The sequence below is a fragment of the Meleagris gallopavo genome, chromosome 5 (genome assembly GCF_905368555.1).
Source record: "Meleagris gallopavo chromosome 5, MGAL_WU_HG_1.1, whole genome shotgun sequence".
NCBI lineage: Eukaryota > Metazoa > Chordata > Aves > Galliformes > Phasianidae > Meleagris > Meleagris gallopavo.
The window spans coordinates 44,164,446-44,225,529 of NC_139408.1; the positions used below are offsets into that span (position 1 = coordinate 44,164,446).

The 61,084-nt window shown below is 38.4% G+C and overlaps 1 protein-coding gene across 5 annotated transcripts; it reads right to left on the bottom strand.

Moving 5' to 3' along the window:
- Nucleotides 1–26,970: 26,970 nt before the first annotated feature.
- On the bottom strand, nucleotides 26,971–59,003 carry TC2N (tandem C2 domains, nuclear). 5 transcript variants are annotated; one of them, XM_085225513.1, is made up of 12 exons: nucleotides 58,596–59,003; nucleotides 44,652–44,778; nucleotides 43,750–43,983; nucleotides 40,356–40,520; nucleotides 38,814–38,905; nucleotides 38,102–38,177; nucleotides 36,994–37,094; nucleotides 36,101–36,217; nucleotides 35,048–35,239; nucleotides 33,417–33,531; nucleotides 32,760–32,959; nucleotides 26,971–32,437 (listed from the first exon to the last, which is right to left on the bottom strand). In XM_085225513.1, exons 2-12 carry the CDS (start codon nucleotides 44,716–44,718, stop codon nucleotides 32,429–32,431), a joined length of 1,368 nt encoding a protein of 455 aa, XP_085081639.1. In that variant the 5' UTR covers nucleotides 44,719–44,778; nucleotides 58,596–59,003; the 3' UTR covers nucleotides 26,971–32,428. The 5 variants fall into 5 exon arrangements, with proteins under 5 accessions (XP_085081639.1, XP_085081638.1, XP_085081637.1 ...); XM_085225512.1 differs by having other exon boundaries at nucleotides 26,971–30,440; nucleotides 43,750–43,980; nucleotides 58,596–59,001; XM_085225511.1 differs by having other exon boundaries at nucleotides 26,971–30,440; nucleotides 58,596–58,995.
- Between the last annotated feature and the right edge of the window lie 2,081 nt (nucleotides 59,004–61,084).

Consider the following 61,084-nt stretch of genomic DNA (forward strand, 5'->3'; position numbering starts at 1 on the left):
TTTTTTCCAATTGCTATATAAGCTTTTGCTATTCTGAGAAACAATGAATCACCATCTCGGTACTACTAATTTTATGCTATACTTACTTTTAATAATGACTTTTGAAACAAGGCATGTTTTATTCCACTTCTCTTGTATGAAAACCTTTACTTGTTTTTGATCACTGTACTCACCTTCTCTGTGTTTTCTCTAATGCTACTCCATTAGTCTTTGAAATGAATGACCACAAATACACCTATTTGAGATTTGTGAAATAGCATCACCATGTTTTCCTGGTTTGTTCTCTACTCACAAGATAATAGTCGTAATATTCAATTTGTCTCTTCTTGTCATAGATGATGGAGTTTTCTATACAAATAGCTCCCAAATCGCTTTTGTGATTATCAACAATTTAAAGTTCTCTGTTTTGTATTTTCCCTTCAGGAAACCTCCAGAGGTTTTATTTTCTAGCTGCTCAGCACTGGCTAAAACTTTCTTCTTTTCCTTCCTATCTGCCACAGTTGTGATTTTGCTGTGTAGATTTTTATGTTTTGAAAGCTTTCCTGCGTCAGTATTTACTTCCTTCTCATTGTCATTTGTGAATAGTTTGTACAGCTGGATTTGGGTCTCTGTAGATCCAGTGGGACCTCACTGAGTATTTTCTTCATTATTTGTAAAAACTGATAATTTACTTGGATCTCTTGATCAGTTGCTCTTCCATGGATGATCTTCTCACCAGCAGATAATTTAGCTTCTTCAAGAGCTTTCAGTAAGGTACTTTGCACAAAGCATTTTACAAGTCCAAACATTTTATACTCATGCTCTCTACATTTGTCAGTTTTCATTCTCAATGTTCATGTTGATTCTTTTTTTTTTTTTTTTTAAATTTATCCAGATGTCTACTAATTCTGTTTTACAATAATTTCAATCAGTTTGCCACTTTGGTAGTTCCTCAGATAACATCGATGTCCATTTAAAAAAAAAAAAAAACCTGATGATATTTATATCATCTTCTGCCGTCCTTCTATTTTTCCCAACTACATCGTATGTGATATTTATAATTAAATGAAGACAAATATGAAATCAAGTAGGTGAAGGACTTTGAATTCAGAAGGTTCTGAGAGAAACCATTCATTAAGAGGATGATATAAAGGAACTGCCAAAGGCAGTAGTAAATAAAGTGAACCAGAAACAGAAGATGAAGGACACTCTTACCTGAATTTTATATATTTTTGAACAACATACATTATGTAAAGGCATGCTTTCTTGGCTTATACAAATGCTCTATCCAAAGACTGAGAAAAGGTGATCAGGAACATTGATAGAATTTTACATAATTATATTTCCCACTATATAAATCAATCATTACTTTTGTGGCATATAGAAACAAGTGGCAGCAGTGGAGTTGTGTGTTTTCCCTTTAAGAGGAAGAAAAGTCAGAGAGTTACCACAGAAACTTATAACTGAACTCAAAACTGATAAATTGCCTATAAGGATTTTAGCATTCCTAGAAAGCGTGCATACCTTTTCTGTTAAAGAAATTCCATCTGAAATTATTCCCAGCACAGTCAGCTATAAATCCTAATACCAGATGATTGTTTGCTCAGCCTATGACAAAGTACTGCAGTATCAAGAACAGTGCAAGTCCCCTGAATTCCTTTCCATCTCCCCGATAGGCAAGTGTTGCTCAGCTCATGCCAGAGGCACAGGACAGGACTCTGCCTCCTCTCTGCATCTCAGAGTTGAGATTTTCACACATGCTTTGTGTTTCAAAGGGTTTAGGAGCTTAAATCTCTCTAATTTCCTAAGGAGAGCTGCATTGTAAATGCTGTAATCTATTGGAAATGTCTCTTCAAAGTGTTTTGTCCTTGTGAATTAAAAAGTTAGATTTTTATCTAGAGATTGTTTTTGTTAAAGATTTGACACTACTATATGTTTATATTTTCAGTGATCGTTTAGTCAAGGTAAACTCCAACTCCAGCAATTGCAGAATTATCCTTGTCAAGTCAGAGTCATATGTATAATTCAATTTAATAATTGTAAATTAGCCCACTTCCCAAATTAACTCTGAGGCATTGAATCAAAATTCCAGATGAACCTATAATTATTGCATTTATAGCTACTTCAATTATTTAAAATAGCACAAAAGCAAAGTGCTTTCATTTTTCAGTAGAAAAGTTAAGAGAGAATCTGCTAAGATTCACTTTTCGCTGAATGCAAGCATTTAGAATACATTTTCCATGAAACAGATTTGAAAATAAGGAAGAAATATTAGCAGACATATAAGATTTGCATTTGCTTAGATTATTGAGCTGTACAAAATAACACAACCTAGCTAACGGCCAATTTAGGTATCACATACAAAGTATATGCTTAAAAAAAAGAACTAAATGTCTCTCACCTGTATATTGGAAGATTACTCTGAATCTGAAAAGGTAGGTTCCATTCAGATGAAAGTATATATAGTACTATTTTTTGGTAAATAAACATAGTTTTGCAACAAATATCTGCATTCTGATACTGTCAGGTCCCCTTTTTTTTTTTTTTTTAATTTATAGTGTTAAAGTAATGCATGAACCATTGCCTAGATACAAATGTCCTGTTGAAAAGCACCTTATCAGGCATGACAGGCTCTGCTACAGGCTCTGCTATCACAGTTCAGAATTCTTGTGATTAGGAAGCTGCTGCTTCTTAATCATTTTTTACCTAATGAAAGCAAAGCAAATAGTTAGTCTGCTTGTTAGTCTTTAGTGCTGTGTATTTGTACTAGTTCCTTATCTCAACTACATGAAAGACCACAAGGCATCATAATCCATCATATAGCTTCAGCTTAAAGTGCTCATAAACAAGCTTTTGGAGCAAATTTCCACACTGATTAATGAATTCATGCCTGTTAGAACAATCTCACATTAAAGGTAGACTCCATGATCAACACCTCATTTTAACTTGACAATAACAGAATAATTCATTTAAAAGTAGTAATGAAAATCACTTTCCCTCAAAGCTCCAATCCAATACCATAGCTGATGGAACTTAAGTAGAAGTCCTCTACCTAACCACAATTTTATTTTCATATACGTCTTTGAGACTTTGGCATTTCATATGTGTACACAAATCAGTACAGATCTGCAGTGGATAAGAACTCAGATAACAAAGTCAAAAAATAAAAAAATAGTGAGGTTGTTGAAGAAATGCTCTTGGTAAACTAGTAAGTAGGGAAAAAAAACAACCTCTTTAGAACAGACTGACGAGTAAACATAATGGAATGTTTTCTCCTAAGATATCATGTCTATAACATCCTCTACTGGTCATTGTTACTTTTGTCTAATAAATTCAAGGAGGTTCTACAGAAACAGAGAGCTTTTAGTCTGTATAGCTCTTTACAGGATTTGAAAATGTAGGCCAAAGTCCCACTGATTTCCATATCTTACATAATGTACACCTTGCTAAAATATCATGTCACGTTTTCTCTGGTGAAACGTATCCAAGTACATTCAACTTGTTAAGTTTCTCTGTGCAGGTTACTGGAGCAGTGAGCAAACCGGGTTTTGATTCTCACAGGACCATCACTAGGCAAAAATAAATGTCACAGTTTCTCCTCCTTCATGGCAATGCATAGTACAAAAACATTCAACTAAAACCAGTGGCTCATAGTCTGATGAGTTGCTGTTACATCACAAAGAAAATGACTTTTAAAAGAGGCCTTTATATAGGCTTTCTTTATCGCTTTTTAAACCAAATGAGTTGATTAATTAAAAAGGCAGCTAATTACAGAACTACTTACCTAAAATCACACATATAAGGCAAATTTATCTTAGCATGCTATTCATATCACTCTTCAGCAAATGGAAAAGGAGTAAGGATAGCCCACACGTTACAATGGCAATATAGGAGGTATTTGTTTATAGTCATTTGCATACTGCAGCAGATGAAAAAGGAACATATGGCCTGTCTTACTGGCTTGCTATGTCCTTTGACAGCCTTTTAGCTAGTCATGAAGCATGATTAGCACAATCACATACTACTCTCCTCTTGTTAGACTTCGTACATACCTATCATTGTAACACTGTGCTTGAGGTCAGCTGCTACTCACCTAGGTGAAGAAGCATGTGAGTGCAAGCTTGATTCTTTAACATAAAACTAATAACTGATTACTAGTATTACTACTTTCTACAAACTCTGTATTCCTTTCAACTCTATTAACTAACCTGGCAATTTACTAATTTATTAACAGAAGTATTAGTACTTTTTTTTTAGCTGTAAAATGGCATTAATATGGAAGATTTGTTAATGCAGAAACATTTTCATGCAGCTGTCCTGCCTCACTTCAGTATGTTTTGAATTCCTTACCTGCCTCACTAAAAAAAAAAAAAAAAAGCTTCCTTTATGCTTATGAATATGAATAAAAGACTGCAAGCACGTGTTCATTTTTACAACCTTTTCCTCCTCCAGACAGACTAATAAATTGTGGAACAGTTGCCTCCATCACTAGATAACCACACACATGATATAAATATTCACAGCTGAGTTACTATCTGTAGAGGCAGAGCCACTAATGAGACTGCTTACTAGTTAAGTATTTTCAGAAAAGAATATTCCATCAAATGTACAAATGACATTTATTCTAATAATGGCACATAACTCACTGTGCATGTACCAACTTAAAAGAACACAATCTTGTTTACAATGAAACCAAACATCTTCCAGTTCATTCAGGAGTTCCTCATAATCAAAACATTTACAGATAGCTTAAGTAGTCTCAACAAAAACAGAATGAAGGATTTCCTCACTGAAGATAAATCTCTGTGAGTGCTACTGATGCTAAATAACTACATATGAACTTATTTTTAGAAAGTCTCAATTTAAAGACAACCACTGACAGAGGTGGTACAAGTCCTACAACAGAAACTAAGTCCAGTATTTGGATTGCATTTTGAATTTGACATAATTGAATTCATTAAGAACTTAGTAGAAATTTCCAAAAAGAGACTGGGACCATTTACCTCCTAAAAATATATATAACATTAATCTAGACTACATTCAACTTCAATATTACTTCCTTTACCTCACCTTCATACAAAACTCTTCAACAATACTTGGACTTATTCAAGTATTGAATTTTACTTGCATGGAAATTAGCATTTGTTTTAAATCAATGTAAACTTTAATCATTCATCTGGATTCAAATGAGTTAAATTTGAGTTAAGTAGGCTTTCCTATATGTATAACAAATTCTTTTTTGATAAAGAATTTCAAACTGTGGTTTGTGGATCTCCAACTAATATATCACTTGCAACAGTCAGGTGCTCTACTGTTCCTAAACAGGCCAAAGGTTATCAGCACCAGTATGATTTAAACTAGAAGTTATCTGATAAGCAATCTGGAAAGCAATGTTTAAACAGTGGCTTTAAATGTCTTATCCAGGAATTGAATACATCAGTATTTATGAGCTAGGAATACTATAAAACTACCAGGTAGACTTGTACCATACAACATTATGCTGAAGTCAGTGTAAACTCTCTATTTAGTTACCGTTTTCTACATCTTGTGTTTGTTGAATGTGAGACTAATGACATTCTCTGGGAAAAATGAAATCTTGATTAATACATCATCTCTTCAGAAACACTGTAGATTATGTGCCAAGTTATTTAAAATAGTATATTTACCAGATTGTATAATTGATTGACTTTATACATGAACAAATATTAACCATACAGTTTCTACATATAAAAGAAGATTGCTTACTAATGTGTTTCTGGGCAGTTAAGAAGAAACATTAGGACCTCTACGGCATTTCAATGTACTGGGGAAAACAAAAACAAACAAACAAACAAAAAACCCCCATCACTTAAGAAATGAATTGTATCTTCCTGAACATGAGCAATTTCATGGGAGAAAAAGATCCATCTAGTCTAGCACAAGGATATGCATAGAATGACCAATGTAGTCTTTCTTTCCTATAGTGGTTGAGGGGCTTCTGTAGAAGAGTATTGACAGATCATCCGCATTTTTGAAAGGTATGAATTTATTGCCTTTGAATTTGCCTAAACTACTTCCCTTTCCATGTTTTTCATCTGTTCTCTGGTGAGCTTCCCTTCTTGTTCATTGAGAAATTACCCAAAGCTTTTTCAGCACTGTTCTGATTTGTGTCTTTTTCCTAATTATCTCTTTCACGAGACAAAGAATTGTGGTATATTCAAAGACTGATTATGGTAACAGCTTGAGTGATATTGATTTGTCATATACTGCTTCCAAACTGCATTGGAAAAGTATCTGCTTTAAGTTCAAATAACTATGCAAAACAATATTAAGAATCAGGAAACGAGCACCAATTTTGAACATCTTACCTGGCTTATGCAAAATGCGTGCAAAGGATGGGTGACAAAAATACGTTTTTGCTTCTCATGCACTTTTTCAATGAGCTCATGTAGATTCATCTCAATAAATCAGAGTTCCTCAGCAGTCACTTCACGCTATTGATTGTAACACTAAATGCTTTTTGCTTTCTGTGCACAAGGTGGTGCTCTTCACAACACTCTGTAGGCAAGAGCATGAGAGCAAGATGCCTTACTGCTTTGCACACTCTCATTAGGAAGCACAGGATTCTTTCCACCCAGTTTGATCTAACATTTAATGAGATTTAAAAAATCATTGGATTCCATTCCTTTCTCCAGATACAATGAGAAATGCAAGATCTATTACAAAAATGATAAAATTTAAGAGATTAAATAGCTCTAAAATTAAAGGATACTTGGATTGAACTGAGATGTTCACATGACCAGAGAGTTTGGTCTCCATATTCTATGCGAACTTATTGCACAGGAATTCCTTCACAATTTTGAGATTGAGAAGTGAGTAAAATTCACTTCTCACTGTGCTTTGTTATGATCTTTTCTCTTCCTCTTCTAAATTTAAAATCTGACATTCTACCTTCATATCCTTCTCAGCTAGACACTGTTGATGATATCATACACCTGCACTGAAATAATAATTCCATTAGGAATAAAAATAAATAAATCAATAAGATAATTGCATCTCCTCTGACAAAAACAAACAAACCAACCCCAAACAACCTACAAATAATACTGTTTTAATTATATACAGGTAAAAAAGAATGGTTCATTGTATTTGAATATAGGTAGGTTGACATTCTTGGTGGAGAATGCGGGCCGAAGCTGCTTTTTAGCTTTTAGAATGAACCTCTCTCTGCTCTCAGAGACCTTCATTAGGAAAGTTTATCTCTTTCACAGGTGCTCACTGAAAACTTGACCAGGCAGACTGCCAGAATTCAGGGATATTTGTAAACTTTGAGCAATGCTATCTTGCTTCTGTAAAGAGTGGGGGAAAGGAAAAAAAAAAAAAAAAAAAAAAAAAAAAAAAAAAAAAAGCTTTCTCTTGTAAATCTGCTTCTCAAGAGACTGCGTGCCATCGTTTCTTTCTTTCTTAATACTCAAAACATGCTGGGCCTTAAGTTTGCCACTCTGCTTCATGGAGCTATAGGTATATATAATTAATTGAGAACACTTGATGGAAATCCCTACCTGGTATCTGCATACAATGTGGCATACAACTCCAGAGGAAGTTGCTAATTCTACAGAACTTGTGGTTTTTAAACAGGCTCCCAGTCTCTCCTTGAATCCATAAATGTTCAGTAAGCATCAATGAATGTTAATTGGCACAGTTGTTTTCATATGGAAAAATTCAGTTGACACACCTTCGCTTCAGACATCATTTTGTCAAATTGCCCCTTGCTGCCATCTGTTGCAAAGCAACAAAATGGAACAGAATATCAGTTGAAAGGTTCAACCTCTACTGCCATACCATCAACATCCATCTCTGATGTCACAGGCCACCATAATAAAATAGGAGGCATTACTTTCAGAGCAGCCCCCATATTTTAGGCCACACTGATCTACAAGGCACATCTGCACTCACCGGTGCCAGGAAAAGATAGTGGGGAAAGACAATGCAAGTACTTTCTCCAAAAAACCCTACAGCCTGTCTTACTATAAAGGTAACAGGGAAAGGCCATTCTGGGTTCCTCCAGCATTGTGATTCATTTGACCATTCTACTTGTTGCGTGGCTGCACTACAAATCCTTCGTCTTTAGTAACAGCTCATCACATACACTTTTTTCCTAGATTGCTTTAAAACCTTCATAGTAAAGTCAATTGAATACACTTTATACTGTGAGACTTTTCTCCTGGACCTGAACAATGGTCAACACAAACTCAGAGGCAGAGGTCTTGTTAAGAAATTGGAATAACTTCCAATCCAATCCAATCTTCCAATCCAAAAGAAGAGTTTAGGCGATAATCTGGGAATAACGTCTGTACACAAACAGAGATATCTGTACATAAACAGAGATGAATTCCACTTAAAGGAACAAGAAGGAAACCTACGATCAGGTCTGCATAAAAAGTCATAGGCCTTTGGAGGGAAAAAAAAAATCTAACCATTCTTTGTCTCATCACATACTGAGATACTGATGTCAACAACTATTTTTAACTTACCGTAAACCAAAAGAAATCTCTTCACTGAGGGCTGTTGTTCTATAAGCCTATGCCCCAAAGGCCTTTCCTTTGTACTTCCTTGCGTTACAGAACCATACAGAGTTTCCTACTTTATTTGTTTTTACATTAAATATTCCTGGAATTTTGAATGTCCTTTCCTTTCTCAAATCATTTAATCCAAGCTTTTTTGACTTTTTTTTCCTCCTTAAACTGTGCATTTTTTTAATCAAAGGAGAAAAAATAAACCATAACAGGATGAATGGTATTTAAAATACATTAAAAAATACATAGAATATACTTAATTTTCTATCTATGCCTGAATTTTAATTAAAGCATTATACCTAATGTCTCGCTAGGTAAATTCATTTTGAAAGAAGGCCATAGGAAACTCAAGGTAATTTGGTAAGTTATGATTAATTCAGAATATATCAGTTCTTTCACTTATTTATTACTAATCACCTGTTAAGATTCACTATGCTTTGTTAAAGCTCATCAATCTACACTTGTGTGAACTGGAGAGCTACAGGTGAGAGCAATGAGCACATCATAAGCACAAAGAGATTTTGACACTGTGGTATTTGTTACATAAGGTATTACAGCATAAAGGTCTTCAGAAGATAAGTTTTCTTTTCACAAATACTGATTTTGTGAAAGGACCCTGTAATATGCTAACATAGATTTAACTGAAAGCACTTCATAAAAACAAACAAGAAGCCCAAACACTTGTGCAGCAGGAAATTTTGTCTGTTCCTTCTTAGCTCCTGAAGAAGCTCTCTGCTCAGCCAGCTTCCTCTTCTTCCCTACTGGCTCAACCTTGGGCACATGGGAATGTCCTTCTTCCTCACTTTTAAGATTCATTCTTGAAGAATATCCAACCTTCCCAAACTTCTTTGCCTTTCAGAACTTCGTCCCAAGAGTCTTTGTCAACCAGGTCTCTAAAGAAGCTGAAGTCTGCCTTCTGGCCATCCTGGACATCTTCATGATGGTTATGTCCAGGATGGCCTCTCCCATCATACCACCCACGTGCCCTTCCCTGTTTATATAAAAATTACATTACTCACCATTTTATTATAAAGGAAGTTGCAACTCATCTCAAATGTAAGGTGTTCCAAAGTGCTTTGTAAAATGACATCCTGGAAGAGGAAGACTAAATTTAACTACTGTGTCTCAGAACTTATTCTGTACCATCACTTGTCCTGCTTAATCAAGAAATTAACCAAACTGAAAACTCAATACGATTAACCTACATGTTTTATTATGTGCAACTCCTGAAGATAGCAGAAATATCCTTAAAATTGTGCAATTGTGATACTTAAAATCAGTGATCCCATCTGTTACAACAAATTTTCCAGAGTCAATAATCTGTAACAGGAGACTTTTTACCTGCTCTATGTGAGGGTATTCCATAGCACCTTTCTTTTGGAACTGAGATATTTTGGATTTCACTTTGACATCTTATTCATAGAATCATAGACTTGTTTGAGTTGGAAGGGACCCTTACAGGTTATCTAGTCCCTTGCAACGAATAGGGCTACCTACATTTAGGTCAGGTTGCTCAGATCCCCATCCAGCCCAACCTGAATGTCTCAATTGACTGCCATCAAGTCAGACAGCTGTTTTAACACCATTAATCCCTACATAATACTGCTTCACGTTGCTACATACTTATAGTAAGACAAGGAGAGAGCAGGAAGCAGTAACTGGCAGCAGATGAGAATGGGTATTTAGTTAGTGTTTACAGCCTTTGGGCAAGGTCAGGCAAGCTATTGGCCATTTATCACATACTCCACAACCATCTTGGGAAGCACTAGGAGAGCTTCTATTTAATCAAGCACATTGATGTCTAGGCAAGAAAGTGCAGAGTCTGAGGCTCTATCTCCTTTATTGACTCCTCACTTACACATTTATTAATATTTCTCACCCCCCCACTTCAGCTTTATTCCTGTTATCCTCTGCACCTAAGGCATTACCCCTTCTTTCTACCACAGCTGTAACACAGGCAGCTAAGATGGATGGTTTCTCTCTCCTGAATGTATCTGGTCAGATCTCTCTGTCACCTTGTGCATGCTGAGCTGGTGCCACAGAAGCCTGCCCAAAGTGACCGTTAGCAGGTCACTGCTAACCACTCCTGCCGTGGGTGCAGCAGCAGGGCCAGGGCCAGGGCCATGACTGCTGTCCTTCCCAGTGTGCCAGGGAAGTAGCTGCCATAAAGCCTCCCAAGAGACCAAGCTGAGGGCTGTCAGCTCTATCTCCCTTTGCCCTTGCAGACAGCAATCTTGTCTCCTTGCTGCCAGCTGTCACAGAGATTGTGTTCACCTGCACTGTACTATTGACCCTGCAAAGATCAGCAGGAGCAGGGTGGTGTCTGTCTCAGCAGTTTAAAAAACTTGACAGCCAGTGCTACCTAGCATGTGCTCTGGCTGCACGGGATTAGCACCTTCCACTTCATACAGCCAGTTACTGCAGGTGAATGGGAGGGGGTTAGGAACAGTTAGAACAGCCCATACACATCTGTTTGCAATCAACTGATCATACTGTTAATTAGTATGAACTACATTATTTAATCTGAACTGTGTACAACAGACTTCTTATAATACAGACCAGGTGTAGCAAAAAGCTACAAGATGCTATTTCTTTCATAAGTACTCATATTAATTCTCTATAGACAGTGAACAAAGATCACAACGTGAGCCTGGGAAATCAGTTTAAGAGGTGATCATACAGCTCAGTGCTTCTCATTTTCTTTTTCTTTCTTTTTTTTCTTTGAGAACACACAGAGACAAGCATGGATACAAGTTGCTGTGCCAGAAAGAGTTGAGCAGCAACTTACTATTGCCATGACTGTATGCAGTTTCTCTAGCTGGCCAAGAGCAAAAACATAGTAAAGGCTTATTCACAGGTGATGGTATCAGGTATCAATATATTTACATTTCTCCACTGACACAGCTCAGAAAGGAACTTTTAATTTCAGATTTTAAATTTCTGCAATCCAATGGTGCAATCTGTACAAAGATTTCTTTGTATTACAGAAGCTGCTGGGACAATGTCTTAAAGATAAGACTATGTTGTTAGCACAATAGCATTAACTTATCAGTATAGGACAGCAATAGTTGCCAAATGTTGTGGGGAAGAAACAAAAGTAGGCCAGTGAAACAAGATAATTAAAATAAGCAGTGGAAAGTTGTATTTAGTAATGACAACGGCTGCTTAAAATAATGAAAAATAATATTTAAAGAGAAAAAAGAAGTGAGAAATAAAGGAAAGTCTTATATTAGAAAGTTTAAATTCAAGTGAAAGAAATCACTGGGGATAACATTGTTCTACTAAGTTCAGTTCTCATCAGAAAGTCAATTATGAAAAAACAAAAATCACTGGGAATGCTAGAGAAGGTTGTAATGAGTGCACACTGCCAAGTCCATTTCTCTTATCTCAAGGAAGCTGTGAGAGCATTCCAAATAATTACTGTAAATAGTACACTTGCTTCCATCACAGAATATCTAAAGGCCAGTGGTGTCACTGAATCTAATCTCTGTGATTTTCCACAAACAAGGTATTGCTTTTTATTTTCCAAATTTCTTACTACTACTAGATGTTCTCTTTACTTTCTGAGACCTGAGCTCTTTAGCATCAAAGAAGTGCAGCACAGGAACAACATATGATTCTCTGCAAGCCTAATCTAAAGGACCTGCTGCTGCTGGAAAAAGGTTTATACTTTTTGGTACCTGCAATAAAGCAGTGAGTTCTCATATCACTACAGGCTTTTAAGAAATTCACATGTATTCACTGTGAAATGGATAACAGCTAGCAAATATACTTCATATAACCAGATACAAACATGTAATTGCTATTTCTCACCATTTTTGCTTGCTTGGGACTGATGATCTAACAGCGAAAGGCTGATCATCGTTATCAAACTCATCAGCTATCCAGTCCCCTTCTCTACTTGCAAAGCATGGAAGACATCTGTAATATTTAGGACATCTGTGTTTAAAGGAGGCTTTGGCTTTCTCTCAACATAGTTTTTCATTATACTTGACCCTGCAGTAAATCTGTAGCAACAAATCTCATTTTGCAAACATAGTACATAAGATCACTGCAGACTGCCAAACAAAGGTTAAGGAGATACGTTTCTATTCAAATACACTTAGTTCCAGAATTAGCAAAGGAAACACAGAAAGTGCTTGACTGGATACACAAATTAAAAAAAAAAAAAAAAAAACATATATTTTTTCCAAAATTCATTCTAGTACTAATAGCCTCTCTCAGCAAATGATGGAATGTCAGTTATGAGATGGTGGAGAAAAAACATTGAGGATGTCCCAGACAAACCACATTGGCACAGCTGTGTTAAAACAACAGAATTTTTTGCAATGAAGTTGAAAGCAATGCACTGTGCTGAAATCACTAAGCCAACTTGGGAAGACCCATTTCTCTTAGGATGTAAGACTACTTCCTTAGTTACTGGACTTGCTTTTGTTGGTCTACAAGTAGTTGTTGTCTCCAGTTTCAGCTTTGGAAGCACCTAAAAGCACTGCCTGTACAATTCAGCACAGCTCCCATTTAAGAGGCTGGAGCTAATGAGCAAATTTGTACATATAGGTAGCCCAGCACTGTTTAGAAATGTCAATGAGATCCCAGAAGTCACATAACTCATAACCCACTGCATCAACATGGCAGTCAGAGACTCGCTGTACTGTTCTTTTTGCTGAGAAATGGGACAGTGACTAAAACTGTGAAGGGAAATAAATAAGATCAGTCTCCCTTCCAACCTCCCTATTTAGCACAAGGATGTCATATGGATTTCTGGCTGTTCTCCACAGTAGCCACTGTGTGGCAGAACGGATCCAGGCTATAATTTTTCTTAGGCGGACAGCGAGAGTAGGGCGCAGCCCTCGGCCGCCGGCGTGGGGCGGGCGCCATCTTGTCCGGGAGGGCGGTGTGTGGGGGTGGGCGGCGGGCCGAGCACTGACGGGCAGGTGTGCCATGAGTTTGTTGTAGAATTAGGGACCAGGAGTTTAAAATGAAATGTTTTAAAAAAAAAAAAAAAGTTTTGAATTAGCTACTAATACTTCAGAAGTGAATTAGAATTTTCATGACATAATCATCCCATATATGCAGAGAAAAGATGGCGGCTCCTATGATGCAATGTGGGAAATAAGCAGTTAGTCTCAGAACTCAGAGCTTAATTACCGACAAACTAAAAGACGAGGACAAAACAAAGTAATAGAAACATACTTCTCAACTGAAACCAGAGTGTCAAAACACGATTCAGGTGACATCAGACTTTATTTAGAGAATAGTGTTGAAGATAACCATAAGAAAAAATGATGATGAAATCCAACAGTATGAAAAAAAACAGAAGCATGAAACACCCATTTTGCTTTGTGAAACTTTCAGGGAACATCATTCAAATTTTAAGCAAACATATTTTAGGGAAACCTTTATACCCTGCTGGGGTAAGACCTATCTTACCATCCAGGTAGGACAGGTAAGACATTGAAATATAGCAATATGTCAAGGGCTAGAATGTTTATCTTCTTTTTTTCATGGCACAGTCTCACAGTAAAACTCTGATATTAGACCTGAAAGGCTAATGCATATAGTCTTGTTTTTATAAAATACGTAGAACATAGTTCCAGCATATGAAAATGTACATTAGTCTCAGTGGGACTACTTAACCTTCTTAAAATATGTGCTGAGGCCATTAGGATGACTACTTGTACAAAGATGGTAAATCCTTCACTTTTACAGTCAAAAACATTGCACAGATTGCAGGTTAAATAGATTAAACAGGTGGCAACTAAGCAGGACATAACAACTGTGAGAGCTTAAATGTTGGTCAGCTAAAGATACTATTATTGCAAGAAATTACTGTGACAAGATGGATCCTGCTTCTTTGGACACCTAATCTACTGGCTACACTTCAAGAGAGAAGTTTGGGTGTACATGGAATGAGGAGCCAGAATCCAGCTGTCTGTGGCCAAAGGAGTCCTGAACTGCCATCATGGAAATGTAAATATACTTTGTCAGCTTTGTAAGTCATTAGCTGGCTGAAAACATTAACATTAGGAAGGTGAACTTGACCTCTGCATCACTGCGGGTTGTTTACCTTTTCCTTGCAGAGTTCAAAGTCAGTGTTCATTGCTGATCTCCACTGTTGGTCATTTGAGGAGATGTGTATTTCAGAAGTTCGCACTGTAGGCCAATTTGCTTTCTTTGATGAAGAATTGCTACTCAAGTTAGTTTTCATATGGCAGGCAAAACCTGATTGACAACAGATTTTATTTTGCTGAAGATTAGATTGTTTCCTGGAGCATTATCTTTTCAGTAGCACCAGGTTTGAAATTGCACTGTAGCTTTGAGTTAACACATTGAGCAGGAGCTGTGGGATCAGGTCTACATACTGAGCAGTTTTTTCCTGCAGACTCATAAACATATTCCCCAGTAGAAATTTTCAGCCCATTTCCATGCTAGGCATGTCTTTTTATAGGAATATCTTCCAACTATAGTGTAATACATAATATTGTTAGCAACATTTGTCCATTCCCCATGTTGTATTTGAGACACTGAACTTCTGACTGATTAGAATTATATTTAACTGGGTTGGTAGTTAAATTTGTACTTTGTTGAGAATTGTAAGTTATCAGCTGCTTTGAGTGAAATTCTGTATAGTGATAATTTCTTTGGTGTGTGCCTTCAGGAGATGGAATTAAGATCAATTTGCCTCTTGAGTACAAAGGATTGTGAGCTTAGTATCTCTGTTAAGTATCTGAACACCAGCATGTACTTATAAAATAAATGAAAACCTAAAATTCCTGGGGGAATGTGTAAGAATCACAATTTCTCTTCCTGTATATATTACTCAATGTCAAAGTGGATAAATAAAGTTAGTATTCTAGAAAGCCATTAAGCATTCAGTAAGCGTGAGAAATCTTCATCGAACAGATGTACTGTTATGAATACAGCGTTTATCAGTCTACTGATGATAGTTTACTGTAAGTCTCTTTCAAAATGAAACCATATGTTGAATGGGAAAGAGTGCAAGGGTGTAAATGGAGATAAAGCTGTTTGTTAATCTATGCTGATGGGCATTTTGTAGATGAACTTTCTTTTACAGTATTGTTAGGGGCTATATAAATTCTGATTGTTATACACAGAAAAATTTACAGACACCAAGTATAAAATGATTTAACTGTCAGCTGACAGTTCTAGAAGACAGTGGGTCCTGTACAACCAGGTGCCAAAGACCTACCACATCCAAACTTTCTGTAGTTTCCATGTTCAGATATATGCATAATAGTAATTTCTAAGGAATGAGAGAACTTGACTGTCATTCTTTTCTTCACAGCTCTTGGAAATTTAATGCTACAGAAAGTGTATTGAATCTTGGGACACGTAAGGAAGTCATGTTTCCAGCTATTCCCTAAGAATTCGGAAAGTTCAAGTCTAGAAAATGCCATCCTGATGTGTCTTGTGAGCTTGTGTGGTGCAGGTTTGGCTTGTGACCATGTCTGTCAGTCTCCTGTCTTGTTGATTGTCTCCTTGAAGCTGCAGTCTTGTTAGAGGGAGCAAGTCCTAACATCACACAACTAGGCACTTGAGCTGTAACTCGCATAGGGATAGGGGAGCATTTCCAAGGTGAAGCTTTCAGCTTTTGGCTGAAAGAACAGTTCTGAGTATTTATTTCGTTAATTTAAATGAAAACAAGGTTTTCCCCAGAAAGCAAGCTTTTTGTTTAAAAATGTGCATTTAATAAAAATCTAATTTTCCTTTTTCAACCAATGCTGGGAATTATATTCCCTGACAAAACTACTTGAAAATGGATTTCATAACATAGTGTAAAATCCAGACAATTTTTTCCAGATGACTTTAGTGATGTTATTATTCCTAACCTAAACATGATAAACCTAGGGAACTCAGAATTAAGGTTAATGGAAACCCAGCACATTGAAGATAGTGCAAATATAGTGCTTAAGCATGAAAAAAGACGTTAGCTTCTGCCACCTCATGCTGTAACTTGAGAGTTATGAAAAAAAGTTATATTATTTTGATTTATTCCAGAGCATCTTAAAGCAGCCAGAGCCCACTGAATAACCAAGTAGTTTTCAAAAATGCTTGGTATTGCCAGAGTAGCACAAGTGTCCAGCCAAGCTCAGCTTAGCTGCTTGTGTGTCAGCTTCCAGCTACCTTCTGTGCTTCTCTGCTCTTCTCTGTCCCCTACTATATACACAATGGTCTTGCAGTCCTTCTTCCAGGTTCTTACACAGACCCTTCAGTTAACTACATCTTTGCACACATAAAGCAAATGTGTAAACTCACACACAGATATAACGTTCTGTTTGGTTTTTTTTTTTCTGATTTCTTCTTCGTGTAATTAACTGAGTACAGTGAATACTTTATTAAGAGTATACATGAAATTAATGCTGCTTTTGTAATTTCATAATACAAATGGTGAGCGTATTTTGTATTTTCTTTAGGAATATCATAGCGTTAGAAGTTACTTTTCAAGAGCAACTGCATGGGTTTCAAAGGCCATTATCACCGTTGAAAAGGTGCTCCTTCTCAGCATTTCAAGTGAGTGAGGCTCTGACACTCTTAAAGAGGGCCACCTCCCTCAGTCTCATTGTCAGAGTAGGATAGATTTCTCTTACATCTGACATTAATTTTGATCACAATGCTGTCTAGTATGCATGGAGTTGGAAGCTATTTTAAAAGAGGGCAGTTCTACAGAAGTTTGGATTTACTGTGAAATGAAGAGAAACAGTCAACTAGAACATTTTTCAGTCAATTTCTTGAATTGTTTTTAAAAATTATTTTAATTGTTGAATTGTCAATTTCTTGAATTGCCCCATCTCCAGTGTTTGAATGTGGTGAGAAGTAGTTAACAATTTCTGCCCGAATCTCTCCATATTATTTTTTCAGTTCCATCAGTTACATCATTAAAATGCATGGGCTTTTGTGGTTTGGATGGGATGTAATATTTTCAACCCCCAAACTTGTAGGTTTGGCTGCAACTCTGGTTCTTCTTCTCAGCTGTCCACAAAGAAGTACTTTACGTAAACCTTAGTGGTAATGACAGTAATGATGGAAAGGGAGAGCTTTTTACATTGAGATCTTACCTTGAGGCCCAAGCTTTTTACAAAAAATTAGCAGTGGAGCTGAATAACACTTTGTTTTCTCTTTTCCCTGACAAAGGTTGTGAAAGAACTTGATAGTATATACTGAAATAAGTTACAGTTCTGTTCTATTTATTGTGCACTACTTTACATGGAAAACCTTTTTAACGTATATAAATTCTCATTCCGAGACATCAGAATAATTAAAAAACTTTTAAACAAGATTTACTAAATATTCATTATCATCTGTTAAACCTCCGTTTATGGTTTCTGTCATGATTTTTCATTTTTAAAACACAACCTCTGCATTTTAAATCTTTATGTGCTCAGAGGGAAGCCCACACTACGAGCTGAGAAGAAGTGAGTCACTGGTAGTGGGAGAACTTAACAATACAGCACAACAAGCAGAGATAGGAAATCGATAACCACATTGAACAGTTTGTGAAATGAACAAGAAGCTGACTAAAGCAAAATATGATTATCACAGTTGGCCTTTGTCCAGAGCGTGCTATTTCTAGTAATTATATAGTCAGCAGTGAAAAATTCTTTGTTTTTTTTCTTATAAAACAAAAACAAAACTTTCATAGAAGTTGGTAACTAAAGACAGAAAGGGTACATGGGGTTTTATGGCAGAATTCTCACTGAAAGCGATTAAAGAAAAGTTTCCATTCTACTCTGTGAGAGTATCCGGGGTTATTCATGAGGCAGGTGCTCAAATGATGTCACAGTTAATGTTTAGCATCATTTTTTTCATAGGCCAAATCCTTTCACTCCCTTTTTAAACAAAACGTTGGCATTGCACCACACGATACTGTAAAAGAAGTCAAGATTATATGCCATTGAGACAATGTCACATTGCCAACAGGAAGCTCAATAAAAGAAAAAAAAAGTTTAATTGTGTTAATTGAGTATAATAAAATCAGAAAATCAACATGAGACATGGTAAGCCTAATCCTGTTATACCTGGGCTTGTTTGGGAATCAGCAAAGAGGTGCCCATGTGTCAGACTGACAAACAGGAATGGTAACAGATGGGCTTTGAAATTCAAAACACGCTTAATCAGTTTCATCTGGAAATACAGATTATACTGTAAATGTGAATTGACTGGGATTGATCTGTAAACAGATTAATTTCAAAAAAATCTCCAATTCCCAACTGGAGGTTGCAGTAACTATAGAGAAGATCTAGCAAAAGTGGTGCTATTACACTTTATTTCATGGAGGTGTCTCGTTAATGCAGACCTACTTTTTTTTTTTATTTAAAGAAGTTACCTTTCGCATTTTAATAAGTCAAATCACGTTCAAGTTGAAAGTGGCCACCAGTTCACCAACGTAAAGCAACTATAGCTTTATACAAAAAGGAGAATTCCTTTTGCTGTTGCCAGTGTTTTGTTCCCTATTATTAGTGTAACTCTTCTCTGTGACTAAATCCTTGCAGCCTCTCTGGGCAGAAGTATCAGATACCTGCTGTTAAGTCAGAAAGAAAGCAATGCTACTATGGGATGAAACTTAAAAGGAAAATAGAAGAACTAAAATCATTTCCACAGATTTTGGTACCATCCTTCTCATTTCCAGGATAAAGGGTGGAATGAATTCTATCCTGATTGTATACCACCATGATTTTAGTGGAAGGATCTTATCCTATTTCATTAAATGTCACTGTTAACAGCTAAATGGATGAAGAAGGGCTCGGATGGTGAAAATCACTGAAGGAATCTCCAAAATGGGATGAAAACAGCACTTAATAAACTTTTTCACTTACTAATCTTATGGTGCTTTGTAAGCATGTATTTCTGGCTGGTGGCCTGAACAGGAACCCTGTGCAGACTTAACACACCCCTTGAAATAAAGGGTGCCCAAGGGCAGATGGTGACCTCACATGTTCCATGGCTGAGGGCCGTGACTGAGGAATTCAGTGAGCCTTTGTTTCAGCTTCTTTCTCATGCCTTAACTTAGGTAGCAGAAAACTTTTAAAAAGCAATGCCTATGGAATAGAACAGAGGAGTTAATGTATTGAATACAGAATAGAGATGCTGTGACTGCTGAAAGCTATGGTAGTACTAGCATTATATTTTGTAACGTGAAGTTCTTGTCAGGTTTGATTCTGAGAAAAGCCAAACTTTCTTAAAATGATTTAAAAGCCAGATGATAAATAGGCTTTATTTCACTAAAAACTTTTCATATGCCATTTTTTAACTGCTTTTAATTCTTTTTTTCTGTAGACCAGCAAACTAAGTATGTTAAGAAAACCACTTTTTCATTCATCTTCAACAACAGTCAAGCTTTAAGGCACATAAGGTTACATCCGAACACATTCTTGCTTTGGTATGTTATAGAGATGTTGGCATGTCGCTTAGCAGTTGAAGTAACAGAAGCAGCATTTCCCAAGTGAAGCTTCTTTATCAGCTGAGTTCAGGTGAGTCAGTAATCAGCTCATCCCTAGTAAAGAACAATCCTTCTCTGTATTTATTCAGCAGACTTTCACATATTAGAATTTTATCTCTATGCCTTCTCTTTGCCAGATTAAACAACTCAGGACTTTCAGTTCTTACAGGTCAGGTTTTGTTGTCCATAACCTTGTTTCTTCCTCTGTGCTTTGTCTTGAAAGATGATGACCACAGCTGGACACCATCCTCCAACCGAGGCTGTCTCAGCACCAAGTGCAGCAATTTGTACATGGGCCTTCTGCACAAAACTCTTAACTATGGTCTCAGCATGGCATTTCCTTTCTCTATAATGGTATTGTATTGCAGAGCCTGTTAAATATCTTTGTTCCCAAGCACAAAATATCAGTTTTGCGTTGAATATCTGCAGTGTGTCAATTTCTGCCTTCAGTATGAACATTTGAGACTGTTGTACTATATTTCTGCCTTTAGTACCTCCTTCCCGTACATTTGAGCAGCATACTAATTTATCACAGACATGGGGATACATGTTATTACTTTCAAAGTAAATATAATTTGAGAGGCCTGCAGTCAGCTTGGATAAACAGCAATTAAGCAATTTACTTCAGCACCCTAGAATATTGTTTCTGACACAACCATGCACTCAAAAATCAAAAGAATGAAAAAACAAAGACATCAATTTTATCATTCTCTTGTGGCTGGGATAGTGGTACCAAGACCTGCTTTCTTTCTGTCTGGTGGTTGGAATGCTCTGTAGTGGGGCAGTAGCTCACATTACAGATGTCATACTAAGTTATGTTCTCTTTGCAGTTCATGTTATTTTGCACCTTATTTCTGCATATACAGCCAAAATAGGGAAAAGATTTGCTGCTGAAGAATGTTCCTATGAAAGTAGGCAGTATGTGCTTGTAGAGACTATGTACCTGGAAATGAATGACAGCTTGGTACCTATCAAAACGCCTGATAAACAGAAGGAGATGATAAAAATTCTGGCTCTCTGAACAGTGTGTGCTATTTAGCTGCCTGGGATTTGAAGAAAGTTTCAGCTTCTTTTTTGGTTGGTCTCAGTGAGCTCCTCTAAATTAAAATATTTTAATATACTTTACCTTCTCTTTCTAGAATTGTGAATTCAGTAATTTTCACTTTGACATATAGTGCATTTCTGTAATATAGCTACATAATTCAGGCCTGCAGCCTAAATTAATCTCCACTAACTAGAAGGTATATGCCCATTAAGAGGCAGTAAAAGCCTGAAGCTCCACACTGCTAGGATTGCCCTCAGGAAGCTGCAGGCTACCAGGATTTCCAGACTCCTGCTTCCCTGGGAATGATGTGAAATGACTGCAACCTGTATACGTTGCAGATTCAGAGCCTTTCAGAGTGTGGGTAGATGAATATTTTTTAATGTTTCACATTTTCAGAATTCCAGTCTTGAAAATAACATGTGCTGCACAGCTGTACTTGGCTGTATATTTGTGGTACCTGCAAGGCCATGAGTTGAGAACTCCTTACATCCCAGCGGGTTGCTGGATTGAGAGTTTGACAGATGATTTTCCAAGCATGTATTGTTGGCGCTCCTGTAAAATACTGAGGATCATAGGAACTAGAGATCTGCAAAACAAAAGCAGTTTATCAGATTATCTGTAAGCATACCATTAAATATTATATATTATGATCAAGTCCCATGTCCTGCAACATGCAGGACCTAGCCAGCAAAGTTCTATGATTTGGCACAAAATTCATGCAACATGTGTAGCAGCTATTCACCATCTGGTGCTTCACTGCTTTGTCTCAGCCTGTCCCAAGGAGCCCGCAGTTGAGGAGCTATCCCACTTGTATGGCTAGTTTCATTCTTGTTTTTCCCACTGTTTAAATTAATAGGTGAGAGAAGACACCCTTGGATATAAAGCATTGCATTGTTATGCAAAGATTGTTGAACAACTTCAAGCAGTACTTTCAGGGATATAGAAGGGTTGTATTTGAACTTGTTAGAACTACAACTTGGTAATCAGTTCTGCATGTTTTAGGCCCTACCCTTCCTATAAATGTTTTTCACCTTTGATTCTGATAACCCATATAATTTTCATTTGCCATACTATAGATAAACAGGCACTGAAATATTGAATTGAATCAAAAATTTAGATTTTAGATCAAATTTGATTAATAACAAAAATGTTATTAAACATTCTCTACAGTTAAATAGTTATTGAACAAATATTGCACGAAGAAAATTCAATGTCATTCAAAGTAAATATGGGCAATCTATTTGCCCTTATCTAGTACATATAGGCATTGCCCAAAGTCAGAAATAAGTCAGAAATGCAGGAGCTCAAATGAAGAAAAAACAAATGTCTGAAAAAATAATTGCCATTTTATATGTCTGGAGGCATTTAGTAATGCAGATGAGGTTGTATAAGCAATTCAGTTCCTTAACTTTTCCTGTTAGAGTAGAGGTAGCTTCCTACTTGCTGTGGAAAGCGGTGGAGTGTTGACAAAGAACAGTGATAGTGAATATTCTTTACCTCTACCTCACTCTTCACTGTCACGTGGAGAAATGCTATCTAGCAAGACAGATGCTAACTGATATGACTTGTTAGCTGATCATGAAGACATATTTTCAAGAGGAAGAATTAAAATGGAGAAAGCTCCTCATGGATCTGCAGGAATGTGAAAGACTATGCAGAATATCTCTGCATCAGTCCATTTCACGTTTTCCCATTTTCATATGAGCTGCTGAAAGTGTATTTCCAGCCATAAACACTTGTTTCTGAGACCCTGGTGCAGCCTACTGAAGTTTTCCAAGGGGTGAACAGCAACAGTCACAATCTTCTTACTTTGGAGTGGAAGACTGTAGTTTCTGAGGCTTGTGTGTTCAGACAGAGGTGAGCTGGCACAGTTCTACCAACACACAGCCCCGTCTGTATCGCAGCAGCTTAGGACCTGCGCCAGGACCTTAGACTCATAGCTTGCTCTGCCAAAATTCCAGCTACAGTTGCCATGGCTGTTACTCTCATTGCTTTCGGGGACCAAGCTAATGCTTTGATCTCTTTATATGGATGGACATTTGCAAACAGTTTTGACAAATGTTTCTAAAACACAGGAGAAAGTTGTCATTCTGATGATCTTCCAGTGGCTGATGAAAGGAAGTAAAACAGCTGGATGTGTTTGACTACGATTTGTCTCTTAGGCAACTAAAAGAGGTGCAGGCAGGGAAAGGGAAAGAAGTGCTGATGAAATAAAGTAGCTGAGAACAAGTGAATGCCATAAATACCCCTCAGCTGGACAAGAATAGCAGTACCTGCTGTCTTTTGGAAAAAGAGTATTTACATATATATATTTTTTCATCCTCGAGGCAAGAAACAATATTGCTCGATAGAGAATATGGAATCCACACTGATGTCACATTTGGTCCTCTGTGAATTTTGGCGTTACATGCAGACTTCCAGAAATCCCATTGTGATATACCTTTGAATCCAACACACAAAGCTATAATTTATACACACAATACAATTTGTCCACAGTGAAGAATGGTAGTCAGCAGGGTTGCATTTGGTGTACAAAATGCTTAGCATGGAGAGACAGCCAAGTCTCACAAGTCATAGCAAAGAACTGGAGCCTCAGAGAACCTCTTCTGTTCCCAGATCTGCTTCACCTTAGCACAGGAGCTTCGGTGAAGTGCCCTAACATCACCAAGGCTCTACTTCCTGGCTTTTGAAATTCCTCACTTCGACTTCATGGGCATTCTGATTTCATGGGCACTCCTTTCCACACAGATATACCAGCTTGGTGTTGAAAGCCACTTGTGTTAGAGACAAACTCAGATTTGATCATCAGCTTCATCCAGAATTCCAGGGCTTACTTGTCCTGCTCTTAAAACAAACAAACAAACAAAACAAAACAATTCTAAACAAAAAACCCTAAACTTTTGATATTCAAGTAACTTGAGTTTCAGGAGGAACTGACACCATCTAATCACCCACTTCGTGCAGTAAATCTAGATCCACAAGCTTAAATTCTCAATATGACATGTGCTCGAAAAGCATGTCAAAGTACCTGGTTGAAAATCCCAGCCCCTCCTTCCAGGGCTCATCACCATGGGAGTCAGAGCTCTGCTGGTGGAACATACAGATTTCCAGCTGTAGCACTGTGCTAAACGTGGGAAGGCTAGGGTGTTAAAAAAAGGCATTATCGGGGCCTAAGAACTGTAATGGATTCCTAATTATATATGCATGCTGATGAACAGAGGAGAATCTGATGTCTGCTGCTACTGCTTGTTTTATTACCTAAAAATGAAGCTTTAAGAGCATTTCTTCATAATAAACTTAATTTCTGCTTCTGCTTTTATTAAATGATGATTTCAAGGTAAATAAAAATTCTCTACAGCCAGGAGATCATTAAAACAGCACTGCTGTGAGAATGTAGCAAGTGACCAGCTTGAGAGCATACTGCTCCAAAATACTTCAAAGAAAAAAAAGCATCTTCAGAGAAACTGCTTAAGCTGCCCTGAGAACCACATACTGGTGGAATTGTGATCAGCAGTGATAATGGTGCAAAAAACTTCCTGATCTGAGATAGCTGAGCCCCAGGATCCTGAAGCACCACAGCTTGTTTTTGCTCATTCTTTCCAAGGCTTAGAATAATTTTTCAGCACATTATTATCTCAATCAAATTTGACTGATAGTAGAGATGTCACCTCTTTTTCCAAAAGTTTCAAGCAAATAAACAAAAACAACCACCCAACATTCAGGTAGAGAAGTGAGTGTCACCTCTCAGTTTCCCAGCTCATTTTTCATTAGAAATCAGAGAATATGTCTGGGAGAGACACATCGTTAGTTCCTGAAGTGCAGGAAAAAGATTCAATATGTTCTACCCCTATTTGATGCTGAAGTCAATCAGCCATGAGAAACTATCCATAGGCAATCAGGCTTAATTAGGTTGAGAGCTCAAAGGTCAATGAGCTCATCAGAATGAAGCATTATTTAATTACATAAAAGATGAATTCAGTCTCATACCAGGGAAGTTCTGATAGAACATAAGCAAATATCTACATGCGTAATCAGCTATGTAAGTCACGTCAAATGAAAGCTTTGTCAATAGTTACAGGCACATTACACTGTTTTTCAAAACAAAACTGCTTTTATTCCACCTCCTTCACTACCTCCCTTTAACAATCACTCAGCCAATCTGTCCTTGCTTCACTAAAAGCAACAGATAAGCACAAAAAATATTTGAAAGACTAATAGGTGCTAATGCAGGGGAGACCCAGCCCTTTTTTGGGTGTAATGTGCCATTTTCTTCTTTTGCTCTCTATCACAAACAAAGAGTACTTTCTTTTCTATGACAAGTGACAAAGGTTGGCTAGATTTAGAACTAATATTCCTGTAACTCTTATTTTTCAACGGCTCCTAAGCTATCTTAATGTTCTGCTTCATAGAAACGTGTCAACAATAGGAATTCCTGCTATAGAAAATTTCCCTAGTGAGCTGCTCCATAACTCTAGAGAGTTTCTCAAGGGAAAGGTAAAAAGTACAGTATGACTGCACCTCCCATTGGCATTTGGCATTTCAGTCCCCAGGCTAACAGGTGTTTCCCAGGTCATACACACAGGAGGAGACACAGGCCTCTCTCCAGCTGGAGCTACAGATCTCATCACACTTCCTCCTTGTGTAACATCAAAGATAGAGGCAGTCGACCAACCTGATTGCCATCTAAAGTCAGCTTGCTCCTCCTCTTCTTGCCATTCAAAATGATTTCCTAAGGTAAATTTTTGAGGAAGAAAAATTCTAGCACAGACACAAGAGGTTACAGCTGATTTAATCCATTGCTGTATTCAGTGGCAGTAGACAGCATAGAACTCAGGGAGCTTCAAAAGAATCATACCATCCAAGTTGCAGCCAGATGTAGCTCAGGAATGCTGAGCAGCAGACATGATCCAAGTCTTTGGATTGAAAGCCTTATGACTTTAGCAAGTTCTTTAAACTTCAAAGGAAGGGAAGAAGTGCTGTTGGTCCCAGTATCAGCTAAAGAGAGAAATAGTACTGGATAAACAGAATGTTAGCTGCAGAAGCAGACAACATTTGAAGAACTATTTATGCATAGAGGGCAAGAAGAGCATTCCACAGGCAAATAAAAGGAGGAAAGAAGTGGCACAGTTAGACCAATAGCAGAATAATCAGTATAGAGGATTTGTTTGAAAGCCACTGAAATCTATGGAAAGAATGGCATAACATGTAAGAGAGACAAATCCATTTTCAATGATGCTAAATTTCTAGAGAAACATCATGGACAGATTTTTAGCTATTTTTAAAATGTTAAAAAAAATTAAGCTGTCTGTGACCTTTTGGAAGATAAATCATACCATCACAATGCTGAAATAACCAAATCAGCCTTGACGACTGGTTGCTTCTGCTGAATACAATGGGAGTTCTGCCTTAGACTGAGACACCACGGACTCTCTCTCGGCATAAGCTGGATATAAATCAGCTGGAACAATGTTTGTGGAACATGGTGCTGATTTTAGTGATGGCTTTTTCCATACACCAAGCATGAGATCATGTACAGGGCTCTATTTACATGGTGATGTAATTTTACAGCAGAAGCTGGAAAAACAAGGAGGGTATATCATGTCCAGCATGATTTATGCCAAACTTTCCACAACTATGCAGCCTCCCTCCCATGTCATACATATTTTGGCAGGATGAAATTAAGAAATGGAACAGCCCTGCCCCCAGTTTCTAGACAACCTTATGCTTTGGCTGCAAAAATAACTCATAACTCAAAAGCAATCTCCATTGGGCAGACAGTCTTTAAGTCAAACAGCACATGTGTTAAACCGAATGACAAAATTACCTTTTGTTTTATACAAATGTCATCCCAACAAAAGGACAATCCAGGGCTAATTGATTTAGCAGGATGGCACTATCTGCATTGTGATCACAAAAGACACTCAAATACAGTTAACTTCCAACTAACGTTTTATGGCATTGTGGTTTACAAACTGTCACACCCACTCATCTTTTGAGGTAGAATCTTGCATTTCTTTTCCTTAAAAGGAATGCCATGTCATGCCATTGAGATATAAAGACTTGAAAAATAAATGTGTTGGTCTTGTTTGCATACAGAATGCTCTTAATCATAAACAAATAAACTTAAAACAGAATTGTTTAATTTACCAGTGCAATTATATACTCACATTCTGAAAAATCTGAATAAGTTTAGTCTAATGGTGGTTTCTAAGGAGGCACTCTCTCTCTCTAGGAATAACATATAACACAAGATCATAACCGGTGTTCCAATTAACCTACACTCATTTCTTGCAGATTTAAATAAAACCCATGCAGCTTCTGAACCTCTACTATTTTCTAGAAGCTGAGTGAGTCCCACATTAGAAGCAACAGGAAATCTAACTATAAACCATGAGTACTTTATACCTACAAACTATGTGACAGTTTTCACAATAGTATTTTTTGAAACATCAGTAAATCTGGATATAACCTTAATGAAAAGAGAAGCTGAACATGCATGCATTCAGGGGACAACGTAGAGCTGTCGCTCTTAGAAGAGTGCTCTGAGACATCGTTTTTTTCCTACTTTTGCATGTATCCTTGATTAAATAAGCATCTTTGCTAATTTATGTTTTCAAGTGATGCATCATTTTCCTCTTCAGGAAGACTTTCCTAAATCTTTACTTTCTCCTAAATCTTCAGCAGCAGTGTTGGAAACATATCTGTAGAGAGGTAAGAGAACAACTTTTTCCTGAAGAAGAAGATGGAATTTCACACTAGTTGAGTAACTTCAGATCTGATGAGCAATGGAACAAACATTCTTCTTTTCCCGATTATTAAGAATTCATGAAATATGACAGCAATTCCCAACAGCTGGGAATGAATGGGCAAAGGATGAAGAAGGCCTCAGAGTACGTTGTTCACAGTGCTATAGGAGGAGCTGTGTACACCTTACAGAAGAAGCCATATGTATCCATGAGGTGTTAGCTATCAACACCCACACACAACACTACATCAAAAATTGTTTCATCCTCAGCATTTTCTCAGAGAAAAAAAAGTAGGACTTGAATTTCAATTTGTTATGCTGGTAAACACTGGTGTACACAATTAAAAAAAAAAAATCATTTTGTGTTTATAACTTTTATTATAAACACACAGATTAAATATTAACATAGGAAAAATGAGACATTACTAGTTATGCCTCCAAAAGGCTCAGCATCCTAAAACAGCCAACAAAGTCCATTTTACACAATATCCACTGAGTTGGCAATCATTGCAGAGCCACTTTTGTGGTAATTGAAGTCTCCAAAACACTGGAGTATTTCCTGTCCTCCCTTTCAAACAGAACAGCATTTTGCATAAGGAAACAGTTAGTTCGCACTGTTGTTTACTGCAATACAGCCACAATGAATAGAAGGATCCCTGTATTCAAGTAGAGAACTCCAAGAACATCAGCTTAGTCCAATTCCTTTTTTCATTTTACCCAGCAGGCCAGGCTCATCTCAAGTACTGTAGCTGGATGGATGCTGACATCTCCCTGTACACAGCAGGGGGTTGAAACTAGATGATCATTGTGGTCCTTTTCAACCCAGGCCATTCTATGATACTACGATCTCACGTCCAGATCCACTGGGCCAACTGGGAGCTTTGCAAGGAGCATCCATCAAAGCAAAAAACAATGTCTGTTCTCCAAATAACATGCAAAAACCATTTCAGTTCATATATAAGAACATGTCCAAAAGAAGATTATGTACAACCCAGGGAAAATCCTTTTGTTTGGCCATTTTAAAAATCATTTAAAAAAACAAACAAACAAAAAAAACCCATCTGGATGGCTGAAATTTTAAAAGCTTTAATTAACAACTAAAAAAAAATTGAAGAGATTCCATTTCTTTTCTTGGCCTTTATTTGAAGTCAGAAAGGCCAAAATAAAGAAGCTTTGAGCTCTTTGCTTAAAAACAAACTGTCTTCCTGTTTCAGTGCTTTCTCTGCCCCCCACTGTTCCTTTGCCTTCAAGCAGTGAGTGCTCTCGCCACTCCAGTTCCTATGTCAGATGTTTGAATGTGTTCCAAGTTATAAAAAAGATACAGTTATTCGTTGTCTACACAAACACATATTTGAGCATCTCACACAGCCAGCATTAGATGTGTGACGGATTTAATGGAATATATTTTTGTTCAATCCAGTAGTCTTTGCTTTTAGATGCACTTATCATCTATTACATAATCAGCATTTTTCCCTCCTTAAAAATAACTCTGAATAGACTCCTGAAAACATGGGGACTAGTAGAAAAATAATCTTAGGATTTTGTAGGAAAAATATCACTTGCAGTAAAAATATGGTAATCCCTTCTTGCTTGAAGAAAGAAATATATACTTCATCAGTAAATATTTGCTTACTCCTTAAGAACATTAGTCTGGCTTTTAGTAAAGTAAGCAAATGGTAATACAATGTTGATTAGATAGGAAGTCATTTACATGTAAGAGTTATGCAGAATAAACTAATTTATTAAAAAAAAAAAAAAAAAAGCAACAAAAAAAAAAAACAGCCTGGCTCTGATCCTAAGCAAAGCTGATACCTTTTTAACAGTATTCTCCTTATTCCTTCCAGCACTCACAAAACAGTGAGGCTAGAGGGCCCCACTTAAGAAGATTACAAATAGTCAGAGAAACTTGTATCTTTCAGTTCCTCTGTTTAGAATAGAGAGAGATGGATGAAACCCAAGATACTGGCATGTCGGTGCACTGAACAACTCTTCACTGGAGGCAGACATTAGAAAAGCCTTTGGGTGCTGCATTATTTTACAGTTCCCTTTAGGTCTCCTGCTACAGCCACAGCTTTCCCACCTGCTGAGGCACATGTTACTCTGGCCAAATGCTGTCAATACAGGTGTGGCCTGAGGCTCAAAAGTACCTAGGTTCAAACTGCTGACCAAGCTGATTCCAAATGGGCTGTGAAGTCTGACAGAGATGTGACTGCAGATGTGAAGATGAAGTCTGTAACTAGTGCAAATGATGTTGATTCACGCTCTCTCTCTTCAGTACTGGATTTCTATACTCTTAAAGAGCCTGAAAGGGGAAAAAGAAGTAGACTTTTTAAAACCAAATGAGTTCTCTTCCCATTTCCTAAGTCTTCCTCTTAATAGTATTTCTCTTCAGGAAATCGAGTTTTTCCAATTAACATGGAGGCGTGATAGAGTGAAATCCTTTTGAACAGTTTGTGTAGACAATATTTTTTTCTTTTTATTTATATTATTCTTATGCCTTTTAAAATATCTTTGTGGAAAAAAAGTCCTCAGTTTCATCTCCAGTCTTCAAGACGGACCAAGGCTGTACCACTTAATAACAACTTTTTCAGGATTAGCAATAGTATCTTCCCACTGCTCTACTGCTTCACTGTTATTGCTGTCAGAACTTATCCAGACCTGCAAGGAGAAAAAAGAAACAAAACAAAGTTTACCTGATGTAACACAGAAGTCCAGCCTATGTTAGTTCCAAATAAATTCCATGAAAGTGTAGAGTGAGATGTGACACGTAGACTGTGACCAAAGCATTAGCAACAAATACAGTTCTGCTAGGACTAACGTAACTTGGCTTCCAACTGGGAACACAGGGAGTCTGGGTTTATATTTAGTCTCTAAACAAATAGGAGTTTAGAAAGCTCACTACACTCTAATGTTTTGCTAGTTAACAAAATGTTTTAAGTCAAGCATTCCTTGCTTCATTCAAATTCATGTGCTGGGGTCAAGGGCCCGTGAGGGCAGCAATGACTCTCTGTATCATGCAGTCAAACTCCAGTTGGCTGCAAGCCACCTGGCACCCAGATTTAGCTGTCCAGCCTTTTCATGACCATTTTAAATCACATACTCCAACAGACAGGGCCAAACCTGCATTCCACAGAGGTTACTAACGTGCCTGTAGCACACACAGTCACGCAGTAAGAGTCCATCTCTTCACAATATTACACTAATGGATAGAAGCCATTAAACAAGGAAATAAGGTACAAGAAGGAAGTTTCCCCCTAAAAATTATCACCAGCTTTGACTGCCAAAAGAATTCTGATTATGTAAGTAGGTATCATCATTTATGGGACTCCATTTCCTGCACTCTTCCAAGAATGAGTTCTTTTAATACTTCTCAGAAACCTTCACCATGAAGTACATTTAGCCCACACTGTTGAGGCATGATTCCTTATGTGAGAATAATGTCTTCCAGAATACCACAGGCAGCTGATACTTCATCCACAGAGATTCAAAATACATCTTGCTCATGATTAAAGACATGCTCATAAATGCAACCTAATCAAAGTGTTGTCTGCTTTAGAACAGCATCCAATTAATCATCATTCTCTGAAGAAAGAAGTTAATAGATCTAGCCATATTCATCTTTTTCCAGCCACCCAGCCAACTGCTCAATGTACGCTTTTCCCTGAGCCGTATTTTATGTCTTCATGTGTTATGTGGCAATGTCTGCCTGCATGAGCTGAAACAACCTTTTCCAAATAACTGAAGAGCAGTAGTTGTTCATTTGCTCCCTGTAAAAATAAGGTCCATGATTAAATGCAACTCATAAGATTGAGATGACCTCACGTACTGTTTAACTTACTGCAAAATCATACCCAATTAGTTTTGCCCCAAGGTATTACAACTAAAAAGAACAGTTTCTTTTCCCATTCCAAATCTAATTCTACTAATAGGAAACACAGAAAGATGGAATACGTGGGCCATTATACTCAATAAAATGGAGGAAGATCACATAACTCATTTCTATAGCAGAACAGCATCTCCTAAAGTGCATGTGCCCAGCATGCACACAAAATACACTGCCAGAATGGGAAACTATCATTTTCTGTACCCAAGGATAGAGTAGTCCATCCTTCAGTTAGCAAATGACTTTACAGTTGGAATCTCAACATCACTCCACATTATTAATTTATGCATATATTAAAATTCTCTTAGTACATCTATCTGGATCAGAGAATGCACTTAGCAGTTGGAACAGCTAAGAAATAAAAATAGAGAAAGAACAGGCAGGCTGGTGGTAAGATAGAGCAACTAGAATATGAGGACAGAGAGAATAAAAAGAGACCAGAATACCAAGTTTTATAAAGTATGGTGATTAAATAAGTATGATCACAGAAATGTACTTGAATACATACTACAGAGGTTCCAGCTGTTAAAATAAAACAAAAAAAAAACCCTTCCAGCTAAATTTTTTTTTCTGTCTGTTCACATTATAACTTGATCATACACATTCAGAATACTGTGCTGACTACGTGTCTGTCTTGCTCAGAAGGGAAATCTGCTGTTGTTGCTGTTGTATTTTTTTCTACACACACCTGTTTGTGAGCATACTACTACACACTCTCTTTCTGTACGTCATGGAGCTGCTGTGAATGCTGTATTTGTTTTCTTTAGAAAACCTAGAGGCAAGGACAACATCATTCATCTGTTCATAAGGAGGAACCTTTCATGTAATAACTTTCCACACAAAAAAGACTTAAGGACTTCCTTTCAAGGAAAATCAAATGTCAACTTCCATTCTGATGCTTGTGATGTTCAAGAGTCCCCTACCATTTTTTCTTGAATTATATCAAGAAGTTTATTCGAATTCACTATTTCCCTATGCACCACCTTAAAGTATTTTTTTAATGAGTTAAAAAAAAAAAACAAAAACAAAAAAACCCAACCCTGCAACTGGATTTAAGAATATCAAGACTATCATGTTAGTTAGCAGAAACCAACCTGTCCTAGAAAGTGCTTTCTTCTCACTGAGCTTCTGCTGTAGAGTTTGATAAGAAAACTGATTCCTTGTTCAGCTTGGCTAACTGGAAAAATCATCATTTCTCTCCACTTCACTTGACCATTAGTGGACTTCACGAGACGAGTCTTCTTCTTATAGATCAGCCCTTCTGTACTAAACATTCCAACTTTCACAAAGAAACCTTACAGAAAAAAAAAAAAAGAAAAAAAAAGGGAAGAAAAAAAGCATAACACACAAAGATTACTCACAAACACACCCAAAGAGGAACTGATGTATGCTTTAACAATAATTTCTCAAAAGCCTGGCCAAAAAAACTGTACAATAGCTTTCCTGAGTAGTCACACAAACTATGTTCACTAACGTTGAACTGATTAACACATATCCAAACAGCAAGTGCAAGCTAACGCTATTTTATGTCAGGATTAATATTGGGATAAAATCTCCCAGAACACTTAATGTGCAGCTTCAAACCAAACAAAATGTAATCAAATGAGACATCTATGGAAACAAGCCTTGGCAACGGAAACCTACTGCACAATATGTTAGTTTGAAGTTTGTAAGGAATGCTATGAATTGCCAACCCATTTGATCAGCATTTTACCTGCTACAAATGGCTTTAGACAGCTGATGTAACTTACTTAACGACAGCGGCGTAGATGAAATTGGAAGATTTTGTGCTTCAAGAATCTGTAACTGAATCCTCCTGTTTATTGCTTGAAAACAAGTTCCTATTTGAAGTTCTGTGCGGCACACCTACAAGCAGAAGAATGTTGCCATAACATCTGGATTAAGCTGCTTATAAACTCAGGAAATGCAGGAATTCTGTTATATGTTGGGCTCACTTGTTCCTATCTGGGATTTCCTGGACAGAAATATAAGTATGTGTTGTATATACATCCTGCAGATGCACAGTAAGTAAATGCATCTTGCACTTGTCACAGCTGCTGTACATGTGCTCCACTGACGCACTGCTTATGTGCAGTGCATGTATGGCCCTAATGGGCTGCAGCCAAAGATATTGGAAAAATAATTGAGTCCTCAAGTTTCACCTGGGAAAGATTCCTCAGTGGTAAAAGTGGACACATATAGGGAAGATCAGACCTGCAGTAGTGCACTACTAAATCTGGGTGTGAAAGTGAGAGAACAGGCATGCTTTACGAACAGAAAAAAATTTTGGAATTCTCCTTCCCCTCTTTTACATTTTGCAATCTGAAGATATAAACAACAGTATAAAAAGACAAAGATTAATTTCACTTCAGTTCAGTTAAGAGACCCAAATTCTCTTCACACCTCAGCCACACACATTCTGTGCAAACCTGAGAGGGAGCCACTGACTCAGTTCTGTTGGGAAGTAAGAGAAAACTGCTGCCTCACAGGATAGTTTGTGGACCTGCAGCATCTGAAGAGCTCTCAGATACAATGGTGAGGAAAGCCAGCATGGACAGACTCAGGAATTTACGCTAAAATGAAGTGGCATCTGAAACAGCTTTATCTTCTACTTTCTTTGTAGAAAGTTACTGCTTTTGAAGCAATGCTTGTTAGAAGTACAGATATAAAGTTTAACTTCTGTTAGAAATCAAGAGTGTCACTCATATTACTTAGACATATTTAGATAAAATTTGCTTTTGAATTGCCAATTCAAGTTTAATCTGTTAAAAATACAAATGTCTAGACACAATCTGTAGAAGAAACAAACAAAGTGGGAGTAGGGGGAAAGGAATCCCACTGTGAAAATGGCACTTGACAACCACCTGTTTTTTATTACTCTAATGGAAATGAACTGTCTGAATTATTACTTCACAGCATGTAATCTGAACGTTAATAATAATAATATGTATATATATATGTGCAGTTTTAAGCCACTGAAGATCTTAGTATTTTCTTCCATAATAAAAACAAATCCCATTTGCTGTGAGCTCTCGCTGTGAGTCCTAAGAATTTTCTGATGCTTTTGTGGTACGAAAAGGCAATTACTCGGTGTCCTGGAAAGTCTTCCCAGAATGTCCCTCCCTCCAGCCATAGGCCATGTTGTTGAAAAGCAAGTTCTAGCTTTTTTTCCTAGAAGCAGCTGTGGTTTATGATCATGGCAGGGATGTGCACAGTTCAGAAGTGCCTTTTTTTTCTTCATCTAATGTCCCTCATCCAAGAAAGGAAAAAAGAAACAACCACTTTGTTGTTAACACTGAATTATTACCAAATTATTTTAGTTCCATTTTCAACAGCATTGTCTGGTCATACAACAACATGCATTTATGGTATTGGCACTTACAGGTGCTTTGGAAGGAGGAGATATATCCAGCCAATGATTTGACTCCTCTGAGCTGAGCTCCCGCAGTGACAAAGAGCACTCTCCAATTGTTCTTTTCCTAGGAGTCTGTGTCTGGATTTTAAATACCAGTCTGACAGTTTGAACACTTTGCAACTTAATAGCAAATACAAAAGTTTCCATAAATTCAATGTCCTAAAAAGAAAGACAGGTAACACGATCTCAATAAGAGAGTCCCATTAGATCCCAAACCTAGAAACAAAGTTTTCAGGGTCCTTTGGCCACTGCTCCTGGATACCATTTCAAGCTGTCATGAAGAGATGTGTTTTTACAGTGGGTAAGTTCATGTAGACTTTTCATCTCGCTGTTACACCCCGGGAAGAGACAAGGCTCTGGAGTCTTGCTCACTACCAGGACAAGCTGACAACTCTTCTGCAGCTTTACAACAGCATGCACACACTGTCCTGAGGCCTTTTGTTCCAGTCTCTCTGCTCATTTTACATTCTTTCACCTTTGACTCATATTATGAGTTGTTCATATTGCTTCCTCTCCGTCCTCCTGGCCCCAACCCCTTTATCTTCCTGCCATCATCAGGAATCCTGTGCCTCATGACCAATTCTTACTACTTTTTGCATGGACAAAGCACGGCTTACTTTTGCCTCCTGCCTTAGCGAAGCGCTGGAAGTAGTACTTCATCCTTTACCTTCCCCAGGTGAATTTGCATCTACAATTATGTTCGGATTTCTTCCATTCCCCCTCCATTCAATTGCCAAGACCAGAATGGTTCATGATACTCTGTAAGTGCATCCCATAACTGTCCAGCAGATTTGGGAGAAAAGGAGGAATACAGTGGAGGGCAAAGGGGGAAGAAATTGGAACAAGCCTTGTAAAAGGATTCTGAGAAATTGGAAATGGGGAGAAAAAAAAAGAAAGGAAAAGGGAAATAGTAACTGGAACCTAGACAGTTACCACGGCAAATATGATACAGAACTGGGTGTTGGTCCATTATTTTGGGGGGAAGGTTTCTTGGTGTTTTTTTTTTCTGCTTCTACTTACATTGCAGCCTTCCTTGGCAGAGGATTTGAACTGCACAGGCTTGGGCAGCATGAGAATTCCCTTGACATAGATATGAGGATTTTCCCCACAACCGGAAGGCCAGCTCAGCCCTTTGCACTACAACATTGAAAACAGAGTCAGTTGAGATAATGCACGCCAACCAGCTTTCAGACAAGTTAGAAACATAAGGTCTACATTGCCCCAGAATTATACATAATTCCTGTCTTACTGAATGCAAATCAGAGCCAGGGTAAGAACTATATCACTTCAGAACATTTAATAATTTGCTTCTACAGCGGAGAGTAAAAGTTCTTCAGCAGATTTTAATTATTTCACTATGTGGAAGTTCAACAGCAGATAAATCATGAAATTCCTTACGTAATCTTGCAAATTTATCATTTGATTTAGTTACAAGGTTTCTGAGTAATAGAAGTTCCATTGCCTAAAAATTATTCACAATTCCTGGAAATGTATGAAGCAGCCAGTGTCACACCAGTTAACAAAAAACCCACAGGAACTATACAGCCTCAAAGTTCTGCCCTGAAAGAACTACTAGATTTGGTCAGTTAAATGGTGCTTCTAAATTTGCTTCAAATTACTGTCTCCAAATTTCCACTGTAAAATCTCTACAGCAGGACCAACTCTATGACCTGCTCAGCTTCTTTATCCACATCCAACAGTTTCTCACCGCCAAACAGGAACATTTGACTGAACTGTGCTTATATTAATACTTGAAGGTATTATTATTGTTTTTCTCCTCAAAGTATTCCTTAATTCTCATTATTCTAGTTAAGTCTGATTCTCTGGTATTTGAACAAAAAAGTATAGTAAAATAGCCATTTGAATAAGTTATAATCTAATATATTAATATTTGCTTATTTATATTTACTGACATGTAAAACTGTGATCCAGATCTGCTCCACAGAAGGAACGTAGCACAACTTTACATTCAGTCTTCCAAAGTCTCGTTCATCACCTGATAACGTAATGGTATCTGTGGGGAAAAAAAAGGCCAATTGGTGTTTCTAGAAGCAATGTGCTATGATAAAAATTCATTCCAAGAATAAAGGAACCCATTAGCAGGTGGTCTGCTTATTTTTGAAAATTTCTCAGAACATACATTTAAAATATCCTAACACAAAAAAACCAAAAACTTTTAGGATAAAATATCCATGAAGTCCTGTTGCCTGACCTGCATTTTAACTCCACAGTTTACCACAGTTATCTCTACTGAAGTCAATAACTTGTGTTGCACTCAAATGCCTTTCAGAAACAAAAGGAGCACATTCCTGAGACACCCAAAACACATTCAAATAAAAACATCTATCACTTCCCTTAGATTAATCACTTCCAGTGTTAAGTTAATAAGCTGGTCTGCTATTTGTCATTCTTACCCAGCCTAAGAAACATTTCACTGCATATTCTCTGAGAGTCACTTAATACCCAGAGTTTCTTTGTTGTGTTGAGGAGGCTGGATGAAATTCTGACTTTTACTAGGGAGACTTTAATGGGGACTTGATTTTTAAGGTTTATTTTGCATCACCTCGATTTCTTGAGCATTTCTCTCAAATACAGCAGGTTTGTATGCAATTTTCTTGCATAATTCTTAATGTAATAGAGGTATTGGAATCCAAATACCTCCCACAGAAAAATACTGATAAATTAAAAAAAGACAAGGCTTTGTGACCAAAGTGCCACTTTCTATTCTAACAGAAAATCTGTCATTTCTTCTTTCATTGGAATGGTAAATCCAGGGTTAATTTTTCAAAAGCATGAAAACTTGCATTCCTGAAAGGCCCATTTGGCTCAATCTCCTGACAACAGGAAGGCACAAGGCCAAAACTCTTAATTTCAAATTGCAAAGTAATCCCCATTGACTTGCTAATCAGATTCATCTCAAAAATAAATAGATACACAAAATAAAAATCAACGTTAGAGACAGCTCAGTATTGCAAGTACGAAGGAGATATTGCATTACAAGTTAAACAAACAAAACATCACCCAGACTCCTGTTACTGCCATGTGAATCCTTTCTGGAGGAGGTGCTGCTAGGTACACTGGAGACTGAATCGTATCTCTGCAGAGGGAAAAACAGCAAAACATACCCCTTCTATCAGAGCAACAGATGCAGAAAGTCATAGAAATTCTATCATCAGACAAGACATGATGGAAACAAAATAAGAAATTTCAAATCTTTAACCTGTTCCCTATCAATCTGTTGGTCCAGCACGGAGTTACTATCTTGATGCAAAGAATAAATACAGGACACATTAGACCAACGGATTTTTTCACTCACTGGTATGTACACAAGTTTATGTCATGTAACTGAAGATTATTTAGGAACAAATAAATAAATACACAAAATGTAGCATCATTTTTTGCATAAATGTAAACTTCTAATGTTCGTCTTTTCAAGTGATGGAAAAAAAAAAAATCACAAGATGAGAAACCACGGACTTATCCTATCCTAACTAAAAGCCTACTCAAGTTTCTCAGCAGCTTTGTTGGACCTGAATAGCAGTAACCAGAGGAGACATCAGCCAAATAAACACTTGAGGTTAGCGAAGACATTGAACTTTTCCCTTTTACCCCTCCAGTGCACAGGACAATGCCCTTCAGCGATTCCTCTAAAACAGTGTGACTGAAACATACACCAAATGTACTGAATTTTCAGTACAACCTAAGTGACAACTAAAGCATGAGAAATACTCACCTTCATGAATCGATGAGGTGGGCTTCTGAGATCAAACATTGAATGACTTAAATCAAGTGATCCAGGCAAAGCACTAGTTCTTAAATCACTAACTAAAAAGACAAAAAGAACAGTATGAACAGTGTCATTGCTGGAAAAAAAATACTAAGAAGACTTTTTAAAATTTAAGTAGACTCATGGCAGAAATAAAACCTAACTAGATGATAACTAAGGGTTTCTCCTCCTTTCCTCACCTCTCGTTCTCAAAATACTCTCCTGAAATGACAAAACGGTGAGAACAAGTCAGTTGAGCATTCCATTTTTGAAACAGTCAAACCTATTCACATTGGCAGCACTGGCAGAATGGACAGCCTCAAAATTACTTCCACAACAGAAATGGTGTTTTCAGTAGATGCTTGAGCCCTTGTCTTTATGCAAGTCTTTACTGTAGACACACTTGAGTGACCTTTCTCCTGTTTGAGCTTACTAAAACAAACTAATGAAATATTTACTTAGCTTAAACAAACAAACAAACAGATGATGAACTGAAGGGAAGATGTTTAAGACAATTTTATAAAAACCACTGGTCTCCCACCACGGTTGCTTGCAAAAGTCCAGCAAAACTGCATGTGTTAAAAGCTACTTAAATTATGTGTTTTGTTCTCTTAAAAAATATGGTCTTTCAATTTAGTTTCTATGGTGATTCAAAATTATTTTTAAACAGAGCACTGATTGAAACAGTTTCCCCAGCTGTAAAAGAAACATGCAATACCTTTCTGACAAACACATCTTTAAAAATGCATGCTGCTGCCAGCATCCATCTTGATGAAGAGATGTGGATATTTCTTTGAGTGTATGATTTTTCTGAATAGGTTTCCATAGCTAAACACAGTCATCTACTTTACTGTAAACAGCATGCATTATATACAAGATACATATACCAATGAACAGTACAGAAGTTTTTCCTGGACAGCCAAAAACTTGTATCTAAACTTCTACTGATACTGTGTCACAGCCCTCCCTTGTAATTAAACATAATGAAGCAGTGAGAAGTGGGGACATTTCTACAGCTTTAAATAGCAAACTACATAAAAGCTGGCACATAGCACAGCTTCCTGTTTTTTTACCTGTTCTCATAATCTGCTCCTGAATGTTTTTAGTGCTTGTTTCCCTCTCCACATAACATTTCCCAGGTATTCCTCCAATCAACAAACCATGCGATTTCTTTGTTCATTCTACCTCAAATACTGGTAGCTAGAATCTTCAGTACTGTATCCTGTTATGGATCAGAGGCAGCTACCCTAGCTTGCTTTGCTATTCTATCTACAGTCACGTGATACATGCAAGCCCTGTTAAGCCCCTAAAAGATACAATGTACCAGCACAGCTGGATATCAAGCAGAGCCAGCTCCTCAATCAATTCCCTTACCAGGAAGTACCTATAGTATACAGACCAGCTTGAGGACTGCTATAATCGAACATCTTCTGTACAATAATAGCTTTATCTCTTACCTACTGACCTTGAAGAAAAGAGAAAGATAGAAAAGGGTGCAGTTCTTCTCACCTGATCCATATAATTTCCTATTATCTGATTTGGCTTGGAAGCGCCTAATCTGGTCTGGTGAAACATGATGTTCCAAATAGAATGGGTTGTACACATCATAGCGGGGCCACTGGTACACACCGCACAGTTCTGCTTTCCGGTCACCAAAAGAAGCTCTGGCAGATTCTGTGAAGCACAAGTAAACATCATATGCAAGACCTCCAGACATAACACATGCTGCCTGTGTTCATAAGGCAGGTTGAGTGCCTTCAGGGCAAAGGACAAAATGTTTCATTATTATCTGCTTCAGCGAAAGGAAAAAAAAAAAAAAAAGAAAAAGAAAACAAAGAAAACAGACATATATATTATGTCAGATTTCAACAGCATGTTAGAAAATATTGGAATGAAATCGGCCATACAAATACATGTGTGCCCTGTCTTGGTGTTCCATAATAAATGCCCAACCGTTAAAATACAGATGATTTTAAAGACAGAGACCAAGATGTAAATCATTAGAAAGGTAGGTCCATGAATAAGGAAAATCTCTGACTTAATTGGCTAAGTGATCCCAGGACATTCCTACTTGACTAATGAGCCCCCAGATTTCCAAAAGAGTCTTGTATGGAAAGATGATACAACTTATGACTGTAATCTCCTTGTCATCCAATTTTGGTTGGTCTCGATGATCTCTAGAGGTCCCTTCCAACCCCTACAATTCTGTGATTCTGTGAATTTTCACAGGAAGTCTGTCAGTGGCAAAATCACTGATCCAAAATGACTTGAATTCTTGGCTGACACACAAGGAGACAGACTTGAGAAAGCTTGAAACCCAGCCATTTGCTCAGTCCATTATGGCACTGCTGCCCCATTATTCTCTTCTTTATAGTTTTTTCAGAGAATACACACACCTCCTGCTCAGCAGAACAGCAAAGAATACCGCTCTAGACTTTCATTTTATCCGGAGCTGAAAGAAGCCTTATGTAACAATCCAGAACAGAAAAGAGATGGGGTGAGCTGGACTCTGCCGAGCTCTGACATCTGCTTCCTTCACTTCACCTCCCCAGATTTCAGCCTCCCTATGAAATAGCTCCTTACCCCATTATAACGTGCCTTCAATTCTGTACACATTATGCCATAAGAGGCAAAATATTATTGCGTATATATAGCCACAACAACCACCTTCCAGGTGACAGTAAAGTTAAGAACAGCGAGATGGAACATGAGAGTTGATAAGTGAAGTGAAGAATTCAAGTACAATGGGCTTGAGCAGAACCTAAGTTAGACTGAATATTAAAAGTGAAGCTGTAAAGAATTGCTACACAGCAGGTGACAGTAAAATCAGTGTTCCGGCCCAGGAACACTCTCCCTTCTGCCAACTTACTTCTATGAGAATAGGAGACGTGCTACAGTGAATATTGAGAAGCTCTGCCAGAACTTAATTGATTTCAGAAAGGATGCCAAGAGCTTACACTAAGCATGTTCTGTTTCAATAAAGGAAAATGGCAGACATGCAAAGAAAATGGAATGGAACTGAAATTTTTAGAACTTGGGCTGCTATGGATACTTAACAACGATCAAAGAAACAAATACTATAAGTGTATTTTTTTAATATGCTGGTGCTTCGGCAAATGTAAAAAAGGAACGACAACATACTTCCCTGTATTTAGTATATCTCTCTAAAAAGTAAACTTTGCATTTTTAAACATAGCTTTAGCGAGGCTTAAAGAGTTGTATTTCCAAATATAAATACTTATTTTTTAAAGGAAATGGAAGCTGCCTACTTGACATAAGATCCACTTTTCAAATATTTATGCAAGAATTTAAAATATTTGCTCAAGAGAAGCAATTATAAACAGCCTAGCCATCCTGCCAGATTATCTTCTGATTTTATAGCCCAAGGGCCAGTCTAGGTCCTTCAGAAAGGCTGAAGCATAACTCCCAATGAAGACAAGTCACTGGTTTATAAGACCCTGTAGAACAGCACGAACAAAGAAAACATTTCTATAAAGGTTGTTAAACATCTCTTCCTTCTCACTGGAAAACTCAGATGTCTCAGAGTCCTTTATGTACAGTATCATAAGGATGAGGTAGGACCAAGGAAGACAGAGTCTGAATGCAAACCCTGTGAGAAAAGGGATTTACCAGCAGCATATCCTGCATTCCCATACCTTGTTCAGATACTCCTTACAAGAACTAGCTACTGAAGAACGCATACGTAGATTGCTCCAAAAGTAATGCCTGCTACTTATTTCCATGGAAACTACAACAGATACAAACAGTACAATAACACCATTTGATAAAACAAATTCTCAGCTACAAAATATGATTTTTCAATATAATCACATGGATGCCATTTTTTCCACATGGAAGAATTCAGTGAGACACCTTTGCTTCATAATCACTTCTGTGTCAGACCACATTTTGTCTGACCACCCCTCTGTCACATGGCAACAAAATGTAACGGGATACTGGTGGGAAGGTTCAGCCTCTACTGCTATACCAGCAACATCCACCTCTGATGTCGTGGACCAACATAACAAAATAGGAGGCATAAACTTTCAGAGCAGCCATCATATACAACAAGCAGTCTCTCTGTGCAGCAGCCCTGCTCTGCTAGTGGGAGGCAGAGAAAAACTTGCTTCTGCTGGCTATCTGCAGAGAAACCTGAAGGGGAGCAGGCTCAAAGATAAGGAAGGTCTTAAAACCTTCCTCCAAGTAGTACCACGTGCTTCCTATTGGTGAAATTTGAAAAAGAGTACGAATGTTAGTATGCTGAAAGTTTTGACATAATAAACATAAAAGCCAGACCACTCTTCTTAAGTGATCTGGATGCTGGTGATACATTAGCACTTTCTTTGACTCCAATAAATTCTTTATTAGAGCTTCATCTTCAGTGTCTTCCATTATGTGGAGTGTAAGCATTAGTATGCAACCCCTGCTTTTAATTTCATTCATGCAGGATCACAGAGATTCATATTGGAGTGACATCCTTACCAAAAGCTGTCCCAATATCCAGAGAGGAAAGTCATAAGACCTAGCTTCTAGAGAAGTTTTACGGATACATGCTTTCAGTAGGAGTACTTAACAGCCTTCAAAGAGTAGCAGATACTGAACAACTATTTCTGAGTCAACTGACAGACTAGGTTAAATTAAAATGCATATCCCTGCAGCCCTCCTCCAAATTTCTAGAAGCTAAACAGTAAAAACAGTTAATAGATAAGAACGGGGAGAAGGGCAGGGAGAAATTGTTTTATTATAATATGCAAAGCAAGCAATTTCTCTCACCAAAATAAAGTTTCTTTGGCTTTGGTTAGAAAGTGACATTGGTTAACGTACCTAACGAAATACTATCATTTTTGTTCAGGTTTTCCCAACTGAAATACACACTATTTCAGCAACACTGTTTATATTTTACCTTGAATTCCTCCAGCATGTGAGGTACTAGGAAGGCTTTTTGGCTGTACGTAAGCCAGTTTGAATGGTGGGACCACAAATGGTACCTCCTGCCCATCCAGCGGCAGTTTAGAAAGCAGATAATCCTCAGAACAGCCAACTTGCCGCTTCACTGATACTGAAGACAATGGAGGTTGCTCTACAATAGTTGGCTTGCTTGTGGGTACAGCTTCAGATTCCTGCGCCATGGAAACTGCTAAAAATAAAAAGCAAGAAAAACAGACAGTCTACATGTGCATTAAGTTTGGAACAATACTCTGAACAGATCTCTTTAATAGAATCTGTGCTTGATACATTACTGTTGCTAGTATTCAGTTTTACTAGCATTCAGGACAAGTACCTGGAAAAGATATTTATCCTCATGTCTGTACTAAAACAAATTCTGCTGTCTTAGGCTGTATATTTATAGCTATCTTGCCCTTAAGTCAATTTTACAAGAGGAATTCTATGCATTTGTATCATAGATCAATTGTGCAAACAACTAAGACACCAAATAAAATTCTAGGGGAAAAAAAAAAAAAAAAAAAAAAAGTGCTCAGTGCTCACTTTCAGACAGATTGCAAGATACAAGACCTTTACATGACCTTAGGCTGATTGGTTTTTTCTGTTCTTTTTTTTGGATTTTCAGACAGCATTCCAGGCAAGGAGCAGACTTCGGACCAGTTATTTTTCAGTTCCAATTCCAATTTATAACACTAATAAGCATGTGTCCAATTTCCAAGTGGAGGCATGGAAAGAATTTTGGATATGTAAAAGAATTCAAGTTTATCAAGGGTGACAAAGTCATTTTGTTGATGGGAAACCTCATAATTAATGAGGCCAGAATAGCAAAACCTTTAGTCAATGTGTTATATTGAAACTCACAATTGCTTTTTTCTTTTTCCACATAAAAACACCATTTACAGCAGTTTTTAATATATTCGTTCGCCATTGTTCTTGGTGTTGCAATTTGGAGGAAATCACAGTCAACAATCCACTGCAGCTATCAAACCTGAAAAACAGAAAAGTATATTAGATGGGAACAATTAAAATACAATATTAAATATGCGATTCTTAGTTGTACTCAATCCCTGGGTCAACAACAATTATGTCAGTCATAAAAGCATCAGAGCATTCAGGAACACTAGAATTCTCCTCACATTTGTGTTGGCCATCGGGCTTTGGAATTCACTCAGCTCTATATCTGTTTTGATAAGCTCTGGTAAGCTATTTGTAAGATGTGATTTTTGGTTTGTTTCCCTTAATAACATTTCTTATTCTCTATCACTTGTGTAGGATCATAACATGCATACACATTTACATCTTTGACTCTGCATACGCCATGTTTTACATTTGAAAGCACTCTTTAAGAATGATACTAAGATTGTCTTCTTTCACAATTCTTTGAGGAATCATTGCTTTCTCATAATTGTATACACATGAAACCAAAGACCTGCTTTATTATATAATTGTCTGCTTTGTGTACAGAAATAGAGAAAACCAGCTTCCAGCCTCCAGAGAGGCATACTCTACTGAAGAATGAGATCAAGTCCATAACAGCTGGTTAATATTAGAATAACTTTATGACAATAGTAACTGGCCTCATTTAAGAGTCTTTATTCATATGCTCATGTTCTCTTTTCAGAGGGACACAGACAGCTGTGTTGCCTCCTGTCCAAAACTTTGGCTGTCTAGTCATTTTATATGTACCTAAAGTACACAAGGTTCTTTGTAGAACATACCCAAGATACGATTCCAGCTCCATGGTGGTTAGAGGAAGACACCAAATAGAACATGAAAGTAAGCAGGGATGGGGGAAAAAAGTAACAAGAAAGAGAAAGGGGGATAGCAAAGAGAGAAGATGACAGTTACACAAAATAGGACAGGTTTGCTTGGCTATCTCGGTTACAGGAAATTACTGAAAGTTTCTGTGCTCCAGCATGGAAGCTACTCCCATCTGCAGCTTGAACAGTGCAGTCGTTTTGTTTGTATGCATATTAAAAGACAGCTAGGAAACCACAGAAACTCTGATAAACAGAAATAATACTCATGTCCAAAATATCAACCTAAACCTTTTCTTTCATTAAAAGTCTTCTCTTCCTTCTCCCAGATACATATGGATACCAAAAGGAGATATTAATCTATAGACACTTAATCTACCCTAGAAAACATGCTTTCCTAGCTTACCATCACTTATCCCCACAGATGGGCACAACTCAGTGTTATCATCAGATGTGTCAATTTGCAAATAATGACAGCAAATACCTACTGACCATTCTTTGGAACTCTATCAGTATGCCTCAGAATTGCTACGTGTATTATAAGCTGTAGGTTTTGAAAGGTCACTCAGAGCATGTGGTTTCATGTCTAAGGCCTGAATTAACCTGTTATCTTTAAAGTACGAGTTTGAAATAAAATGAAGTTTTGTTATTGTAACTACATAAACGTTTCCAGAATTGTTCTTAATTACCTCCTTTAATTGTATACTGCTCTTTGTGCTCAACAGACCAAAATGAACAAGATGCAAGTGACCTGAACAGAAAAAACCTGAGAAGTAGCCTGAAGAATACCGGTACATGTTATTTTGGAAAATAAATTTATTAGGATTGCAAATCTGCAGAGGTGATACCATCAACCACAGAGCCTGCTGGAGCTTTACACAAAATCAGGCACAAGAATCTCTCAAAATTCTCCACATTTCCAATGACCACTGCTCCTCCCTCTGAAGTGTACTCACAGTAGTGCTATAGAATTCAAGGTTTGCTTCCAGGTTCCCATGCAGTGATTTCCCTTCCCAGCTGTTATCAATGCACAGCTGGAATTAATATGCTTTACTCTTGTTCATGGTGTTTAAACTAGGCCGAAACAGCTGCTTCATTTGCTCTCAGCTTTGCAACAATAGTATCTAAGCTTCAGTAGCAGTTTGCTCTGGCAAAACAATCTTTTATCTCAAAATACTCAGACTACTGGTAGCGAAGGAAGGAAAATGTTAGTAACCACCCAGCTGTCCAGCTACATAAAGTGGAAAAGTTAGTCGTTTACATCAGAGAAAATTCATGTCATTGTAGTACTTTCCCCAGAATTACTTAGCTATAGCCATTAATGTAAGCCAGCAAATAAACACAAATCATCATTCACAAACAGTTGCCTTTCCATCACTGAGTGAATGCCTTACTTATAAAGAAAGTTGATATCATTGTTGTTGATATAAGAGTTATACTGTAATTCTGTATTAATTATATTTTAAAAGAGCTGTGATTCTTAGACCATAATATTCTCCTCCCCCACCATTGAGAAGCAAGGAAACATTCATACCTTTTATGTTTGTTGTAGACAAACATAAAAGCAATTCACCACTGCCTCTTGTAGAGAAGAGCACACTGTAATATTGCTGTTTCCAGATTTCAGCTTTGAAGGTGGGTGATACTGGTAACCAATGGTAAAGCGTACAGACGCAGAGTTTGAACTTTCCAATTCTCTTTGAGCTTAAATACAGCATTTGAAAAGAAAGTTCAGACTGAAACACTGTCTGAACATTTCTTTGTGCTTAAAAATGTAATGGTTTGAAAGACAGTCACAAAACGTGCACCTGTATTCCTACTCTTACCCCACAGATACGTTACAAAAACAAAACAAAACCAAAAAGACGGCATTTGCTGAGGAACCAAACATTTGGTTTGAAGTCTCCCTTGTGCAGCTTAGAGCACTTTGTTCATGAAATCACAATGCAAATGGTCTAAATTGCTTATCCACTTAATTAAGCTACCAGGAGAAATGTATTTGTGTACTATTGTTGTTTTGTTCAGAAGAGCAGTTCATTTATTGTATTTTATCTGTCTTTTTCAAGTTGCCAGTGACTTGGCAACAATTTTCACTGTATGTTAAAGTTTTGTCTTAACCATGTGGGACAAATGAACAAATGAAGTCTTGCAGAAGATGAAACAAATACTTGCTAATCTTGACAGAAACTAATGTTTCTATCAAAGGTTAGACATCTCCTATATGGCACAGCTTTTGCTAATATCAGCTACTCAAAAACCTTCAGTGTAGCACTTAAGAGTTGTTAAAGTTTGTACTAATGTACATCTGTGTGGGAATAAATTTACCAATAGAAACAACTGTACAGACGTATTAGGTATGGCACTGAATTCCAGAGATGTACCAACCTCCCGTCACTGCCATCCCGGTTAACAAGGAGCTGGGACTCTGATCCTATCTCTAATTCTTGGGGTCAGTTTTTGTCAGTCAATACATTCACATCAAAGATTTTGTTCATTTTGAAGATACTAGGCTGAGAAAAAGACAGGAGGAAAAGGAGAATTATTCCTGATTTTCAGGCAAAAATAGAAGAGGTAGAGAAATCAAATCACTTGCAGCAGATCTCATTATTGTCTCAGATTTTCTCTCTTGGTGTTCTTCACTATGATTTCAGTAAGCTTTTTCATTTCTCTCTTCCCAATACAAAGCCAAAATAAGATGATCGAATTTAACTCAGCAATCATCCTTCCACACTAATGTAGAAAGCCAATATTATTGGAACACACTGGAAACAAAGTATAAAAGTAAACCACACACATACACAGAGTCCAGAGAATTATAGTCAGTATTATTTTAATGGGTTTAGATGGAGAACATAAATAATCTTAATGACTTCCAGATTCCTCTGATAGAAATTTTGAATGAGCTAAATCAGATAAACAGTATTGAAAACTTCAGTTCCAGATGCCACCAGAATGACTACAAGACAGAGATGATTGGAGAAGGCAGCAAATATTTTCAACAACTCATTAAATAAAAACAACATGATAGAAAATGGATCATTGTGATATTAAATATTAAAAGCTGAAAGGAGTCTCAAAAGAAATGCCAGGTCTTTGTTCCCTTATGACGAAGGGGTACATTTTGCAGCAAGTTTGCAGGTTACATTTAGCCAGAACTCTGCTTATCAGGTAACGCATTTAGAACTATGCAACAAAGGTGAAATATCTGATCCCGAACTGGGAAAGCTGGCTAAACCAAAGATTTCAATCATTATGAGATTTACTGCCAGCCATAAACTTATAAAACACATTCTCAGATCTGTGTTCCAGAAACACGTCACAGCAGCATTTCTAGTAGCTTTAAGTCCACACAAAGCAAGAGGTGTAAAAGAAAACGTCCAGAAATTGGGATGATGGATTGTTATTAGACATTTGGGATAGATCCTTGAATGACATAAGTGTCTGCAGATCCAGTAGCCCCAGAGGAACAACAACTGAGGAACTTCCCCACGGAGAAAGCGAGCTCAGGCTTGCAGTTTCACACCCCAGCCAAACACCACATTTATGCTACCTCTTTGCCTGTCTGTGTTTCAGACCCACGAGATGCAGTTGATCCCAATTGCAGAATTCCTTCAAAGAGCTTAACGACACCACTGCAGGTCTCCAGATGATTAAGGAAACAGAGAACAACAACAGCTGCTTCTGCTGCAGGTCAGATGGATTCTGATGGCTTAGATTCTACAAATGATTTAACTTCCAGGGCTAGTTTCTTAGTAGTTCTATTGCTGGAGGACAAGGTCTGGGAACTGTAGGGTGGTCTAAGCATGGCTCTTCATTTGAAGAGGGGTTAGGATCAGTGTGTCCAGAAACAGGTGAACACTGGTAAAACATAGTAAAACTGCATAAATAGTTCCCAGAAATTTGCCCTCAGGTACTTTGCTACTGTGTGAGCAAGGATGGTGCACACACCCACACCCACACAGACATGCAGCACAGGCATACGCTCACCGAAGTTATAATATTCCTTTTTAGGAAAGGATGACTATAAGCAGGTCTGATCTGTCATGTCCGTAAAGGACGCAGAGGCACTTCAAAAAGGTTTGAAAGTGTAAGAAGGCAGGACAATGCGTTTTCGTTGTTATTCATCATAAACCTTGGCAGTAGTATGTTGCCTGGAGGAGAGGAAAAAAATAATGTCATGCCAACACACACCTGCAAGGTGCATGATAAGAAGCTCATATCTACACCTGTTTTAGGAAAACCCTCTAATATCTAATATCTAAGTGATATCTGCAGTAATTACTGGATGTGTGAACACACAGAGCTCCCTCCTCCTCCACTTCTAACTGTAACTCATGGAAAAGCATGAAAACTCTGGGAATTTGCAGAGTGATTATTCGAGTTCTCCTGCTTTCCGGGAAAAATGAGACAATGTGACTGTCTTCTTTTGTGCCTGAAAATAGAAAGAGATTTCATTCTGAAAGCAGTGGATCATGAAGGAGATACTGAAATAACACAACAGAGAAAGAGAAGTTATGAGAGGGGTTTAGAAAGACAACCAGAAGACTTGTTCGTGAGAGATAACTTGCAAGTAATCTGACAGATGGAAATACAGCAAAGAGATGGAAAAAAGATTTCAAATGCAGAACGAAGAAAAAATGTAACTACAAATTTAAAGCTGAATAATAATAAAAAAAGACTATGCATAGTTACTATGGTCTAGATATCGTTGATTTTGTGATGGACTCTTTCATAGCTTTCCTGGGGCAAAGAGCCATCAGCATTTTTACATACTTACACAATTTGGTGTGGTAACAAAAGACAGTAAGAAGTTGCTGGGAAAAGTGCTGTGCACCACAATACAAACAAACCACCAGCTGCCCAGGCACAGGAAGCGCTTTCCCTCTTGGCTAAATTGTGGCACAACAGCCATCTGTGGGAAAGCTTTCTAGCTGATCCCAGGAGAACAGAACTAAACAGCAACTCCCTTCCTGCAAATTCCTCTCATTTACTTATAGCTTGACCAGAATCTTATTTTTTGAGACCTGAAGCACAATTATGTTCCCTTGTTCCAGTCTTCTGAATTACTAATACCAATCAATTTCCCTTGCATTACATTGAACAACTTGAGCAGGAGGACAGTTGGTTTTCATTTCACAAAACATTAATCACCTTTCTAATATTTAAGCCAGTTTAATTTTTTCTAGCGATTTCTTTTTTCCATTTTATTTATTTATGTGGTCTGTATGTCTGGAAAGACACTTAATTATCAGTAGTATATCCTTTTTTTTTTTTTTTTTTTTTTTTCATTTAGGCTTTAAAAGATTGGAATCTAACTTCTGACCATTCTCTTTAGTAAGTCAAGACCAAGGCAAATCATACATATGAATTTAAGGCTGTCTGTTTTACATCATTCAAATTTGCTACTGCTTCTCAATACGTTATCCTTCTTCTCTAACCTCCTTTTTCCAGGCTGATGCTACAACTGAACCGTACAGTTCAGATTCAACAATGTCACAAGATAATCTAAGGTGAGAATATATTTCATTAAGTAACACTTGCAAGGAGAAGATTGCTCTCATTCCTGCAGCATTGTACTAAGAACTCAAGCTGCGACTACTCCCCTAATCTGCACAATCCAAATTGGATTCTGACTAGATGGAGGCATGGGGGGATGACTATAGGGAGCATGCCCTGTGCCCTCTGATGCCTGCCACAGCGTTCAGACCGGAAACTGTCAGCTGGGCACTCCTATAAATAACAATGTCACACATGGCTTAAAACCTTTGCCATCAGCAGGAGTCCTCAATATTTCACCACTAGCAGTCAGAATGTGACAACTGCACAAAAAAATATTACTTATTCACTTGGAACAGGCTTCTCTTGAGGCAAAGAATACCACCTCAGAAGTCAATTCTTAGCTAAGTTTTTTGTCACAACCGAAGAAGAAGAGCTTACTGCAATCCCACGGGCTTTACACGTTCTTATGCTGTAAAGGTCCGTAAGTGAAACAAGGCAGAAGCTTCATGTGGAACAGCCACATATTCCTACGTGCAGTTGTGAAAGACTGTGCCTTGTTCCACTGCGACTCTCCCTTCTCAGCTTTTCTGCCCTGATGGAGATGATCTAATACATGCTTCCCTTCACGCAGGCCCTGAGCTGAACTCTGCAGAAAGAGCACTTGTGCAATCTAGCTGTGGTCTCCTTGAGCTCAGCAGCTGCTTCTTCCAAGAGCTTCAGGCTGGAGGAGGCCAAAAAGCCTTCAGTGCATCCGCAGCCCTAGCTCAGACCACCAAACTGAGAGTAAAGTCATGAAGCGGAAATAATTGCTATCGCCTACTTCCCTGAAGAAAAATAAAGCTGAGCAGGTGCGTGTCTGAGCTATTGCGCTGCAGGAACAATTGCCTCTACTCTTTAGTCACCCCTTGGAGAAGGGGAACAAGTACTGGCAGGAGCACACGATCAGAAGTCGCTTCTCTAACATAGCCCCCAGGGACACACTGACTCTCAGCATTATAGCCTTGCACCTGCAGCTCTTAAATGCAGACTCAATCCAAGTCTGCCCCAGTATACAGAAGATTAATAATAGTACAAGGGCCAAAAACACAATTTTCATAAATTTGAGCCAGTTTTTCTCATGAGAGATTTATGTTTGAATTAAGAAGAGAATGTTATAAATCTATCCCATGATAAAGCTTAAAACTTGGAATTTTAATAGGCTGAATCCCCTATGCACTGGGCTTTAAAAGTTGATAGAGATAGTATTTCTTCCTAATGCTGCATTAGGCAAGCAACCAGTTCATCCAATTACTGAACTGACAACACTGTTCCTGTGAACTGTAGATAAATTCACTGACTTGGACAAGGATATACAATATGGTATGTATTGGGGTAGTAAACATGAAGGAATAAATCCATTTTTTTGGACTGTAGATCACTTTGGATTCAGATGGAAAACAGCAAAACAAGAGTTGAAATCAGGACACGAGAAAAGAAAATGCAAGGACTGAAATCTCTGTAAAAAAACTTGGCTTTTGACAAGAACAAGGAAAGAATTCAATTCAAGATAAGTTCTTTGCTCTAAGCAGATTAGGAAAAAAATCACCACAATCACTGATGGTTACTTTATAATCTAACTTAATGCTCAAGACTTCATGGATTCTGTGTCAGTTTTTAATCCAATATTTTCTCCGTCTACAGTAACGCCAGCAAGCAATAAAAATAGAGCTGTCAGCAGTCCCTGTCTATAGCCCTGATACCAAAGAGAACTGGAAACATCTGGATGCGTTTTTTTTTTTCTTCCTCAACAGAACAGCCAAGAAGAAGGTATTTAGGCAAGAGCATCTGTCTGTGCACTGGGGTTCCCTAGCATGGCTAAGTGTGTCCAGTTCTGAAATGATGGCCTTCAGATACCAGGTTAATGTAATTTAATACAACGCTAAATGGCATCCAGAAGTCTCAGCCATCTGCCATGACCACAGAGCCACGTGGAAAAAACATGCATAGACATATAGTATCCAGACAACTAATGAAAAATAGCTCCTACTGTATATATGAAAAAATGAAGAAAACCCAAGCAATTTTGCATGGAAAAATACTGTTTCTTTACCACTAACACTATTTTTATATAACTACTCTGTTGACCTACAAAAATCAAGATGGAATATTTCTTTATATATAAACTGCACACACACATCCAGTACTTTGTTTTAGGTGAAACAGTTTCTCATTTGTTATTTTACATTAATTATGTAATAGTTATTTTACATATAATTACATATTTTACATATAAAAAAACCAAAAACTTCAAATCATGGAGCTTCCACATGATGGAAACCCTGTTCAGGACTTCTGCTCCTCATTGTCACAGCCTTTAAGCAGTTACAACAATGCGGTGAGAGGAAGGAAGTACGTAAATAGTATAAATCAAGATTAAAATGCTATGGCTGGAATTAAGAAAGGAAACAGAGAACTCTAGTACATATCATACATGAAAATAAGTTAAATGGATGATGAGAGAAGAGGAAATGGGAATGGATCTTAATTCAAATCCAAACCAGACTAGGGGTATGGCTCTACAGAGCACATGCACTGAGCTCAGGCTGCCTAACCACATTTAAAAGTCCAGGAGGATCCTAGCTTTATGAAGTTTATTATTTATTTATTTTTTGCTTTAAATCCACCCACACCAGCGGCCCACAACCACTTTTAACAGCCCCAGCAGCGCCTCTCAAGAGATGTGAACAGGCTGGAGTATTTGGCAGCTGCCCAGGAAGATGAGTGGTAACCAGACACTGCATAAAGGAGATGTTTTAGAATAACTTTACACAGACATTGGAAGAAATCAGCAGAAATCAGAGTTGTTGCAGTTTTATGGGAGTGTCTAACATCCCAATTATTGTTGGCCAAATGCTGCTACAACGATGAGGCCCTTGCCACTGGGGACAGAGCTCCTGAGAACATGAGCTGGCAGCATTCCCTTTCCCTCTCTCAAGACAAAGTTCACAATGGCTACACCATGAACGTACTTTTTTTTTTTTTTTTTTTTTTTTTTTTTTTTTTTTAACACTCAAGTTTAAATCAACACCTTTCACGAGAGATTCAAACCTATCATTTCAAACATTGGTGAAACTAGATCTGGAAGTAAACACACCACTGAGCTGAACAAAAGCCAGGATGATTCATAGGGAGATGTTCCGGGTTTGGTCAAGGTTTACAAAAGGAAGATTTTTAGCTATTCCAGTCACTGCTGAGCAGACAGTGAACTTCAACTGAAAATTAGAGAGCCGACAATCTTATTTTTCAAAATAAATTGGAGAACAGCTAAAAATATTTGAATTTTCTGCTACTGGAAACTGAATATGGTCTTGAAAATGTTTTGTTGTCACCCAGCTGTTAGATACTAAATACAGTGCTCTTCCTAAATTTAGTAATCTCTCAGAAACAGGAAGAACTATTCGTTTTTGCACCAGTTCATCACAAACCACAGAAGCATTGATAGGTAGAGCTACCTTTAAAACCTTCTTCCTTTGTAGGGAAGGCTGGCACTTCTCTCAATACACAAAATACGTATACACAAAACAGATTTGCTGTCTGAATTTGGCAGAAAGCCCATCTCAGTCCCGTTTCATCCTCCCCTGCCAAGCTCTGGCCAAGAGTTCGGCCATCTTCTGGTAGTATGAACCATCCCGCCATGCATGTGAGCCCAGCTTCACCAAACAGTGGTCAGAAAGCCACCTCTATCCCCTTGGTCTGGAGGTACAGAGGCTCTGTGGGAGAGAGGGGCTGAACTTCTGTAAGTAGGATAAAGTCCTCAGTGCTCTGTGGCCATGCTGTCACAAAGGCAAGCATCCTTCTTCTTCTCTGTGCTTCAGATGAAACTGTGGAGCTATTTGTGTGCACCAATGTACCCAGAACACACCATGCCTATGAGACCATTGGGGTCAGGCCACCCTCCATCAGGCAGAGAGTGAGGCATTTACTCCTCCAGGTTCCAGCACACCATACAAGCTCATCTCTAAGTTTCAGACTCCCAAGCTGAGGTGCTAAAATAGTTTAAGCACCTAACAGGTTTCAAGGCCACTTGGGTACGCTCTTTCTGAATTGCTTTCTTAGGCTTTGAAGCTGTTTTAATCATCAATGCCACCCCTCTAGTTCTTGCTCTGAGGCCCAAATCCAAAGCTCACTGTCATGACTACAAGAACTCCTCACACACCAGACATGTTATTTTAGGGCCAAAAAATATGTCCCTTCCAGTTTAAGTGGCTATTTGGTAACTGAGAAACAAAGCTTCGAAACAGAATCACCAGGGTACAATTAACAGGAAAGATAAGCATCAGATTTCTGACATAGTTTTTTTTTTGGCATGGAAATAATGTAAACTTCAGCTGTGGTGACAGGCAAGCAAACATTCACTCATACTAGGCTTCAGATAAGTGTCCTTGCTAATTCTGCATGGCTTGATGTATTAAAGTGATTAAGGAATATGATGCAATACAGATGAATTGAAATCAAATCCAAGATTTGAACCTCTTCCCAGATGAGGCTCTTCAGTTTAGGTCTGAAGATTTATCCCTTCTGCCAAAAGGGATCAATAGAATTTTTTCTCCACACAAAGACTTTTTCAGAAGGCCAAATTGTATTTCTAACCAGAATGACAACACAGCTTAGCCTAAACTCAGTTTTTCCTACCTAAAGTCAAAGCTCGCTTTGCCTTTCACTTCAAAGATGAGATCTTAAGCTCTCTGCTGACAAATATTGGGTGTTGTCCTAGACTGGGAAAAGAACACTTACTAGATTTAAGGTATCTCAGGAGAGCCAACGCAGAGTAAACAAAGTAGTTATTTTACCAAATAAAATAAAAAAAAAAAAAGAAATTGAACAAGGGAACAGTGGGTTTGGATAAGCACCACACAGAATACTCTACCACACATGGGAAAAGCAAAGGGGCTGTTGGCTGCTACTGAGAGGGGCAGTTCTGCTCTCCTGTGCCAAAACCATTCACGCTGGATCCAGTAAATACACAGCTGCTTGAAGAGTTGGCCCAGTTAACTGATTAGATGGAAACATAAACCACTAAAATAAACAAAATATGCTTTAAAATATAGAAAAAAAAAAATGTTTTCCAATAATTGGTTGCACAAGAGTGGAGTGAGAATGCACCATTGGGAAAACAGGCAGCCAGAGCAGGACAGCACTTTCCAAAGCCATCTCACTACTCTGGGGTAAAGTAAATCTGAAACTTAAACACCTATGAGTAAGACAAACTCAGGCTGAGTGAAAATGAAAATCAGCTGGTAGAAAAGAGAAGTGCTGGTACAAACAAGTGAGGTGACTGAACCACATGAGTAGGAGGAGAAAGGAGACCAGAGTCAGAGCTTTTTCGTCAACATAATTAATTCATAGCTTATGCACACATGACTGACTGAACAATTCCATCAACACTCACTCTTTCCACTGCATAGAAACACAGAGGATTCATCACCTGCGAATCCATCACCTAAATTAAGTGCAGGAAAGGACAGGGGAACTAATGGTACTTCTGTGGGTTCCAACATCCCCTTTTGAATGTAGGGTATTTCTACACATATTTTGAAGAATCAAGGCACACTTTAATAAAAAATGCATTTTTCTTGAAATTCAATATTGCTCAACCATATGTATTCTACAAAAATTTTTAATATTCAACATACAGATGGAAAAGGGACTAGAAATCAAACTTCCCCATTCTTGGATTTGTGCCTTAACCACATAATTATAGGATCACAGCTCACTTAATTCTGCACTGAAAACAAGGCAAAACTGTTTCATAAGCAAGGAGATTGAGATCACCAGCCCAGAGCAAGATACAAGTTTACAGTCAAGCACTCTTGAAAAATGAAAGGTGCAAATTCAGAACTTGGCTCTTCATGTCCGATAACAGTTCTAGATAAAACCAAAGGAATAAGAAGCAAGAAGGAAGGAAGGAAAAAAAAAAAAAAAAAAAAGAGAGAGATGGTGGGATACTCCCCTACAGGTATTTAGGTATTTTAAGTGGGTCCTGGTATTCTAAATGTAATCTGAAAATAATTGTTCTCTATAAGAACAATGTGTCAAGGAATGCCTCACTCACTTGTGGATGCCAGGACAGCTTAGGCACCTAACTAATCAATGCTAATAAAACTCAAGCCACAGCAAGAAGCAGACTTCAACGCATTCAGCAAATGTTACTGAGAAAAACCTGAGCCTACGCAGATCAGAGGGTGAGGGTAAGAACTGCACCTATCTATCCCTACAGAGCAGCTGCCCACAGGATCATTAGATGCCCAGGTGCTTCACAGGTTTGTCCCAGCATACTGCTGTTGAGATCTTGTCCCCTTTCTACACAATCACAACTGTACCGTCTGGAAGTGTGAACTGAAGGAATGACCACGATATCTACCTTTCCATTCTTATCTAGAGAAATGCATCGCATGTAACACTGGGCATGCTTCCACACTGAAGGAAAAGTTACAAGACCAGTTTGCTGCAATAGGATTTCCATTTAAGCTTTGGCTAACCTGTGACTGATTACTTGAAGCATACCTGCAGAAGGTGATCCAGGTAGTTCTTTCTGGTCTGGTATAACAACATTTAGATGTTAATTCACAAAGAACACTTTGATTGCACAAGGGTATTTACTTATAGCAATACCAGTCTGAGACTGTTTCAAGTATAATCTAATATTGGACCTAATTTATATAAAAATTTAAATTCTGTAATAGTTAAATAACATTACTGTTTTCCTACCTACCTCCATTTCTCAAGGTCTACCACTTGTCAGAAGACACAGTTCCAAGCTTAATCTTGGAAGGAGGCTGCCAAGTTAATACTCATAAAGTCTTAAAGCAGCCAACTCTGGACACTTGGAGGTCTTCACCTCCAAGCCCCTCTGGCAGGATGGGGAGATGGCAAGGCAATGCAGGTGTGCAGCATCACCTGTATAGAAACTGCCCAATAGCACTGCCTTTGACAACTCATGTTCTGCAAGCATGAACCGTGAAGCAACACATGGATCAAAATTCTTTAACGAACGGAGCATATTGATTTTAAAAACACACTCTCCCATTCAACATAACTATTGGTATGCACCAGGTTTACAAAAACTACCATTAGAGACATTTTGTGTCCCAAGAGTTACATGCATAGTGAGAAAATCATAATTTACAAATTACAAAATCATCACTATATATTCACCCTGAAACGTCCTAAGCAATGATATATGAAAGTAAGTTACGTTATATACAACCACACGAGTTGGGGTCACCTCAGCAGGACAGCCTGACCAACACCAAGCTTTGCTCCCGTTCATTCTTACGCACAGCTCGTGCCTCGAACTGCAGAGGATGCCCGCAGTTCTCCTGGAAGCCTAAAGCCCGACCTCACATTTCAGACGAGCAAAGAAGTCGCACTACCTCCGCACCGATGCACCCACGACCGGGCAGGGACTCCCCACGCTCCCTTCGCCGCCTCGCCGCGGGCCTCCGGGGCTTGCCACGGCCGCAGCCGCCCCTCCCGCTCCGCTCCGCTCCGCTCCGCCGCCCGAACTCACCTCCCGGCCCCGCCGCCAAGCTCCGCTCCGCCGCCCGCCGGCACCTGCCGCCGCCGTGCACCGCCCCCCCGCAGCCCGACCCGCAGGGGCGGCCCCTCTGCTCGCTACCTGTGAGGGGGGCGCCGGCTGCGTCCCTACCGGCCGCCCAGGTGAGCGGCGCGGCGCTTAGTCACCGATCCCTATCGCGGAGAGGGGATTTCCCTGCTGGCTGCTTCCCCGCCTCGGCGAGACTACGCGCGAGGATAGAGTTATCCTCAAGCAGCTGCCACGGGCAGAAATGTCGCTCGCTGGGCTGTCGCGCTGGCAAAGTCAGTGCTAAAGCTGTCCCATGCTTTGCTAAAGAAGGACTGGGCCTGCCTCTTAGAGAGGAAAGCAAAGCTTTGATTTGTATATCTTTCTAGCAAATAGCATTTCTAGCTGAGATGCTGGTCCCTGTCAGGTGAGACCGTGCACAGGCATGTGAAAGCCCCTGACATAGCCTGAGCTATTTGTAGGCTCATTTAGCGACCATACATGGTGGTGCGGCTCAGAAACCCGCAGGAAGCAAAGGCTCTAGGAGGCCCTGGGTGGCTGTGTGTGGCCTCTGTGCTCTGATTCAGGCAGATGTAAGCGGGAAGTGGGGCTGTGTTAGTGGGAAAAAGGAGGAGTGTTTCCTCCAGGAAGTTCTGTGTACTTTCTGGGTGCTTTCCAACTTCAGGTACACGAGCAAGATTTTGCATACCCATCCTGGCTGCTCTTGAGACGTAGCCTTTCAGAGATCCCTTATCCACCGAGAGTGCAGTTTTCCTGTGATTATTTTTTAATTTAATAGCAGTACAGACCTGATGCTAACTATGAGTTTTGTCATCTTGCACCATAACATGGCTACTTCAAACTCCAGAGTCACTGTGTGGAGAGAGCCTTTGCCAAAAGCACACACACAGTATTTGAGCTAACAAAGAGCCTCTGTGACTCCCTGCACAGAGTGTGGGATATCACGGAGCAAAGCGGTTCTGATTCCTGCTAAGGGAGCTGATGAGATTATGTGTGGTCACTCCTTTCAAGCAATACAAGTAACTGGTAAGCCTCCAAAATTATCTTTTTGGTATGCATTAAGCACACATCTCAAGGCATCTCATTTACGTGAATAAGTTATGTGAACTATAGTGAAAGCTATCTTTCGCTATTCATAAAAGCACGTTGTTTAACTACTGATACGGTCCCTGTGTGCACTTGCCTCTATCAGGTTACCGTGTTAGAGCTGAGGGCTATTCAGGCTCTGCAGTGATTTGCAGCCCTGCCTGAGTGGCTCTCCAGCTGCTGGAGGCAGCAGCTGCCAGGAATGCAGCTCACGTCATTGGTGTAAGAAGGGACATAAAACCATATTTCTAATGAGGAAGTTATAAGGGAAAAATACAGTTTGCCAGACTATCTTCCTTCTTCCTCAAGGCACAGGAAAGGCCATCCCCTGTGACTGGAGGGGCCTCTTCTCACATTCCTGGGGCTCATTGGATGTCTAAGGACAAACCTTCCACTCTTCTTTAAGCTGCCTGAAAATTGGACAGTTTGTTTCAATAAATACAAAATTCAGCTGCACATGGCAAGAGACGTGGTTGACCTGATTTTGAGTGGAGGGAAAGAACATTTGCATGGAGACAGAGAACATAATTGTAGTATATATTTTTTAGCTGCAGTAGCAGATGAACCTTCCTCTCCCTTAAAGATTTTTGTCCCAATGAAATCAAGCATGAAGATAAGCAATGAAACCTATTTACCTCTGTTTTTTGCTGCCTAAGCCTCTCTGCCAGCTGCAGATATATTCGTCCCTCCTGCCTGCCTCTTGCCAGCATACAGTGCCCCATATGCTGCTTGAGCGGCTGCTAATCTTTCTGTAACTAAACCTCACTTGAGAGACCTGGTGCTGTTCCCATGCCTTAAGCTCTCAGCTCTTCTCTCTCCATTTCTGTCCCATGACCATTAGTGCAGCCACCCAACCCTCCTATCTCCTGAAGCTGCACAGCTGCTCTGCGCCTCTCGCTGCCTCAACCAGGGCACCCTGGTGCTAAGACTGAGCAAATAAACTAGGCTGATCAGGGCCAAAGCACAGCACCGAGCTCCACAAGTGCTGAGATACTTGAGCAGCACCGTGCAGAGCCAGCAGAGGAGAATTTATTAGTCTGGGCTACACTTTGCCTAACGCATCCCCCAGTGAGGCCTGTCTCATCTGTTTTCAACCTCTGCGCAGCACACTACTCATTTGTTACCGAATTTGTTTATGCTATTGAATTACAACTTCCCAGTGTTTTTCTCTGTGAAAAAGGAGTAGCCAGAGGAGAGGACTGCAGAAAGGAGCTACAAGCAGGAGAGAGCTTTATCCTCTTTGGCCTCAACCATTTAGGAAGTAGGCGTGAAACAGTAAAAAGCCCTTGTGTAAATACTGACACAAGTGCTCTTGAATACTTCTTCATCTGTAAAAGCTTTCAAGCAGACTCTGACCCTCTTTCTTCACT

What these genes read in the sequence shown, in the direction of transcription:
- TC2N (XM_085225511.1), bottom strand. Translation starts at nt 44,718, where the DNA reads ATGGCGAACGAATATATTAAAAACTGCTGTAAATGGTGTTTTTATGTG. An exon ending in CTCCTCCTTCCAAAGCACCT is followed by an intron (nt 33,532 to 35,047) that starts GTAAGTGCCAAT and finishes TTCTGCTTGTAG; the next exon opens with GTGTGCCGCACAGAACTTCA. An exon ending in GAAAGCACTTTCTAGGACAG is followed by an intron (nt 30,441 to 32,759) that starts GTTGGTTTCTGC and finishes TTCTCCTTGCAG; the next exon opens with GTCTGGATAAGTTCTGACAG.